General features: G+C 35.8%; 1 protein-coding gene and 1 pseudogene across 2 annotated transcripts; one reads left to right on the top strand and one right to left on the bottom strand.

Moving 5' to 3' along the window:
• The first annotated feature begins 13,025 nt into the window (after positions 1-13,025).
• Positions 13,026-64,871, top strand: TENT5D (terminal nucleotidyltransferase 5D). 2 transcript variants are annotated; one of them, XM_051827372.3, is made up of 4 exons: positions 13,026-13,534; positions 18,438-18,529; positions 52,840-52,961; positions 62,186-64,871. In XM_051827372.3, exon 4 carries the CDS (start codon positions 62,205-62,207, stop codon positions 63,378-63,380), a length of 1,176 nt encoding a protein of 391 aa, XP_051683332.1. In that variant the 5' UTR covers positions 13,026-13,534; positions 18,438-18,529; positions 52,840-52,961; positions 62,186-62,204; the 3' UTR covers positions 63,381-64,871. The 2 variants fall into 2 exon arrangements, with proteins under 2 accessions (XP_051683332.1, XP_089181003.1); XM_089324877.1 differs by lacking the exon at positions 18,438-18,529.
• LOC108178699 (large ribosomal subunit protein eL8 pseudogene) lies at positions 56,492-57,212 on the bottom strand (annotated as a pseudogene).
• Positions 64,872-72,089: the final 7,218 nt, after the last annotated feature.

Genomic DNA, 72,089 nt, shown 5'->3' with positions numbered 1-72,089 from the left:
CAAGGGGCAAAAATCTGGAACCAGAGGCTGAGACGTGGGCCAGGTTGGAATCTGTCAGATTAGCCTGGGGAGCAAAAGACGGGAAGCCAAACCGAAAGGCGCAGACGTGAGCTAGGTTGAATTCACCAGGTTAGCCCGGGGAACTTAGACTGAATACCGGTGGCGGAAATGTGAGCTAGGCTGTGTGATTCGCGGAAGCCGCCGCACGCAGAGAGAGCGCATGGGGCACAAATAGATAGGGAACGTGGGGCTAGTGCGAAGGCCGTGGTGCGGGCGCTAAGGGCGCAGAGACCGCAGAGTGTGCGCGAAGCCGGGAAGCCGCCGTGGGGCGAGGCGCCGAGAAGCAGCCTCGGGGCGGGCGCCGGGAAGCTGTGGGGATAAGAGAAACAGAAGATTAGAAGTAAAATGAGAGAAACAGGAATGCTGGCAGATAGAAGTAAAATAGGAGAAATAGGAATGCCCGGAGATAGAGAAATAGAGAAAAATAAGGCCTCCCCACAACATGGCAATGAGAGAGCTTGGATTCGGTCTGCCTGATTAGTAAGACGATAAGCACCTGTGGGCAGCTGCAGGTCACCGAAGACAGGCACGTTATCAACACCAATAAGTCTCCCCACAAGACGGCAATGAGAGGGCTTGGATTCGGTTTGTCTGATTGCTAGGGCTTGTAAGCACCTGCAGGCAGTTCTAGCAGAGCAGAGCATGCGCTGCAGGGCGCCGAACACAGGCACGCATCAGCGCCTAAAAACCTCCTCACAACATGGCGAAGAGAGGACCCAGATTCGGTTTGCCTGATTGGTAGGGCTTGTAAGCACCTGTGGGCAACTCTAGCAAGCAGAGCAGAGTGTGTGCTGCGGGGCACCGAAGACAGGCGCGTATCAATGCCAAAAATAAAAAGAAAGGGGGATCTGTGGGGAGCAACTCGGACTAGACTGTTACTGGAATTAAGACTTATTCTATGCATCTGCTCTCCCACAATATGGCGCTGAGAAGGGAGTAACAGCTTCTACGCAGCTGCCTCTCGCCAACTTGAGTGATGACCTGCAGGAGCTGATCCTGCTCCTGATTGGAGGAGAGCAGCGTACTCGGCATGTGGGTAGCAGAGTTGGGATTGGTGGAAGAGGACTATAAAGGAGGAGAGAGACAACATGCACCGGGAACATCTATCTGAAGGAACACCTGTGCAGCCCCCGAGAGAGCCGGCCGGCGGTGTGCCGCTCCCCCGCGGAAGTGGGGAAAGTGGCAGGGGGAACCGCCCTTCCACGGAGGTGGAAGGGACGGTAGCCAACCCGGGAAGAACCAGCAGCAAACCCGGGGAGGGCCGAGCAGACCAAAGAACAGCACAGGGTCCTGTGTCGTTCCTCCACGAAGACGGGGAGTGACATAATGGTGCCGTGACTCGGATATGAAGCCTACACAGGGTCTAGTGTCGCTCCTCCACGAAGAGGGGGAGCGACAATATAGATGCATATAGTCTGCTGAACCTGAGACTTCACTTTCTAAAAAAATCAGAAAGGCCTAGGAAAGCACATTTCCAAACTGAGCAGGCAAGAAAATAGATGTGAAGCATGAAATATGTCTTTGACATTTGTTAGAATTATGTAGAAAACTTTTACAATGAACAATGAAAGAATTTCATGTTGAGGTTAGAGCATATAAAACAAACTATATAATAACTATGTAGTTTGGTTATCACATGACCAAAGAAATCAGATCAAGACTGTTATTGGTATATCAGGCTAAAAAGTAAAATGAATCATGTCAATAAGCCTGTTTATTTTCAAGTGCCTAAATAATCAAATCAACTTTGAAGAGTCATTTTTATAGGAACAAGCTTGTATTTGGAACCTGGTGTATTTAGTTGAACTACTATCCTTCCAGATTATACACTGTGATACTGCATAAAGAATAAAAAGTGTGGGAAAGACACAAGGATGCCCAAACTTGAGGTGATCCCAATGATACCCTGAGATCATTGCTTAGTTTAGTAGCACTCCCATCTGTGTTATCAACAATCTTTTATAAGAGTGAAATAAAACTCTGTGATCTGAAGTTTTTCATCTGTATTCCTTTTAACATTGTTTAATCTCCTTGTCAGTCAAGTGGTTATGTCTTTTTGTAGAAAAAGGATCTATTTAAATATCTTTCCTCTCCTAATTTGTCAAAAGGCAGAGGGGAGGGAATGTAGAGAAGGTTAAAAAAATTCATATTAAATGCAGATTTTCCACGAAGTTCAGCTAGTTGAGGATCACAGTATTGTGTGTATGTCTAGAATATTTGCTGTACTGCCTTCTTTATAATTATTGAGAAATAATTCCTGTCAAATAGGAAAATGGCTTCAAATCATTTATTTATTAAACAAATTCTCATTTGCGTATTCTTCTCCATCATTCAGAGCACTGGTGAAGTCGACATCCACTTAACACGGTAAAAGCTTCTTAATGGAAGGAACCCGTATCAATTGTGTCTACCACTGTATGCTTGGTTGAGTATCATTCTAGGCAAATAAAACACACTGAAGAAATAGCTGTTGAATGAATAAATAATTTATTTGGCTTACTATAATCTGATTACTTAATCCACTCCATACAAACTGCTACTGCTATGGATCACTATTTATCTACCTACTGTATCTAATGAACTTTGAAAACATTTTTTCATCTTTAAAGATAACATAGCTCCATTTCATAATACTGGATGTGTTTTTCTCTTTAAGTCTTTCTACTTCATAGCCCCCTTAAATATTTTTAGGCTTCCCTTGTACATATTTAATGTTACTTTCTCTGTGCATTCCACAGATTCCCTTTCCTTTCTCCACCCTCTAAATGTAGGTATTCCAAGGATTCTCTCTTTTTAAAAAACTGATTTTACTCTCTCCTGGGATGAACAAATTTATACTTTGCTATCTATTACCTATGTGATGAAGGAAAAATTGGTATGTCCATCCAACATTTTTCTTCCTCGAGCTTCACATTCTAACTCTTGCCAGCTATCTCTGACAAGCATTTTAACATTTCTAAATTTAGCTCTTCATTCTTCCCTCAAAAGAACTTTTGCTTCCTATTTTCTATCTCATTTAGAATCACTGTTTTCTATTTAGTTACCCATATCATGATTTTTTTTTACTTCTTCTTCCTTATATTTCACATTTAATCAGTCACTATGTCCTGCTGATGTAATATAAATATATCTTGAATTTGTTTCTTTTTATTCCCACTATCATCATCCTAGTTCATATTTTTCCCATCTGTTATACGGACTATAAGATCTTCACTCATTAAGTCATCATTTCATTCAACAGGCATTTTCCTTACCTCTATAACTATTTATTCTGTATCCACCTACTATAAAATGACCAGAAAGCTCTATCTGAAACAAGTCCAACAATGCTATACCTAAGCTTAAAGCCTTTTAGTGATTCTTCATCATTTGTAGCAGAAGTGAAGGTCTTTAACAAAGCCACATAAGACCTTATGATTAAGCCTCTTACTATTTCTTTTCACCATATATATATATATAATACTCTTTAGCACCAATACAGAGTTTTGCCTCCCAAGTCCATCTGATGCCCTTTCCAGTCTCTATGGCTTTGTTTTTGACTTTCTCTTAGCCAAATCTTTCCTCAAACCTTATTAATTTTTGTTCTTTGTCTTGGTATTGATGTCTTAGGAACCTTTTCTTGGCCACTCTACTACCTTCTTGTCTAAAGATATCACTTTGTACTGATACATTGCATTTATTTTTATTACTGAACCCATTATACTTAGCTTTCTGAAGGCAGGGATCCAGTCTTTTATCATAGTGGCCATTAATAGTGCTTAGCTCTCAGTAAGTCTTCAAAAATATTTATTGTACTTACATGAATAACGGAAATCAACTGCACATTGCAAGAAACAAAATTATATCTGATTGAATGAAAGTTCTGGTGAGCAATGAGACTGGTAAACCCACGGGTAAATCCAGAGAAATGCCGACTATATAATATAAACATAATGTCTCATTTTGGAAATAAAAGAGGCATAACAAACAGATAATGAAAACATGTGAGAGAGAATGGAATGTCTGAAGTTAAATAGTTTGCAACTTTTGTATTATTCAGAAGGAAAGCATTTCTGATTAATTTTTGCATTAAATTAACTGTGGATGAAACAATGCCCAGTGTAATGCTGAAAACGTAGCATGTATCTTCCAAAACAGCAGATGAAAAACTGGGGTGAAGCACTGAAAAAATCCAAAAGAGGGCAGCAAAGAGAAATGAGTCACAGAGAAAATAGGCCACACAGAAATCATTCATTAGAAACAGCCCCAAAATGTCAGAAAGGTTAAAAAGAATGAAACAAATGGCAGCTATGTGTTTTAAACAGATCTTTAAAGCATAAAGACATATAAAGGTAAGATGTAAAGACAGGAAAAGGTATAATGGAGAGATACTATCCTAAAATATTCACTCATAGCTTAATTAGTATCAGTCAAGACAGAATATACAAAACCAGTATTAGAAATTTTAAAAAGTACTATAAAATGTTAAAAAAGTAAATTCATAGGTTGATGAAATAATTATACATTTCTAAGTACCTCTGGAATAAACTCAAAGTATCTTTGTATAATCATATATTAAACTGACAGAAAGCAGATAAATCTTGGGAGATTCAGTTAACTGACAGAGTAAGTAAGGATACAGGAGTAATGAAAGACCCTACTAAGAAACTTTATAATTATATAATAGCCACTTCTGTCCATAAAATCTGAGAATATACATCTTCTAGCATATGAGACATGGAAACTCATTATGCAGTGCAGCATAATGATATCTGAAATAAGATAGCAGTCAAACCTGTTAATCTAACTATAACTCAATACTTAGTTAATATATAAATACTTAGTTAATATATATATTTGGAAACAGAAAAGCAAATATATCCACATATGGGTTAAAGAAAAATTGTAATGAACATTTTTAAAAAGATGTAGAATTGAGTGAAAATGATTTGAGTAGAATGTGGCTTGTGGGAGGTAGCTAATGTCATACACTGAATAACTAATGCCTCATATTAGGAAAGGAACAAAAGCAAAAAACTAATATGGTAAACATTAATTTCACATATTCAGGAAGAGGATAGAACACACCCAAAAGAAGAAAAAAAACAGGAAAAATAGAAAACATACAATAAGTAGGATCAAAATGTCCAAAGTTTTCTTGATAAAGAAAATAAAACAAATATACCTGCACAGAAACTGATCAAAAAACATAAGGCATAAATAGGGTAAAAATAAAAAGAAAAAAATCAATGTAGGTATAATAGTTTTTTATTTATGTAAGAATAGATTTCATTGTATCTCATATATACAATGTTAACCACATAATGATACTTCCCAGCCTCCCTGCTTCTTCTGCCTTTCTTTACTGTTTTTTTTTCCATTTTTGCAATAACATACTTTGAATTTACTTGGGACAGGCATCTGGCACAGTGGTTAATTAAGATGCTGTGTTTGGGAGGCCTATAACTCATGTCAAAGTAGGTTTGAGAATGTGCTCCACTTCAAATCCCAGCTTCTTGTTAATGTGCTCCATCAGAGGTAGCAGGTGATAACTTGAGTAATTGGGTCCCTGTCACTCACATGAAGGTCCCAGGAGGTATTCTGAGTTCCTGGCTTCAGCCTAGCTCAGTACCAACTATTGCAGGTATTAAGTGAGTGAATCAGTGGATGCAAGATCCCTCCTATCTTTCAAATAATACATTGTTAATATTATTCCAATATGTTGGAAGTCTTAGACAAATGGACAATCCTGGAACAATCACTGAGGCAATCTAAAAATGAGTAATTCTAGATTCCTGATTCCAATGCCTTAAACATTTTAACATCTAAATAAGGTAATGAATGAATAAATAAAATAATAATAGAAACAGACCCTGATGGTTTTACTGGTGTGTTATACCAATCTTTTAAAAAAATCCAATTCCATATTACCCAAAACTTTATAGAAAAAAAATAATACCTCTCAACTTTGATATGCAAACCAGAAAAGGCCAGTGCATATGAATGGACATTTATAGTATAACCTCTCTTATAAACAGAGATGCAAACATATTAGCAACCACGCAGTGTATTAAAGATGCTTCATAATCATGATGAGTGTATCTTATATAATGGGAAATGATGTGAAATGATGATAGAGCATCAAACTACCCATGTATCTAGCCACACTATAAAATTAAAGAAAACATAAATGATAATTCAACATATAAAGAGGAAAACATTAACTAAAATTTGACATTCTATGGATTCATCAAATAAATATTCAGATGAGTGGTTCATGACCAAACTCTTAGCAGATTAGCAATGGAAGAAAACTTCCTTAACGTGAGAATTTTGTGTCTACAAAAACTCTACAGCATACATTTTTTTTTTGACAGGCAGAGTGGACAGTGAGAGAGAGAGACAGAGAGAAAGGTCTTCCTTTTTGCCGTTGGTTCACCCTCCAATGGCTGCCGTGGCCGGCGCACCACGCTGATCCGATGGCAAGAGCCAGGTACTTATCCTGGTCTCCCATGGGGTGCAGGGCCCAAGCACTTGGGCCATCCTCCACTGCACTCCCTGGCCACAGCAGAGAGCTGGCCTGGAAGAGGGGCAACCGGGACAGAATCCGGCGCCCCGACCGGGACTAGAACCCGGTGTGCCAGCACCGGAAGGCGGAGGATTAGCCTATTGAGCCGCGGCACTGGCCCAGAAGTACATTTAAGTTTATATGAATTTTTATTAGACTACTCCTATTTCAAATAGTTCTGTACATTCAGAAATTAATACGAGGTGAACTTCCTGACTTCAATTATACTGTAATACGGAGGAGACAAGGTAACTGATGCATTGGGTATAGTTTAAGCAAATCATGAACAGGGGTACTTCAAATAGTTCATGGAAAATGTATTTAAAAGACAATTTTATTTTGGTGCAAAAAAGACCATTTGATGTCCATGCACATTTTTTCATATTATGAATTTTCCATGAATTTTTGAGAATCTTAGGTATGCACGGATTTCAAAATTTTCTGCACCAAGATAAAATCTATTTTCCATGAATGTCTATTTTATGTATGTTACATGAATGTCTATTTTATGTATGTTAAAATGTTTATTTGCTTAAAAGGCAGAGACACACAGAGTGACAGTGAGCAATCTATTATCTGCTGGTTTACTTCCTAAATGACTGCAGTAGTGGGACAGGTCAAAGCCAGGAGTTGTGAACTTAATCCAGGTTTCTCACACAGGTGGCAGAGACTCAGGTACTTGAGGCATCACCTGCTGCCTCCTAGGGTGTGCATTAGCAGGAAGCTGGAATCAAAATGGGAACTGGGGGGGGGTGGCGAGCTTTGTGGCGTAACAGGTTAAGCCTCCACATGCAATGCTGGCATCCCATATGTGTACCAGTTCCATTCCTGTATGTTACACTTCTGATCTAGCTCCCTGCTAATGTGCCTGGGAAAGCAGAGAAGATGGCCCAGGTCCTTGGGCCCCTGTATCCACATGGGAGACCCAGAGGGATCTTCTGGCTTTGGCCTGTCCAGGCCCTGGCCCTGGCCATTTTGGGAGTGAATGAGCACATGATCTCTCTCTCTCTTTAACTCTGCCTTTCAAATAAATAAACCTTAATAAAAAAGTGAAGCTTGGACTTGAACCCAGGTACCCAAATATGAGTGCAGGCATCCCAAATGTTATTTTAACTGCAGTGTAAACCCTCCACAAAAATTTTGACACTTATATAAGCACACAAACTCACAAAACACTATCCATCTTTCTCTAAGGAATGACTGAAAGGTTTATCCTGAAACAGATAATATATAAGCTGAGTCTCAAAGTAGGGGAACAGAATAGGAAAAAGGTGGAAGAGAAAAGAGGAAAAAGGATACATTAGGCAGAACAGTGTAAACAATGACATACAGGGAATTGCAGTGGAGGCCAGCATATCTGAAATACAAGATACTGTAGCCTCGAAATACTTCACACTTTCTAGAAGGTTATACAAATCATAATCATTCTTTAGATGTTAACAAATTTCATTGTTCAGCTATTGTAATCTTTTAGTTCATCAAAAAGAAAATATTACAGTCACTCCTTTCAGGAGCCAAAGAAAAACCAAAGCTATCTTAACAGAAACCAGTCTGCCAGACTAAATTTGTGATTAGCTAATGAAGGAAACTGTTCTATCACTATTATTTTGTAAAAGATAAAAATACTGCAGGAATTAACAGCCAACTAAAATGTCTAGAAAATACTGCACAGCATTCCAACTCTTAATTCATAGCTCAATTTAGTAGCTGAACGGAAGCCACCCTTTTTTTGTTATTTTATTTATTTGAATGTCAGCGTTACAAAGACAGAGAGGAAAAAGGAGGAGAAGAGGGAAGGAGTGAGGGGAAAAGGGAGGAAAGATCTTAAATCCAAAAGTTCAGTCCCCAAATGGCCACAATAAGCCAGGGCTGGGCCAGACTGAAGCTGGATCCAGGAGCTATTTCTGGGTCTCCCAGGTGTGTTCGGGAGCCCAAGGACTTAGGTCATCTGCTGCTGCTTTACCAGTCCATTAGCAGGGAGCTGGATTGGAAGTGAAGCACTCTGGAGTCTAACTGGCACTCATGTGGGATGCCAGGGTCACATGCATTGGCTTTACCTGCTCTGCTACAATGCTGGCCCCCAGTGCCATTATTTTCTACATCAGCAATCTATTTTGACCACTTCAATGTAGATATATTCAACTCTAGTAGTATACATAGAAGATAATTATTTGAATAGCAGACATGTAAATTCAAAATTTAAGAATATCATACTCTGGTTATATAAACTACCTGAGTTAAGAAGCAAGGTTTTGGTCCTAAGAATGTTTGGATTATGAAAATAACAAGGGAGCTCTTCCTGAGCTCACAGCTTGTGAAAACAAGTTACCTATCCCACCCTTCTGGATGTTTTTTTGTTTTATCAGGAGCAAGCCAGACAGGATGAAGAATTGTAAATCAAGCCTTTTGAGGGGTTTTGTCCCCACCTGGTAACTGAATGCCAATCTGATTTTCAAGTTTTTTTTCCTTCTAAATTGTACATAAAAGCCCCACTATCACTAGCCCCTTTGGGTTTTTTCCTCTCTTATAAGCCCCCCACCATGCTGCTCTGGCTGGAGGACTTTGACTCTAATTAATCTATGTAAATCTCAAGAAAAAAAAAGAATGTTTGGATTTCCAGCTTACTGATAAAGCACAGAAATTCTCAGGGTATTATAAGTTGCTTGGGTGACATAGATAACATAGGGATATATTTGATAGTGGTACTCATCCTTTCAAAAAATTTGATTTTATTTCCTTGAATGCAGAAAAAGACACTGTGCTTGTGAGAAGTAGGTGGGGAGGGAGAAACCAAAGAGAAAGAGAAAAAGAGAGAAAGAGAGAGATCTGTTCTCCATCCACTGGTTCACTCCACAAATGTCAGCATGACATAGGGCTTGGCCAGGCAAAGGCAGGAGCCTAGAACTGAATCCAGGTCTCAGACATGGGCAGAGCAGAGCCCCACGTACTTGGGTCATCATCTGCTGCCTCACAGGGTGTATTAGCAGGGAACTGGATCATAAACAGAGTTGTCACTAAATAAACTGGCTCTTTGACGGGGGTCGGCCATCCCCAGTGGCAGCTTGACTCGCTGCAAGACAATGCCCACTCTGCTTCATCATTCTTTGCTGCAAAATTAAATCCTCTATCTCAAAAGTAACTTTCTCAAAGATACAGTAGATTACTCCTATTGCTGTCCTTGCTGCTGCTACTAGCTAATTTTAATACCATACTTAAATAACATTCTCAACTACTATAGCATTATAAATAATATTATTTTTTTAGCTACGGTTAGAGTTCACTTTTTAAAAGCATAAACCATTTCCAAACAATTTTGATACAACTTTCAAAATAACTTACATTCTTCCTTTGAGTAATTATGACAAAATGGTACATTTTCCTCATCACTCAGGATCTATATCATAGCTGTTAATAACTGTTTTTGATGTAATGGATAGGTTTTTTTCTGCTTTGATACCAGGCTGTCAGTTGGTACTACTGTCTATGTAACTGTGCCTTATAGTCAGCTCTCTCAATTGCTAATACTTGCAGGTCCAATAAATTACAGGAAGAAAAAATGTTAGAACACAGAATAACTGAGAGTAAGTTCTGACTTAAAACGAAAGATGGAACAGAGAGCTCACCATGGTCAGTTACAGATGGCACTAGGGCAATACCCAGTTCTCTCACTCACAATTCCTGTCTTTTTAATGCCTAATCTAGGTAATAGTAGGATTTTTATCCAGAGCAATTTACTTGCCTGGGCTGGATTTATCCAGCCTCTGTTAGGATTACAGACCACCATGAATGGTTTTTAGCATATAAAAACACTAACAGTGATTCTGAAGTGGGCTTAAAGATCTCCACTAATGACAGCAGGTTTTCCTTATATGGTAAAATCTATGAAAAAAAAAAAAAACAACCACCTCAACAAAAAAACTCAATCACTTAGACCTTTGGGATTGATATACAAGGAAGTGAAGGAATCATCTGAACATTATCATTATTTCAAATTTTCAGGAAGTAGTAATTCCCACCTTCCAATTTCTGAAAATCAAAATTTAAAACATTCTAACAGGGGTTGCTGTTGTCGTAGAGCAGGTTAAGCTGTTGCCTGATGCCAGCATCCTATATGGGCACTGGTTAGAGTCCTGGCTGCTACACTTCTGATCCAGCTCCCTGTTAATTCGCCTGGGTAAGCAGTCGAAGATGGACCCAGTCCCTAGGGTCCCTGCCCCCAAGTGCAGACCTGGACGGAGTTCTAGGCTCCAGGCTTCAGACTATCCCAGCCTCAGCGACTGTGGCCATTTCCGGAGTGAACCAGTAGATGGAAGACCTCTCTCTTTCACTCTCCCCAGCCCTCTCTTTCTGTAACTCTGTCAAGCAGATAAATTTTAAGCATTGCACTAAATAGATGTACCTTTTAATAGGGAATGTCTGTGAATAAGACACATCTTCAGGAGAATCTAGGCTAGGTCTTCCCAGAAGTGATTGTGTAAATGCATGTTTTTTCTAACACCTCTTAAAGCAAAATCTCAAGTGGAATATCAATACACAGAAAAAGTAGCTCTCCAAGACACTTAGAACTCTGTCAAACGTGTCTTGTGCTGTACCTTTTGGAAGCACTGTAAAAACAGAACAGATTTTGGAGTCAAGCCAAATCTTTTACTCTTTGTTTACAAACTGTGGCTTTCTGAGCTTTGATTTCCTCTTCCATAAAATGGAGATCATATGACTTGTCATAAAGCATTGCATTAAGGATTTGACATAATGTATACAAATCTCCAAAACAATGTTTACCCTACAGTAGGTGTTCAGTAAATGATAGCTTTAAAATTATCTCCTCAAGACTTTGCAAATTCACCTATCTTAACTGGGCAATACGGTTAGAAACGAAATCAAAAGTCAAAATGTCTCCTTAAAACATTCTATGTAGTTGCAGTTACTGTGATGACAGGCGCATGACAGTATTTTTACAGTGCTTCCAAAACATCCATATATGTATTAATTATTGCAGTAAAATTTCAATAAAAACAAATCTTTAGAGTTCAACATACACATTGGGTATATTAAAGCAGCCTTGTTTTAAGATCAAATTCAATTCAGTCTTCCTCCTGCAGAAAAATCATTGGTCATTTACTATAGAAATTTACAGAAGGAATCTCTGGGGCAGGCATTGTGTTACAGTCAGTGGGTTGGGCTGCCACCTGCAAGGCTGGCATCTCACACGGGCGCTGGTTTGATTTCTGGCTAGTTCACATCTAATCCAGCTCCCAGCTCATATGATGGGGAAAGCAGCAGAAGATGGCCCAGTGCTTGGGTCCCTGCCACCCACATGCGAGACCTGGATGGAGTTCAAGGCTCCTAGCTTCGGCCTGGCCGAGCCCTGGCCTTTGCAGCCATATTGGGAGCGAACCAGCAAATGGAAGCACGTTCTTTCTCACTGTCTCTCCTTCTCCCTGTTACTCTGCCATTCAAATAAATAAATTTTAAAAAAGGGAAATGTATGGTAGAAATCTCATGTTCCAATGTATCATTGAAATAAGTTATCCAAACATAGTAGGGCAGATCCTATTTCATTTCAAATGCCAAGATCAGGTTTATGCAATCTGCTGCATGCATAGAAGTAAAGGTTCAAAAAAGGAGGTAAGAGGAAGGATAAAGAATAATGTTCCACCAACACATGCCTGGAAAAAAACAAAAGTAATGGGATTATTTATCCATTCATCTCATGTGAAGAAGTGGCATTAGGCATCAGAGTTTTTCCCTTTTGTAGCTCCCAGCATGTTCTTTTATTTGACAGGCAGAGTTAGAGAGACAAAGAGAAAGGTCTTCCTTCCATTGGCTCACCCCCCAAATGGTCGCTATGGCCGGTAATCTGTGCTGATCCGAAGCCAGGAGCCAGGTACTTCTTCCTGGTCTCCAACGCGGGTGCAGGCGCCCAAGCAGCTGGGCCATCCTCCACTGCCTTCCCGGACCACAGCAGAGAGCTAGACTGGAAGAGGAGCAACCAGACAGAATCCGGCGCCCTAGGGGATGCCTGCACCGCAGGTGTTGGATTAATCAAGTTAGCCAGGGTGCCGGCCCCTCCCAGCATGTTTTTAAAAATATTACCTCTATATGACTGCTTTGTATTCCGTTGACATTTACTTTTCAAATCTTGCAGGCATACAGACAGACAAATTAAATTTTAGAGGCAGAGAGACCCCATCTGCTCATTCATTCCATCATGTCAGGATTGGGCCTGGCCAAAGCCAGGAACTGGGAAGTGAATCCAGGTCTCCTTTGTGGATGGCAGGAACCCAATCACTTGGGCCCTTACTCTGCCTCCCAGGGTCCACATTTCCCGGTGCCATCACTCTTCAACTGGACAGAAATGGTCACCACCAGGCGCCCCCCGCCGGAACCCCAGCCCTTCTGCCGTTCCCTAGGCCCCAGCCGCAGTTTTTCGGACGGCAAAGGATACTCTCCATATTCAACACAGTCCCGCAGCTTTCCGCAGCAGGAGACTGCCCAGAGCAATGGCTAAGAGCCCCGGCCTGGTCCAGACCGCCCAGTGCCCAAGCTCCTCGGGTTGCCGTCTCACTTCCTGTTTCTGCTCCTGGTCCGCAAGGGGCAGAGCCGTGTGCACGCGGCGAGGGGCGGGGCTTGGGCTACGCCACAATGGCGGCGTTGAGCAGCGTCGGTTAGGTTGGGCGCCCGTCGCCTGGGGGCGTTGCAGCGCTTGAGAGCAAGAGGTCCCACCCTCTGTCTCTCTCTGGAAGCTGTTTTCGCGCGCAAAGTTAATCTAAAGAGAGCATGAGGGTTTCCGTTGGCGCCCTAAGCTTCTAGTTCTTTCTTTAGGCCTCAGGACTCCTTTCCACCTTCCGCCTTTCCTCTTCCTGAGATTTCGCCTTATCCCTGACCCTCAGTTCTCAACGTTTAAGTCATAACGGCTGAAGGAAAAAGGTATAGGACTTTTAAAATACCTTTTGGAGATCATTATAATCGTGTAAGGGCGGAAGCGTGTAGCGCGGTGGGTAATTGGAGTAGCGGCGGGCGTTCAGCTGAGGTGTTAACATCATGCGCCTGAAAGTGTTAGGCTAGAGGGGGAAGACAAAAATGGGAAGGCTGGCCGTCCTGTGGATGCGAAATACGTATTTTGACTATGAGGTTTCTTACTGATTTTACAAAAGATGATGCAAGGCAAAAATTTCTGTGAAACATCTCTAATGGCGCGAGTGTTAATGGAAACACTAGATAGCGGTTAGCATGTTATATGTGAGGTATATTTTATATGTGACAAAGGATATGTACTAGATGCAATCTCAGGATATAGGGATACGAAAGGCACCTTCGGCCGCGGTGTCGTAGCTTTTCAGTTTAAAACTATCGAAAATTTTACGGGAGACCTGATCTTATCTTGGAAGAACACTCGCTGTAATTATTCGCTGCTGGAAGAATATAAGGTGTTCGGCTTTACAATTCATCTTAAAAAGTTCGGCGTGTGGGAGAAGTGCGTATACAATTGGATAAGCTGCTTTATTTATTTATTTATTTATTAATTTATTTTACTCTCTGGGATTGTTTCCTTTGCAACCAAACGTGGTTCTAAAAGCTAAGGTTTACTCTTTTGTGATAAAGATTGGTGATCGATTTCAGAGTGTCACCTAATTTAATAAACACTCAATGCTGGTGAAACCAAGCTTTTTGAATTCCCGGCTCTGGGGAAGTACAATCGGCATATCATGCCCAGAGGTAAAACTTTTTTTTTTTTTTTTTAAGATCGCTTTTATCTTCATCTCACTTTATAGCTGAGATATAAAACTTTATGAAACCAGACATAATTTAGCAGATTTCATCATTGGGAAATCAGTTTCCATACGGGGTACACAATTGTATTTTACTGTCCAAGAACTTTGCTTTGCATTTAAAGGTATCTTTAAGAAGAACTGTATCCTAGATGCTGTCTTTTTAAACATAGCTCTTTTTTTTTTTTTTTGGTAAATGCACATACAGACTACTGCTGCTAAAGTTAGCATTTCGGTGTTTCATATCAAGATTGAGTCCTTCGAGTTACATATAGTAGGTAACTTTAAACAATAATGCTTTTTAAAAAGTGTTTTAAAATGTTTTTTGCACACTGTGGACTTTATGGAGAGCTTCAGGATAGGATTTGTTTTCTTACTAAAATTAAGATCTGGAGGTACTTTTCTATTAGGGTGCTTGTTGTTGATGTTCATCTGAAGTTAAAGAACAGTAACCTATAATGCCCACTTAGAAGATTAAGAAATAATATATCCATTTTATCAGCCTTTGACTCCAAAAATCGCCCTCATGGTTTTTCTGGAATATTTGAGTTTTTGAAGCTGGATTTACGACTTTTCTCTTAGGGACGATAACAGATGTACTCAAAGTACATGTAGAGGTATATTCAGTTACAGCTGAAGAGAAATTGAAGTGTGCTAAAATCATAACACTTTTACAGACAAAATATAGAAGGAATATAAAATTTTAGTTGTTTTTAGTAAATATTGAATACCTATAAATAATATTTGGAAACCGTGGACAAAGTAAACCAAAGCAATACAGCCGTTACGTGCTTGTGACCTACCACCCGATATTAAGAAAAATAATTATCATTTCCTTTGCAGTCATATTCCTTCCCTCTTTATAGGCAGCTTCTTTGTTACATTTATGTATTACTGCCCTGGTTTTATCTTTACCATAGTGTTTGCATCCTTAAACAGTATATTATTTATTTATTGTTGCATTTTTTTAACTCTGTGTAAATGAAAGCATGCTGCTTTTCTTTTTTTGTGACTTGCTGTCGTAACTCCCAATTTTTCTCATCCGAGTTATTGGCTGTAGCTATGGTTCATTCGTTTTCATTGCTGTATAGTATTCCACTGCATAAATAGTACATTGTAATTGATCTGTTCTCCTCATGATACTTGCTTTGTTCCTAGCTCAGTACAGCCCATATAAGAGCATATTACTCTTAGTTTAACACATACTCTGATTACACACTTAACACCGAGAACTTCTTTTAGTCCCTAACCATTTAGGGTGACATCTGGATATGCATACTTTATCTAATTAATAATTAATGTTAGCTCTTAAAAAGCCTTCTTTTCTAAGAGAATTGTTTGAAATGCAACACAACACTGAGGTAGTGAGAGAGAAAGAGAGAGAGATTGAGAGAGAATATGAATATAATCTTTTATCTGCTGACTCATTCCCCAAGTGGCTGCAGCAGGCGGGTCTGGGCCAGTCTTTTCCAGGAGTCAGGAACTCCATCCTTTCTCCCACATGAGTGTTAGGGACCCAAACACTGTTCTTATGCCTTCTCAGGCACATAAGTGGAGAGCTGGTTCAGAAGTGGAGCTGCTGGGACTTGGTTTGGTGCTCTGATATGGGATAGATTAGCCCACTGAACCACAATGCCGGCCCCAGAAGTCTGCTTTCTTAAAAGTAATGATTTTACTATCTCTGCAGATATAGTTTATTCATTCATTGTTTATGTTTATTCATGTTCCTTATTGTTTTGGCTTATCATGGACCCTCTCTTTGTTCCTTCCTCCCTACAAGATTTACCAACACTTTCTACCCTGTGTCATCTAAACAGGCACCTACAGTTTTCTTCTTTCACTCTTGGAATAGGGCAACAATGATAGCGACCATAGCTGTAGAATTTTCCAAAAAGTTCTTTTGGGACCTTTTAACTGTTTATATAAAGATTTAACAAAAGGAGCCGATGCTGCGGCATAGCGGATAAAGCTGCCGCCAGCAGTGCCAGCATCCTCTACGGGCGCCGGTTCGAGTCCCGGCTGCTGCACTCCAATCCAGCTCTCTGCTATGACCTGGGAAAGCAGTGGAAGGTGATCCCAAGTCCTTGGGCCCCTCCACTCACATGGGAGACATGGAAGAAGCTCCTGGTTCCTGGTTTCAGATCAGGGCAGCTCCAGCCATTGTGTCCAGTTGGGAAATGAATTAGCGGGTGGAAGACCTTTCTCTCTCTGTCTCTCTCTCTCTCTCTCTCTGCCTCTCCTTCTCTCTGTGTAATTCTTTCAAATAAATAAATACATCTTTAAAAGAAAAAAAAAGATTTAACTAAAGAAGTACCAGTCATATATTGATAGACTCAGATGCAGTAAATTTCACCCATGGATACTTAGAAGGATTATGTTTTAAGATCTGTGAATTTTGGTTGAAATAATTGAGATGTAAAAAAACCAATGCAGTATCTTAACTGAGAACTATCGAATGTTAACCTTTGGCATGAACAAAGCTAATGTGATAAGTTTTAATAATTCTCCAGGAAGTTGCAGTATTTTGTTGATTAATTATTCTTATTTCTCTATGTATTTGTAATCCAGTGTGTTGCTGAACAATCTTTTCTTTAGTTGAAACAGTCCTCAAACAATTGCAGTTAAGAATCTAAAGATTTATTGTTTTGTGTCAACAACTTCTGTCTCTTTCAGCAAATGACTTTAGGGTGATTAGAAAATTTGATGATGCCTAGAAGTTAAACTCCTATTGACACGAAAAGAAAGGATGCAACTAGAAATGAGAATTGTGTGGTATTAATAGTATTTCTGAAACTATGGTGTCCTTATTAAAAATACAGAAGGCTGTTCCCCACCTCTGTAGATTGTATGAGAGTAAATTTGGAGTGCCTCTCGGGGGTCTATATTTTGCCTCTGTTTGCATAGGCTAATATAAAGTCATATGAGTACTTTATCTCATGAAATAGCTTAATTTGGATGGAATTTAATCATTCACAAAATCCTCACATACATAATTTCATTTTGCACTTAATGTAATCTGAGGTAACTGGAGCAGGCATATTATCATCTTTTCACCAGAACAATTAAAAAACCCACAGAAAATCTCAGGGAAATTATTTGGTTTGCTTAAGCAAGTTCTGAGTAAGTAGAGTCAGTGCTCCCTACAGTAATCTTGGTTTCCAACCCAGTAGTTTTGAATGTGTATAGCAGACTGGTAAGGAGGAATAACAGAACCACTACTGTTGCTTCCTTTTCATAAGTCACTTGCCTGCTTAGTATAAGAATAAAGTGAGGAAGTAATGCAGCAGGCCAGCGGTGTTCCTGTTTTCTATGTGAAGAAATCTGTTCAGTTTCTTAGAATTCCTAGAGAGTTATAAACTGAGGGTCTTTGTTTCTCATTAAAAAAAAGAAGAAGAAAACTTTGATTTTTTTTTTCTCCTCTACAGGGAAAGAATACCTTGCTGGCTTCATTGTTCTATTTTAGGTTTGAGTTGGAATAAGGGTAACCAAGAACTCAGATGAACTGTAGCAGCCTCTCAGATTCTTTCTCTTCAATCTTCTGTTCTGCACCCCATATTTTCTTTACCTCACCTCATTGAGATTTTGTGTTTTCTGTAGCTCCTATCTATACAAATTAATGAAAAAATGTATTTGACAATTAGTAAAAATGCATCCATGTATTTACCATATCTGAATGTGATAAGAGTTCACACTTATTTTAATAATAAATGCTGATATTTGGTGATTATAATATATTGTTATCAGAAAATTTTTTTAAGAAACCTATGATTTTAACAGAGCACTCTAGAGTTAAAAAATTTTTTTTAGGAAACTTTTTCAAAATTCAAATAATCAAAAGGAAATGCTATTTGTTATCATTAGCTGAGATGATTGATTCTTAAAGAATAATACAGTTAGAAAGAAGAAAACACTTGCTATTCTTAGAGAATCTTTCCTTCTTTGAGATGATTTCAAATTAGTTTTGTGAGTTGTGTGATTCATCACTTCTTTGATACAAGCGTAAGTGCTCAGATAATCTCCTTTTAATAAATGTTTTCTTTATCTATTATTTCTTCACCCAGGAGCTGTTTGAAGAAAATTTTTAAGAAAATAAGAAAAAGCAAGAATTCTTAAGAGTTTCTTAACTTTTATCAGTGGGCCAGGTGAATTCAAGGTAAAATCAAAAAAGATAGTTTTCTTTAAAAATACTATTCTGTACTCTTGTATGACATTGTACTTGCCACAGAACGTACACCTTTCATTCCAGAAACAGCCTTTATTTACTTCTATTTTATTACCACTCTTTTATCCTAGATTGATTCTGGAGTCTTAGATAAAAATTCTGACAGTCATTCCCATTGTTTTTACTGTTATATGGTGTTTGCTTAGAACAGAACCTAGTATGCTTTTTAAATTTGAGTTCTTTACATTTTATAACACACATTCCATGGTGTTTGAATACTATTTTATTGAATATCAGCTATAATGTGGTCCACAATTCCTTACCTCTAGATCAAAACTTTGCAGCCAGCACTATAGAAACTTTTTGGATGGATATTTCTTTGCTTTGGGTTGCTGTCCTGTGCAGTGTATGATGTTTAGCAGCCCTGTTCTCTATCCCCCAGATATTAGTGAGCCCCTCCAACCTAAAGTTGAGACAGCCAGATATTTCTTTGTATATTGCCACGTATCTTCTAGAGTGCAAAATCTTTTCCAGTTACAAGCCACTTACTTAACTCTAGAATCTTGTAACACTACCTTTATGGTAAACAAAAAACAAACAAACAAACAAACAAACAAAAACCTCCAGAAACATCTTTTAACCATTATGGAAGAACCATAGTAAAAGAAAAGCAATAATATCATCCCTCGGTTTTTAACCACTTTACTAAAACTGGGAAGGTTAGAATCCAGGGAAAGGATTTGGTGGCACTGTAAAATCTTTCACTTTGGAGTTAGTGAGAAGCATAGGGTGTTTAGATTTTTTCAGAGCTTGTTTGAATTTCTGGTTCTTATTTTTAATAGCTGATTATCTTGGGCAATTTATTAACATCTTCATATTTTGACTTCTTCATTTGTAACAACATGGTTAATATTTATTTCATAGTTTTATTATGAGGATTAAATGAGATCCTTATGTGACGTTAGAATGCTTAGAATAGAGGGTCTCAGAATTGATAACTATGAAAATTGCCTCTAGTAAAAACATCCTCAGTAATGGGGTAAGGATCATCAGGAATGATACTTCAAACAAGAAGTCATACTGTTGTAAAAACATGATACCTTAGAAAAAAATAGATATTTTTGTACCCCATTATTTGAGAAAGCATTAATATCTAGAGAGAGGCCAGAGAAAAATTCTTGAAGCAACTGCCAGAAGGGTTTTTATCAGAAGAGACTATTTAATATTCTTGTGTGAAAAGAATATATAAAAGTTGTAATCAACCTATGTGAATCAAAGAGTGTATGGCAATAAACATAACTTCATCTCTAAGATCTCAAGCAACTAGAGTAGGTGATACTATTGTACCTAATACTGTTCAGTGATGAAGGTATTAAATTTTGTTGTTTTTCATAGGTATTATAGCATATTACCTCATTAAATGATTTTATTTGTAGCTTTAGAAGAGCCAGTTTATGAGAAACTTTAAAAATATATAGAAATTATGAAGAATAATATCTTAGACATGTTTTAATTCCCTCCAGCAATTTACAGCAGTTAATACTTTGTCATGTTTGTTTCAAGTCCATTTTAAAATAAACAAAACATTGTAGATGAAGTTAAATTCCCTTTAACTGTAGTCTTACTCTTCACTCTTTTTCCTAGAAATTGCTATTTCTTGAAGCACCATGTATCATCTTCCATTCATAAAATGTTTGTTTATGGACAGTGTGCAGTATTTTTATGTGATTTTGAATGCATGCTAATATCCTACTTTAGTACATGCACAGATTCCGTACTTTTTACTCAAAATTGTTTTTTGATATCTACTTATGTTATGTCTTTACTTTTATATATATCCAGGAATGTGTCTTGGAAATATGGTACATTTGATTTATCCATTTTCCTCTTTATGAGAATGTAGGTTGCTTTCACATTTTTTTCAGCTGCAAGCAATATTCAGTGACTCAGTGTGTCATGTATCTCACTGTAGATATTTGAATGATTTCTCTAATGTATTACTGCAAGTGGAATTACTGAGACATAGGGTAGAAATACCTGTCTTAAGATAAAAAAGTACAATTTTGTATGTTGAATTTTTATGTTCTGATAATTAATATTCAGAAAGTAGTTAAATTGGTATGTGTTTTGTTTAAGAGCTGACTTTTATTGGGATTGGTGCCTTAGAATTCACATTTTCCTGCTTAATTAAAGAACATTTCAATGCAATGTTGATTGCCTACTCTGCACTTAGTGCTATACAACTGACATATCAGAATCAGAACACTGATCTGGATGGACAGTGAGTCTGATCTAGAATGATTTTTATTAATGGTTTATTCAGTCAGACAGAAACACTTATCTTCAAGGAAGATCAGCAGTATATCAGGAAAAAAAGTCTAAAAGTGTAAGTATATAAGCTTAATTGCCTATCTGATTTGCTTTGCCCTGGTCTAGATGGTTTGTCATAAGCTTTCTTCTCCTCTAAACCTCCCAATTTTAAAGACCAGTGTTGGTCAATTACAGTTGAGGTATGTTGAGGTTGATAATTCTGTGTATAAAATTATTTTCTAAAATGGATCTTAGGTAAGGCATGTGAAGATGTACATAACATTTAATCCACTATAAACCTGGAATCAGAGACATTAAATTGAAAAACAAATTCACAATAAGAATTGTACAAAAAATGGTACTGTGTGGACCTCATCTCATGAACAGTCTTGGCACTACATGTTAGCAAAGTGTTCAAAGTGTGTCAGACTTTTCACAGAAATTTTCATTGCCATAATCACTTCGACCACATGTCTCAAAATCAAAATTTTGCCAAAAGTTTAAAATTTTATTTCACAATTGTGTATCTTGGTTGCCTGGAAACAAAACAGTAAGTTTCTGTGGTAACTAATTTCACTTGGCCAATTTTTTTAAATTTTTTATTTAGTAAATATAAATTTTCAAAGTACAGTTAATGGATTACAATGGCTTCCCCCCCATAATTTCCCTCCCACTCACACCCCTCCCATCTCCCGCTCCCTCTCCCATTCCATCCACACCAAGATTCATCCTCGATTATCTTTATATACAGAAGATCAATTCAGTATATATTAAGTAAAGATTTCATCAGTCTGCACCCACATAGAAACACAAAGTGTAAAACACTGTCACAGCACTAGTTATAGCATTAGTTCACATTGGACAACACACTAAGGACAGATCCCACATGAGAAGTAAGTACACAGTGACTCCTGTTGTTGACTTAACAATTTAACACTCTTGTTTATGACGTCAGTAATCTCCCTAGGCTCTAGTTATGAGTTGCCAAGGCTATGGAAGCCTTTTGAGTTCCACTTGGCCAATTTTTAAATCATGTCATAAGCCAAAGCTTAATCAGAATTAGGCAATGATACATACTACTCAGAAATTAATAATCTTATATTTCTTTTTTGTAGATTTAAAACTTTATAAAAAGAAATTATCCAGTACTTACATCTACCTAACTGGAAGTTTTATTAACTGAAGGTAAAATACAATGTTTAGAGAGTCATGGATTTATAAATTGGAGGGGAAAAAAGGTAGAATTATTTAACTTGTTAAAAACTATACATGAGATTTGTGAAATAAGTCTTTTTTTAATTTTGGCCTTTAGATGGCCTGTCCTTTAGCATGTCTTAATGAACAGCTGAGAAAAGATCATCTTAAAATTTCCTTTGACCATTACATTAATAAATATAGTTTTAATAAACCATTGTTAATTTCAGAGAGAGAAAATATTATGTCAAATATTATAAACATGTATTTGGCAAGCATATTCTCCTTATATTATTTCTGTTTTCCTCTTTTAATTAATATTTGTAACAACAGTATTTCTCTGTTACTTTTCTTTCTCCTTTCTTATTAGTCGTTATTTAATTTTCTGTCTCTCTTTTTATTGTTTCCCATATTCAACCTCAGCACAACCCTTCAGTTATTTTCAAAGAGATTCAAGCTCAACCTACTACCTATACTTTAGACCCAGGATAGAATCTACTAGAATTCAAAGAAAACAGTGCAATTAAGGTAAAGATAATTAATAGTCATGTAATACAGAGAGTGCTAACACCAAGCATATAAGTGCATTACTACTCAGATGCCACATGTTCTTTATAATTACTAGACACTTATGAATATTTAACAAAGTACCATCTAGAAATTTGATATAAAACATTCAGAATCATATAAGCCTTGGGTATCCCATAGTCAACAACTTTGGTTGCCGCATAAATTGTTATTTTTTTTTATATCTGTGCCTTATTTTTTCAGTTTGTAGCCTTAATTTTATTACGTGGCTTTTGGGCCCTGGAAATAACTGAGATCCTTGAGAATAGTTTAAACTTTGCAGACTTTAAATGTTGATGATGTTTTATTATTGCTTTTAAAATTAGAGCCATTCCTTTCACACAGAAATTTGTCTTCATATTGAATTGTGTTATTGTAATTGGGAGAAATATGCAAATGTTTGAAGAATAAGAAATTTAAAAGAGGTAAATGGCTCGAAGAGAAGGAAATTTGTTTTTAATACCCAAAAAGTTTATTAAAATCATCTTTTTCCATAAGTGAATACATCTGAAATTGAGAATTGCCTGTTTAATACACATACTATTTTTATTTAAACATATTACTTTTGATACCAGTTAGTAACTGAGCATCTATCAGCTGTTGATACAGTTAACAGTGTAAAGTACTCTCTTGTGAGCCATTGGTATCTGTGGACTAATGATAAACAATTAATCAGTTTGGTGCTAGTGAAATTGTTCCTGATTTAGTGACTCTGATATCTTTATGATTGCATAATTACAGATTTTTTGAATAATGATTTTTGTTTTAATTACTAAGTAGATAGTAGTTATACTACCTTTCTTATTAGAATACTTTTTAAGAAAAAAAATCCTCCCTGTCAAAAAAAGAATTTTCATTGTGGATAACTGAAAATGACTTCACAATACCATGTAGTTAAGTATTACAGGAAGCCAATATTATTTTATTATTTTTAATCATATATGAACCATTATAGTAATAGAAATATAGAAAGCATTTTAGTCATAGAAATATATAGAATATAGAAAGATAGAAATACTTGTGTGTTTCAAAGGAATGAGTTCTTTAGTTTTTGACTTTTATTTTGTAGTGCCATTCCAAATTTATTATAAAAATATTAAAAGTTATTTTCAAAAAGGAAAAATTAATGTGCTAGAATGCACACTTTTTCTCCCAAAGGTGAAAAATACAACTAATTGCATAAGCAAAGTTTTGGAGAAATGAAAGAAGATGTATTGTGCAAAAGAGTTTCATAAAAATTACTATTGAATTTTAGTTAATTCTAGAAGAATGGGTCTCAGATATCCTGCTTTTATTTCATGTCCCTTTGAAAAAAAATAGAACATGTAGTTTCAGCAATCTATTTCCTGGCTTTAACTATGTGGTTCTTTGTATATAGTTTTTACAGACCCCAATATAATTGGCAAATAAATGTTATCTGTAATTAAATGGCATGAACTGTATGAAGTGCTCTTTCACTGAATGAAATAAACTGAATTAATGATTGAGAAAAAATACATATTCTAAAGAGGGAAATATGTATGTCCACAATGGTTTTATTCTGTTCCTTTCCCTTATATCTGATATAAATGCAGTGAGTTCATATAGCATGATATATATATATATATATATATAGAGAGAGAGAGAGAGAGAGAGAGAGAGAGAGACAAAGATTATTTCATTTTATAAAATCAGGTTATCTTCCTTTAATTATAGTTAGGACTTGTGAAATAATTGAACAGAATTTAGTGTTGCTTCATATCTTTTTGAGAAATTATTAAAAGTATTGGTAAGTAGCTATATTTCTAGTATGTGCTCTATGTAGTTGATATTTGGTATTTTCAGACAAGTATTTGGGCTAATTAAATAGATTTAAGTCCTTTGCAAAGACTTTTCTTTTTTTTAAAATGTATTTGAAAGGCAAAGCTACAGAGAGAGAGACAGAGAAACAGAGAGAGAGAGAGAGAGAGAGTAAGATCTTAGAGAGAGAGAGAGAGAGAATAAGATCTTCCATCTGCTGATTCACTCCCCAAGTGGCCATGAGGGCTGGAGCTGGGCAAATCTGAAGCCAGGAGCCAGGAGCTTCTTCTGAATCTCCTGTGTGGGTGCAGGGGCCCAAGCACTTGGGCCATCTTTGTCTGCTTTCCCAAGCCATCAGCAGAGAGCTGGATCAGAAATGGAGTAGCTGGGCCTCAAACTGGCTGCTGTATTGGATGCCAGCACCACAAGCAGTGGTTTTACCTGCTATGCCACGGTGCTGGCCCCTGCAAAGACTTTTCTACAAACCTGCTACTATCCTGAGATTCCAGGGTTAGTTATAGGATATCATCCAAATATTCTTGGTTCAGAATAGCAATAACTTCCAGATAAATAGATCTTCATTATTCACAGATTCCAAATTTGCAAATGTGCCTGTTCACTAGAATTTGTAACCTCAGAATCTGTGATCCTTTGGCAATATGAATAAAGTGGTAAAAAATTTGAGTCACCCAGTGTGCAGGTTCCCAGCTGAGGTTGAACAAGATGTTATTCTACTTTCTGTTTCAGCTCTTGTACTATAAGCAAATTTTTTTCCTCACAACCTATTTAGTGCCACACTTTTCATAGTTTTATGTTTTTATTATTTTTGTTGTTTGGTCATTTAAAATGTCCCCCAGGAATGGTGTTGAAGTACTATCTTGTATTTCTAAGCACAATAAGACTGTACTGTATCTATGAAGAAAATATGTGTGCTAGATAAACTTCATTCAGGCATGGGTTATAATGTTGTTAGCTTAAGGTTAATGTTAAGGAATCACACACACACACACACACACACACACACATACACATGAATTGGTTGGTGAAAACGTTATAACCAAAGTTTCAAAGGGTGCTCACATTGTATTTCTCCTTGAAATTTCCCCTTGCTAATAATTCAGTGCTCATGGTGACTTTATAATTATTACAAATTATGAGATTCTATTCTATATATTCTTATTGTGTTCATAGTGCTTCCTTAGTCTGATGGGAAATGAGTCTTCTTCATGTTTCTTTCCATTTCTTTCTGGATAACTAATGTTGCAGAGCTTCTATGAATCTATACATCTGTGAGATTATCTCCCTTCATTCCATATTTTATATTCTGAAGTTCACATTTTTTAAAAGATTTACCTATTTATTTATTTGAAAGGGAGGATGACAGAAAAAGGAAGAGAAATATCTTCCATCCCCTGGTTCACTCCCTAAATATCTGCAACAGCCAGAGTCATACCAGGATGAAGCCAGGAGCTTGGAACACCACCATCCAGGTCTCACAAATGAGTAGTAGGAAACTCAACAACTTGTTGCATTCTTTGCTGCCTTCCCAGATACATTAGCAGAAGCTAGATGGGAATTAGAGCAGCCAGGACTTGAACCAGCATCAGATGCAGCCTGTTGCAGCCATTTGGGGAATGTTAACAGTGGATGGAATCTCTCTGTCTCTCTCTCCCTCTCTCTCTCCCTCTCTCTCTCCCTCTCACTCTGTCTCCCTCTCTATCTCGGTTTCTCCATTTTTACTCCCCTTTGCTTCCTCCACCACCCCCTTAAATCTGCCTTTCAAATAAATAAATTAAATAAATAAATCTTTAAAAGACCAGTGTAACTGGAGTGATGTAAAAAGAGAGTAATAGATAAGGTCGGAGAAGTATTTTTTTTTAACTTTTATTTAATGAATATAAATTTCCAAAGTACGATTTATGGATTACAATGGCTTCCCCCACATACCGTCCCTCCCACCCACTACCCTCCCTTTTCCCACTCCCTCTCCCCTTCCATTCACATCAAGATTCATTTTCGATTATCTTAATATACAGAAGATCAGCTTAGTATACCTTAAGTAAGGATTTCAACAGTTTGCTCCCACACAGAAACATAAAGTGAAAAATAATAGATGATTTTTTTTAAATGATGATGAAATCAGATCAGACCTATTGTCATGTTTAATCCCAGTGAGAGTCAAGTTGGGAGTTGATAATTTCTTTTTTTTTTTTTTTACAGAGGATCAGTTTAGTATACATTAAGTAAAGATTTCAACAGTTTGCACCCCCATAGAAACACAAAGTGAAATATATTGTTTGAGTACTCGTTATAGCATTAAATCTCAATACACAGCACATTAAGGACAGAGATCCTACATGAGGAGTAAGTGCACAGTGACTCCTGTTGTTGACTTTACAAATTGACACTCCTGTCTATGGCATCAGTAGTCTCCCTATGCTCCGGTCATGAGTTTCCAAGGCTATGGAAGCCCTCTGAGTTCTCCGATTCTTATCTTGTTTAGACAAGGTCATAGTCAAAGTGGAGGTTCTCTCCTCCCTTCAGAGAAAGGTACCTCCTTCTTTGAAGACCTGTTCTTTCCACTGGGATCTCACTCGCAGAGATCTTTTGCCAGAATGTCTTGGCTTTCCATGCCTGAAATACTCTCATGGGCTTTTCAGCCAGATCCGAATGCCTTTAGGGCTGATTCTGAGGCCAGAGTGCTATTTAGGACATCTGCCATTCTATGAGTCTGCTGAGTATCTCACTTCCCATGTTGGATCACTCTCCCCTTTATTTATTCCATCGGTTAGTGTTAGCAGGTACTAGACTTGTTTATGTGCTCCCTTTGACTCTTAGGTCGGAGAAGTATTACAGAGCCAAATAATGCAATCACTTGTAGGTACCCATCAAGACTTTATTTTCTTACTAACTGAAGTAGGAAAACACTACAGGGTTTTGAAAAGAAGAATGGTATGGTCAGCATTGATTTTTGAGTTTTTAAGGGATTATTCTGGGTTCTGCATTGAAAAAAGCTGCAAAGAGGTAAGGCAGATGCAAGGAGACCAGTTAGGAATCTATTGCAGCAATCTGTGAGAGATGATGATAACTTGGATCAGGATGTAGGGAATGGAGTGCTAGAAAGTGGTTCAACATCTGGTTATATTTTAAAGTTGGATCTCATAGCATTTGTTTATGAGAAGGATCTGGTTCATCACAGCACAATTGAACTGATATGTGAGAAAACCTACATGAGGATATGTTTTGTGGTCATGAATGCTATCATGAATTCAATTTTTCAAACTTTGAGAAGCATATTCAACATCAAAGTGGACATGTCAAGTAGGCAGTGATACACACTAGTCTGGAAATCAGAGAAGCATTTTAGCCTGGAGATTTAAATTGAGTAATTGTTACTACATATATGATATTTTAAAACCATGAAATTTAACAAACAATAAGTGCAGCTTAAAATAAAATCCTATAACCAAGCTCACTCCAAATTAAAAAAAAAAAAATAGAAGAGTAATAAAAGATTTAGGAGTGGCCTGAAAGGTAATGGAGAACTAGATGAGTGTGAGTTGTGGAAACCAGTAGAAGAAAATGTTTTTTTTTTTTTTTTTTTGACAGGCAGAGTTAGACAGTGAGAGAGAGAGAGAAAGGTCTTCCTTCCGTTGGTTCACCCCCCCAAATGGCTGCTAAGGCAAGTGCGCTGTGCCGATCCGAAGCCAAGAGCCAGGTGCATCCTCCCGGTCTCCCATGCAGGTGCAGGGACCCAAGCACTTGGGCCATCCTCCACTGCCTTCCCGGGCCATAGCAGAGAGCTGGACTGGAAGAGGAGCAACAGGGACTAGAACCCCACACCCATATGGGATGCCGGCGCCACAGGTGGAGGATTAATCAAGTGAGCCATGGCGCCGGCCCCAAAAAGAAGAAAGTGTTTTACAGAATAGAGAGTAACCATGCATGCTAAATACTGCTGATAGGTCTAGTAAGATGAGAACTAAGAAATGACTATTAATTAGATTCAGTAAGGCAGTGGTCATCAGAGAATGTGAAGTGATGTGAGGAAATGCAATGGAGATAAGATACAGTTTACTTTACAAAGAGGATTTCTATAAATGGAAGAAGAGAATTATCATGGCACTAGAGAGGGAGATGAAATAAGAATAGTTTTTAATTAATCTGGAAGAAAAGATTTTATGTTAGTGATGATAATCTAGTAGAGTAGGGAAGAATGACACTTCAAGGAGAAAAGAAGAAACTGCTTGGGCAATAAATACCCATGAGTATTTGAGAGAATGGTATATGATACACAGGTGGAGAGCTTTTCTTTTGCTAGTAATGTGGGACATTCTCCTTAGTTAACAGGAGATAAGGTAAGGTAGTAGCATACGTAGGTGGTGATGAAAATTGAGTATATTCAAAGTTGTAGGAGTTTGTAGCAATTCTTTTCTGTTTTCATTTTCCCATTGAAGTGGAAAACAAGGTGCTTAGATAAGAGTGAAGTCTTGGAAGAAAGTGTTGAAGATTTAAGGAGAGGGAAGACAGTAGATATATGTTTGTCTAGGAAAGTAGAATAAATTAGGTAAGTTTAGTGTGATTTCCTGCCAACATTAAAATTTCACTCAGAGTTAGTGGTTAGGGCTAGAGCTGTGATGTAGTGGGTAAAGTTACTGCCTGCAGTGCCAGCATCCCATATGGGCGCCAGTTCGAGTCCCAGCTGCTCTACTTCTTAGTTAGCTCTCTGGTATGGACTGGGAAAGCAGTAGAAGATGGCACAAATCCTTGGGCCCCTGCACCTGCGTGGGAGACCCAGAATAAGCTCCTGGCTCCTGGCTTCAGATAGGCCCAGCTCTGGCCATTGTAGCCATGGCCATATGTGGAGTGAACCAGTGGATGGAACCTCTCTCTCTGCCTCTTCCTATCTGTAATTCTGTGTTTCAAATAAATAAATAAATAAATCTTTTTAAAAAATGTTAGTGATTGTATTGTGAGAGTCATTCATATGCTTTTTGGGAAATGTCTATTCAGATCCCTTGCTCATTTCTTTTTCAGATTATTTATTTTCTCTATTAAGTGTTATTTGAGTTCCCTATGTATTTTAGATTTTAGCACCTCATCAGATGTATGAAACCAAATCTATGGGTTATCTCTTCACTCTGTTGATTGTTTCCTTCACTGTATAGAAGCTTTAATTTTGATATAATTCCTTTTGCTCTTTGTTGCCTGTGCTTCTGAGTTCAGATCTGAAAAAATCATTGCCCATAGCATTTATAGTCCCCTCATTTTTTTCTAGTGGCTTTATAGTTTAAAATCTTATGTTTATGTCTTTAATCCATTTTAAGTTGATCTTTGTATTTAGTGTGCAGTAAGAGTCTACTTTCATTCCTTAACATACAAATAACCAATTTTCCTGTCACTATTTATTGAAGAAACTGTCATTTCCCTCTTATATATTCTTGGCACCATTCTTAAAAAATCAATTGACCATACTGTTTTAATTACTTTTACTTTGTAGTATATTTTAAAGTCAGGTTAGTGTTATGACTCAGATTTTGTTCCTTTTGCTCAGGAATGTCGTGGCTATTTGTTTTCTATCTGTGTGTATGTGTATGTTTGTGATTCCATATGAATTTTAACATTGTTTTTTCTGTATGAAAAATGGCATTGGAATTTTTATAGAAAATTGCATTTAGTCTGAAGGTCTCTTTGGGTAGTACGTATATTTTTATAATAAGAAATAATAATTCTAATCAGTGAACATACAGTACCTTTCCTTTTGTTTCTAAGTATTTTGTGTTTTGCTTTTGTTGTAGGTATTGTAAATGAGATTATTCTCTTGATTTTCAAATGTTCACTTAATTGCATGGAAATACTAATGGTGTTTTTTAATATTCTTTGGCTTATTTGAAATGGAGAATGACAGAAAGGCAGAGACAGATAGAGAGACCTTCTGTTTGCTGTTTCACACCCCAAATGGCTACTATTGGGCCAGGCCAATGACAAGAGCCAGGGACTACATCTTGTTTTCCCACATGGGTGGCAAGGGCCCAAGCACTTGGATCATATTCCATTGCCTGCTCAGGCACATTACTAGGAAACTGAAACCGAAGTGGAACAGCCAGAATTTGAACCAGGGCTTTAATATGGGATGCCATCATTGTATGTGGCAACTTAGCTTGCTGTGCCACTATGCTGGCCTCACTAATAAATTTTTATGTTGATTTTGTATCCTGAGATTTCACTGAATTTGTAAATTCTAACAGATTTTTAATGGATTCTTTTAGATTTTTTTTATATGTAAGATCATGTCATTCATGAATAGTAACAGTTTTAGTTCTTCCTTTTCTGTCTGAGTGTTGTTTATTTCTTTCTCTTTCTTTATTCTGGCAAGGACTTATGAAACCATGTTGAATGGAAGTTGTAAGAGTAGGCATCTTTGTCTTGTGTTGGATTGTAGACAAAAGGGTTCCAGTTTTTCACTGTTTAGTATAGTGTTCACGTTGAGCTTATTATATTCATCCTTGATTGTATTGAAATGCATTCCTTTTATACTTAATTTATTGAATGTGTTTTATCAAAAACACATTTGAATTTTATCACATACTTTTTCTGTATCTAATGAAATAATCTTAGGGATTATGCTCTTCATTTTCTTAATGTAGCATATCACATTGATTGATTTGCAAAAGCTGAAATTGAAATATCGTTGTAAGTCTTCCTTGATTACAATGAATGAGTATTGTAATGCATTATTGAATTCAATTTGCGAGTATTTTGTTGAAGATTTTTTCATCTATGTTTATGAAGGAAAGTGACCTGGGGTTTTGTTTTCTTGTGATGCCCTTGTCTGGCTTTGATATCAGGGTAATACTGGCCTCCTTTTTTTAAAAAAATAAAGATTTATGTATTTAATTATTTATTTATTTATTATTTATTCAATTGAAAGGCAGAGTTACAGAGAGGAGAGAGAGAGAGAGAGAGAGAGACAGACAGACAGACAGACAGATCTTCCATCCACTGATTCACTTCACAGATGGCTGCAATGGCTGGAGCTGTGCCTATCTGAAGCCAGGAGCCAGGAGCTTCTTCTGAGTCTACCATGTGGGTACAGGCATCCAAGGACTTGGGCTATCTTCCACTGCTTTCCCAACCCTTAGCAGAGGGCTGGATCAGAAGTAGAGTAGCTGTGACTCGAGCTGGTACCCATATTGGATGCTGACACTGCATGCATCAGCTTCACCTACTATGCTACTGTGCTGGTAATACTGGCCTATTAAAAAGAGTTTAGAAGTATTTCTGTCCTCTGATACTTTAGAAAATTTGTGGAGGGTTAGTATTAGGTCTCTGAGAAAGTTTGGTGGAATCAGCAGTGAAGCCATTAGATCCTTGGCTTTTGTTTTCTGTGAGTTTTTAAACTGATTCAACCTTCTCACACATTGGTCTATTCAAATTTGTGATTTCTTTATGATTCAGTCATTAGATTCTGTATCTATGAATTTATCCATTTCTCCTAAGTTATACAAATTGGTAGAATGTAATAAGAGTTATCGTTTCTATTTCTATGATATTAGTTACAATGTGTCCTGTTTCATTTCCGATTTTATTTATTTCAGTCTTTTTTCTTGGTTAGTGTAGCTAAATGTTTTTGATATTGTTTATCTTTTCAATAAAACCAACTCTTAGTTTTGCTTATCTTTTGTATTTTTCCTGGGATGTATTTCATTTATTTCCACTCTTTCTTTTTGCTTTCCTTCTGCTAACATTGTCAGTAATTTTCCTTTATGTCTCTTTGAGGTTTAACTTTTTATGTGATCTTTCTTCTTTTTGTTTATATTTATGTTTATGACTGTAAACTTGTTTATATTTATGTTTATGACTGTAAACTTTCCTCCACGAACTGCTTTTACTATATCTTGTAAGTTTTCTTATGTTATATTTTCATTTTCATTTGTCTCAAAATATTTATAAATTTCTATTTTAATTTCTTCATTGACCTTTCAGTTGCTCAAAAGCATGATTTTAATTTCCATGTGTTTATGAATTTACCAATATTATACTGGTTATTGATTTCTAGTGTCATACCATTATGTCACAAAAATGGTAGTGGATATTTCAGTTTTGTTACATTTGCTAAGATTTGTCATGTCATATGATGATGTATCCTGGAGGATGATCTGTATGTGCCTGAGAAGAATATGCATTCTATTGCTGTTGGGTAGATTGTTTTGTATATGTCTTAAGGTTCACCTGGTCTAAAGTGCTGTTTAAGACTTTCTGGATGATTTTCCCATTGTAGATAGAATTGTATTGAAGTCTCCTATTATTTTTTCTTTATTGTGTTACTATCCCTTCCTTTAGCTCCCTTGTTTGTTTAATATATTTAGGTACTGTACTATTGGCTGGTTATATAATTACAATATTTTATTGATGACTTGACCTAATTTTTCATTATATAATGTCCTTCTTTGTGCCTGTTTCAGATTTTCACTTAAATTCTATTTTGTGTGATATAAATATCACATCCTCTGTTCTCCTTTGATTCCATTTGCATAGAATATCTTTTTTCATCCCTTCATTTTCAGTCTAAATGTTTCGTTAAAAGTGAAATAATTTAGGCCACATATACTTTTGTCTTTTAAATCAATTCATTGACTCTGCATCTTTCTATTGGAGAGTATAGTCGATTTATATACAAGGTAATTAAAGATAAGTGGGGACTTACTAAGGCCTTTTTTTTTCATCATTTTCTAGATGCTTTATTTCTAACTCTCTTGCTGTCTTCCTTTGTGGTTTGATGTATTTTTTTGTAGTTCTATAATTTCAATCTTTTCTATTTTGGTATGTATATCTACTATAGTTTTTTTTTTCTTTTTGGTTACTATGAGGTTTCTATAGAACATCTTACACTTATAAGCCTCTATTTCAAGCTGATAACAACTTAACTTTGATCACATATGACAATGCTGTTACTCCTCCCCGATATTTTTGTGGTTTTGATGTCTGAATGTGTATCATTTTGGAACATGTATCCATTAGCAATTTACTTTTTCTGTAGTTGGTATTAGTAATTTTGTCCTTTAACTCTCATGTTAGGGATAAAAATTACTTTTGTAACTTGCAGTCAATGAATTCTGTTGAAGTTAAAATATATAGTTAAAATATGAAAATTATTTAACTCTGGGCTCAATAATTTTACTTAATGTTAGAGGAATCTTTTAAAAATTAGTCTATCCTGCTAGGAAGGAATATTTATGTTATATCCAGCAATTTCTTCAGTATATCATGTTTATTAAATTAATTAAAATAAATTTAAAAATTTATTTAAAATAATTTATGATATTGTTTGAATAAAATTGTATGACTTACCGTGTGATACATGTACAATGCCTTAGAATATGGTTCTTCAGATATTAACACTAGTAGGGTCAAGGTAATTTGTTTCTGCCCTATTTGTTTTTTTTTTTAAAGATTTATTTATTTATTTGAAAGTCAGAGTTACACACAAAGAGGAGAAGCAGAGAGAGAGAGAGGTCTTCCATCTGCTGGTTCACTCTCCAATTGGCCGCAATGGCTGGAGCTGCGCCAATCTGATGCCAGGAGCCTCTTCCGGTCTCCCACATGGGTACAGGGGCCCAAGGACTTGAGCCATCTTCTACTGCTTTCCCAGGCCATAGCAGAGAGCTGGATGGGAAGTTGAGCAGCCGGGACTCCAACTGGTGCCCATATGGGATGCTGACACTGTAGGCATCAGCTTTAGGCGGCTTTACCCGCTATGCCACAGCACTGACCCCCTATTTGTATTTTTACTCTTACTCAAATATTTTAAGAGAAAATGTATCATTTTTACTAAAATAAATTTACTTCTTTAAGCAATCAAATGAATTTTAAATAAAAATTAAACATACTCTGATTGCTTCTTTGAATTAGAAATTTAATCTATCACAAAAAAATCATCAAAATGATAAGGTAAAATAATTTTAGTGCCCTCTTAGTTACCTGATATCATGCTATTTTTTTTCTTTCGTAAATCAGAAATTTCCCTTATCTTTATAAATTGGTATCTAGCAGTTTTACAAACTTTAGTAATCCTTATTAGAAATACTTCTTATTGAATTTAAATAATTATCTGTGCTTCCTAAGAACACAGAGTTTCTTAGTCTCAATGTTATTGCATTTAGATTGGATAGTATTTTGTGGTGTGAAACTGTCAATGTGATTTGTAGCATGTTTAAGAGCATCATTGACCTCTACACACTAGATGATAGTAGCAATCCCCTGGTGCACGTTGTGACAACCAAAAATGTCCCTAGACATTACCTGATATTTCCATGCAAAAGTATCATTATGCTCTTAAAACTGTATATATGAAATGCAAAAAAAATTATTTCAAAAATTTAAGGAAAAATAGGAAAGATGGAGGAGGGTTTTAGGGAGAGAGGAAGGGAGATAAATATGGGTTTTTTTTAGAATTGTATCTACAAAATACATAAAATCTGTTCTCATTATATTAATAAAAATTTTAAAAAGAACCAAGGTTAAAAACTACTTTGGAGGGACTTTTAATTATTCCAAAATGTTAATATTTAATAAAAAATTAAGATTCTCTTAGTCTTGAACTAAGGGATAATTTATATAGGTTCTTTCCCAAATTGTCCTCCATCTTATTATCTGAATTACTACCCTTGAAATTATCATAATATCTTGCTTGTTTTATCCTTTGTTTTTCCCAATGCATTTTAGGAGCTTAGAAGTCAAGAATGGCTCATGCATTTATTTTATTTTTTTAATTGATTTGACAGGTAGAGTTATAGATAGTGAGAGAGAGACAGAGAGAAAGGTCTTCCTTCCATTGATTCACTACCCAAATGGCCACCATGGCTGGTCTACGCTGATCTGAAGCCAGGAGCCAGGTGCCTCTTCCCGGTCTCCCATGCAGGTGTAGGGCCCAAGCACTTGGGCCATCCTCCACTGCCCTCCCGGGCCACAGGAGAGAGCTGGACTGGAAGAGGAGCAGCCGGGACTAGAACCCGGCACCTATATGGGATGCCAGCACCACAGGTGGAGGATTAACCAAGTGAGCCATGGCGCCGGCCCTGGCTCATGCATTTATACATCACCTAGCCAGACCGTTAGCATATTATGAGTTCAATGAATGTTTATAGATTTCATTCAGCCTATTGTTAGTGATAAAAATCATTCTGCTAGACCTTGAAGAGTATACAAACATTGCAGAGTAATGTGCTCCATCAAGAAATACATCTGGGGGCCAGCATTTTGGTGTAGTGTATAAAACTACTGCCTGTGGTGCTGATATCTGACATAGGCACTGGTGTGTGTTCTGGCTGTTTCAATTCTGATCTAGTTTCCTGCTAATGGCCTGGGAAAAGCAGCAGAAGATAGCCTAAGTTTTTGGACACCTGCCACCCTTTCGGGACACCTGGATGAATCTTCTGGCTCCTGGTTTTGGCCTGGCCCATTGCTGGCTCTTGCAGCCATTTGGGGAGTAAATCAGCAATGGAAGATCTCTTTCTCTCTCTGTCTCTCTGTCTCTGCTTCTATTTCTGTAATTCTTTCCTATAAATAAATAAATCTTAAGAAAAAGAAATACATATAGTAAGAGGGCTAAAACAAATATATGAAAGCTTTAACAGGAAGCAGAATCTGTTAAAAGCTATTAAAAAATTACCAATATCTGCCAAACAGAGACATTAGGAAATGTTTCAGGGATTAAATCGGTTTTGAAATGGGCTATAGGGTATGACAGGTTTTGACAGGCTTCATTTCAGGGTAGCAATGAGGTATGAGGGGTAAATTATTAAAGATAGTAAGGTATTCTAGAAGTAGCAAAGCATTTTGTTACTATAAAGTACCAATTAAATCTTGCTTGATTAAGTCATGTTTTTTTTTTTTTATTCTGGCATTCATAAAACATCCTTATTAAAGACAATATGATATTTTTTCATAAAACATCCTTATTAAAGACAATATGATATTATTTAACTTTTATTTAATGAATATAAATTTCCAAAGTACAGCTTATGGATTACAATGGCTTCCCCCCCATAACTTCCCTCCCACCTGCAACCCTCCCCTTTCCCGCTCTCCCCTTCCATTCACATCAAGATTCATTTTCAATTCTCTTTATATACAGAAGATCAGTTTAGCATATATTAAGTAAAGATTTCAACAGTTTGCACCCACATAGAAACACAAAGTGAAAAATACTGTTTGAGTACTAGTTATAGCATTAAATCACATCGTACAACACATTAAGGACAGAGATCCTACATGGGGAGTAAGTGCACAGTGACTCCTGTTGTTGACTTAACAAATTGACACTCTTGTTTATGGCATCAGTAATCACCCGAGGCACTTGTCATGAGTTGCCAAGGCTATGGAAGCCTTTTGAGTTCACCGACTCTGATCAATATGATATTATTTTTAAGGGATATGTATTAATTTGTTAGAAAGTCTGCTTGTATAGCAAATGTTTGTGATGTGATACTAAAACAAAAAGGGCCCTTATGAAGCTTTATTTTTAGGTTATAAAAATAAATGTTACTTCAAATTTTCCATTATAAGTTAGAAAATTTGTATTGCTATCTATTTCATTTTAAATTATCACCATATGTAGTACACTGATTTTATATTTACTAAAATATTTTTCTTTTTGTAAAAAAGATTTATTTATTTGAAAGTCAGAATTACACATAGAGAGGAGAGACAGAGAGAAAGAGGTCTTCCATCCACTGGTTCATTCCCTATTTGGCTGCAACAGCTGGAGCTGCGCTGATCCGAAGCCAGGAGCCAGGCGCTTCTTCTGTGTCTCCCATCAGGTGCAGGGATCCAAGGACTTGGGCCATCTTTTACTGCTATCCCAGGCCATAGCAGAGAGATTGATAGGAAGTGGAGCAGCTGATACACGAACCAGTGCCCATATTGAATGCCGGTACTTCAGTGCCACAGTGCTGGCCCCTAAAATATTTTTCTTTAATTCTTTCTTAGAATGTAAGTTTTCTGCATCCAGCTGACAAGGGAGTTATGTGGTCCTCAAGTGCAGATGAAGTTGAAAATAGAAATTAGCCGTGGATTGTAATTCCCGCCCCCCCCCCCAAGAAAGAACAGAAAAAACTTTCCATTCTGTTAAATGTATTTAAAGGTTTATTAAGTAAAGCATATTGTAGGGGTCCTGGTATTGTGGCAGAGCAGATTAAGCTGCTGTTTGTGACACAAGCATCCCATGTAAGAGTGCTGGTTCTGCTAATGCACCTGAGAAGGCAGCAGAGAATGGCTCAAGTATTTGGCCCCTGCTATGCATGTGGGAGACCTTGTTGGGGTTCCCAGCTCCTGGCTTTGTCCTAGACTTGTCCTGGCCATTGCAGCCATTTTGGGAGTAAACCATCCTGTGGAAGACAGATGTGTGTGTATGTGTGTATGTGTCTGTCTGTCTGTCTCTGTCTCTGTCTCTGTGTCTCCCTCTTTCTGTAGCTCTTTCAAATAAATAAATCTTTTGTTTTTCAAATATTTATTTATTTGAAAGTTACACAGAAAGAGAAACAGAATCAGAGAGAGAAGTCTTCTATTTGCTAGTTCACTTCCTAATTGGCCACAAAGCTGGAGCTGCACCAATCCAAACTCAGGAGCCAGGAGTTTCTTCCAGGTTCCCCACGCAGGCACAGGGGCCCAAGGACTTGGCAATCTTCAACTGCTTTCCCACCCCGTAGCAGAGAGCTGGATCAGAAGTGGAACATCCGGGACTCAAACCGGCGCCCATATGGGATGCTAGCACTGAAGGTAGTGGCCTCACGCATCATGCCACAGTGCTGGCCCCAATAAATCTTTTTAAAAAGCATATCATAGGGGACAGTGCTGTGGCATAGTAGGTTAAGACTCCACCTGTGGTGTCATCATCCTATATAGATGCAGGCTAATGTTCCAGCTGCTGCTCTTCTGATCCAGCTCTCTGCTTGTGGCCTAGAAAATCATTGGAGGATGGCCCAAGTGCTTGGGCTCTTGCACCAGTGTGGGAGACTGGGATGAGGCTTCTCCTGGCTCCTGGCTCTGGATCGGCTCTGCTCCTGCCACTGTAGCCATTTGGGAAGTGAAGCAGCTGCTGGAAGACCTCTCTCTCTTTCTGACCCTCTCTCTGTATCTCTGCCTTTCAAAATAAATAAAATCTCTGTGTAAATCAGAGTTACACAGAGAGAATGAGAAGCAGAGAGCATCTTCCATCCACTGGTTCACTCTCCAGTTGGCTGCAATGGCCAGAGCTGCGCCAATCCGAAGCCAGGAACCGGGAGGAGCTTCTTCAGGGTCTCTCACACGGGTGCAAGGACCCAAGGACTTGGGCCATCTTCCACTGCTTTCCCAGGCCACAGCAGAGAGCTGGATCAGAAGTAGAGCAGCTAGGACTTGAACCAGCACCATATGGATGCCAGCACTGCAGGCAGTGGCTTTACCAGCTATGCCACAGTGCCCGGCCCCAACCTTATTTTTTTTAAAAAGAAAAGCATATCATAACCTAAATAAATTTGATATGCAAATAAAAAGCAGTGGAAAACTCACGCTTTAAATACAGTTCATTGAAGTTTTTCTCAAAATGTGTTTGTGCAAAGACCCCCAACAAATCCCATAGACACTTGTGAGGCTCCATGAGGTAAATACTATTTCTATAATATTAAAACATTATTTTTTATTCACTATGTGCAAAAACAATAAATAAAACTACTAGTGCCTTCGCATGATTCAAGGTGCTGGTATCCAACTGTATTAGCTGTCTTTGTATTCTCCACACCATGAATTCCTAGGGAGGCTCACTGAAAAATGTCATTGATGAACAGTAAAAATAACTTGATTAGTTCTTTATCTTTGACTACATGTATTTTTAATAGGCTATTAACAGAATGGAAATTAGCAAAAATCACTTCTGCCTTGTCCCAACTGTGATGATTTTCTCCAGAATAAACACTGGCTACACTGAGTTGTAAGACACTCCACATTCAGTTGAAGATATTACTGACCCACACAAACTATGGTTATTTTGATGAGGCTCTGCAGTCTTTTTTTCAAGAATGAATTCTCACTTTAAAGAAGACAACTGATCATATTCTTGACCAATGTTGAAATGTAAACTTTCTGGTAAACATTAGAATTTTAGAAATTTTTAGAAAAATTTTCCACTTTTATTTATGATAGAGTAAATCTGGATAAAATATAACCCACACAAACAAAAACTCTTAAGTTCATCAATTCTTAGTAATATAAAGAGGTCCTGAGATTATAATGTTTGAAGATTGCTAGTCTACTGCATTAACTACCTTGTAGGCTACCTTGTTAAGAAGCCATCTGGTAATTGCTTTCATAATTGTTAGTCATTTCTGTTCTACCTACCAACTTTTCTTTTATACAGATCCTGAGCTGTCATTAAGTACAGCTCAATGAGCTTAGCTGGAATTGCAGATTAACAAGTCCTAGTTACTGTATGTTCTTTCTTTTTTTTCTGTTTTGAAATACACCTCTGATGCCAATGCCAGCTTCAGGGTTTCTTATTTTCCCCTCTTTGCAGAGTAAACATTTTAATTCCTTCACACTCCTGTTTAGCCATTTAGTTTGCTTACATGAATTATTTTAATATCTATTGATTAGTAACATTGGCTAGGTACTTCACAAGCAGTTGTAGAGTTCAACTTTTTAGCAATTAGCAGTTTCAGGTTATACTAATCAAAGTCTAACTTGTTTTTACCTTACAAATTAGCAATTAAAATATGTTATCCTATTTTTTTGACATTTTCTGCCTGCAAATTTTTCTGAAATTTTTTAATAAAATGAACATTTCCTGTCTTAGTAATAGAAAGTAGGTGATTACCATTTAGGACATTATGTATAGTAAAATACATAATTTTGAATACAAATTCAAATGATGTAAGCCATGCTTTTAAATGGGTTCCAGGCAAATGAGAGATACTTGATAAAATCGTTTGTATACATGAGCATATTAGAGAATTGGAGCATGTTCAGAATAACATAACATAATCAGGATATTAAGTATATTAAAAACCAGATAATATGAAGAATTATTGAAGGAAGTGGGGCATTTCTTTGCTTGGGAAAAGACAACTTCTGAGATACATAATGATATTTTTAAATCTTTGTGTACTTGAAGAATATTCATATTAATGAAGTATAGCTGCTTTTGTAAAGTAGTAGAACTGGAGGATAACTTCTTTTATAAAATAATAGAACTGGAGCCAGAGGGTAAAATTGCAGAACAATTGCCATTCATTTTAAGGAAGAAGTTTCTAACAGAGATATGTAAAGCAAGAATGGATTATCTTGGGAAACAGTGAGTTATTTGTCAATGTATATATTTAGGGGCTGGCTATGTGATTGCATGTCAGGCTTGTTGCATAGAGAATTCAGGAATCTGTTGGATTATTTGACTGTATGGCCTTTTTAGGTCCCTTATAAGTTGTAGATCCTGTGATTAATAACCTTACATTTTTATTTTTGAGATTAAATTCAGCAATCAGACATGACTTGTGGCAAAATTAATGCATGATGAAGTGCATCGTATTCTTTAATAATGAGAACTTGTACTAAGTAATGTTGCCTTGTATATGTCTATACTGGAAAGACTAATTAAATTATTGGTTCAGGATCTGGTTATATTTTTCCTTTGAGTGTAAAATAATGTGTCTTTGAATGGAGGAAAGCATCCATGAGATGCCATACATTGGCCTTAAGACAATGAGCATATGGATCAACATTCTCTAAACGTTCCTGTATAGCTCTCTAATTCTTTGACTACTTAAAATGTTTTGTTTATTCCACACATTATGCCTTCAGCACTAATTGATGATATTTGCCCCTCACTACAAAAGACCCTGAACAAACAGCATTGGACAGTAGATATATAGCAGCTATTTATCTTTATGTTTTCTCATTCAAAAGATGAAGCTGTAATGACTTCTTTACCCATGCTTCACACTTGTTATGAGACAACATATATAAAATAATTTATAACTACTAACAAGTTTTAGAAATATGAGGATTTATAATTTGAAGTGCTTGATTATAGTCTCAAGTAAAAGTCAAACACCAAAGTGTTATCTTCAGGTGTGGGCATTTGGCTTAGTGTATAAGACACTTTTATTTCTTATATTTATTATTGGAATACCTGAGTCCTGACTTCTGGGCTTCTGGCTTCTAGCTGGCCCAGCCCCAGTTGTTTTTGGTACCTGGGGAGTTAACCAATGTGTGGAAGATCCATCTGTCTTTCTCTCTTTCTCCTTCTGCCTTTGAAACAAACAGAGCAACTAAGGGAAAAATTCTTTAAAAAATAGTATTGATTTTGCAAGATTCACATCAGTGAAGTTCAAATGTAATTCTAATTTTTTAAAAGATTTATTTTATTTATTTGAAAGGCAGAGTTACAGAGAGGCAGAGGCAGAGAACAGAGAGAGGTCTTCCATCTGCTGGTTCACTCCCCAAATGGATGCAACAGCCAGAGCTGAGATGATCTGAAGCCAGGAGCCAGGAGACTCCTTTGGGTATCCCATGTGGGTGCAAGGGCCCAAAGACTTGGGCCATCTTCTTCTGCTTTCCCAGGCCATAGCAGAAAGCTGGATCAGAAGTGGAGCAGCGGGGACTCGAACTGGTGTCCACATGGGATGCCGGCACTACAGGTGGTGGCTCTACCTGCTGGCCGCAATTCTAATTTTTGCAACAAATGTTAACTATGGACATTTATATTACTAATTTCATGACTATATTAATATTCAACCGTGTACATTGGATATATACATAGTACTGCATTGTTGACTTCTTAACTGCACTTCTTTGGCTAGAGTTGTTCTCAGTAGAAAACAGTCTTTATATGCCAATATGCACTTCTTTATCCACAGTTGATAAATCTCCCCCCCCCAAAAAAAAACACTCTGATATTTGAATGTGTTTTTTAGTAATTAATTTTGATGACAACACCTGACCTAACTTGAGTTGATTTGATATAAAAATCTAGGCATGTCAGGTTTTAATTACATTAATTATTTTTCCTAGTGTGAATAATAATATGTTTAACTGCAGAAATATTAATGTATTTGATTCCAAGTTGATACATGAGATCCTGATGTTAATATATATCACGTGTACCCACATTATCTTTCTAAAATATGAAAAACTTAAATTCGAAAGTTATCTGTTCCCATGCCACAAATGTTTCACATAAGGAACCTATGTAGTATTATTTACACAGGCTTTCATCTTACTCTGCACTCCAAGTACATACTTAGCAGTTTTAAATTGAGTAAACACTAGTTAGTATACACAGAAATATTAGAATATAAGGACAAAGTTTTGTCCTATACTCACATCATAATCACTTTTCCTTGTTTGGAAGGATTTAATTTCTTACTCAAGATCTTTGATTTTTAGTTTATTCCTGCTCATTTCTTTCCCAAAATAATATTAGATAGATATTAACATCTAAATTTTAATGAAATCTGTTGACCAAATGTAGTCTTTCAGTTTATCCCTGTAGGTATCTTTTATTAGGGATCAGTCTGAATCAAAAGAAAAAAAAATATATATATACATATATATGAAAATCATACTGAGAACTTGCCACTTCAAAATACAGTGTAACTTTTAAAATATATCCATATTTTATTGGTAAAGTAAGGTGAAGTGAATAATCCTAGGCAAACTATTACTCATTCTGATAAGCCTACCTGGAAGGAGACATTAGTATTCTTTATCCATCTAGGTCATTACTGATACAAATAGTTTTCATTCAAGATAGATGTTATTAGTCAAGGATGTGTTCCTCTATGTACATCAAATATTGAGTCTTTTCCAGCACTATCAGCTTACTTTCAGAAACACATTCAAGGATGTTTTGTCTATGTACACTAAATTTAAAGTCCATTATCCTGATTTCTACCCTTATGACTCTTCAGAGAACAGTTCCTTTATTACTTTTCTCATTGACACTCAGGGAAAAAAACAATCAAGTACATTGCCCTAAAATGGGATAGTTCACTCAATAATTTTTTTTTGACAGGCAGAGTGGACAGTGAGAGAGAGAGACAGAGAGAAAGGTCTTCCTTTGCCGTTGGTTCACCCTCCAATGGCCGCCGCAGCTGGCGCGCTGTGGCCAGCGCACCACACTGATCCCATGGCAGGAGCCAGGTACTTATCCTGGTCTCCCATGGGGTGCAGGGCCCAAGCACTTGGGCCATCCTCCACTGCACTCCCTGGCCACAGCAGAGAGCTGGCCTGGAAGCGGGGCAACTGGGACAGAATCCGGCGCCCCGACCGGGACTAGAACCTGGTGTGCCGGCGCCACAAGGTGGAGGATTAGCCTAGTGAGCCACGGCGCCGGCCTCACTCAATAATGTTTAAAATCAGTTTTGTTTGAAAACAGATATTTAATTATTTAAACAGCATGTATCAGTCAAAAGAGATATGTCACTGTTAATCAAATTGGGAATTTTCACTTTTGGAAAGAATGGGACTGTAACCAGATATTTGGATTGCTAAGCAGCTATTTAATGATAGTTATCTTTCGACTTCTGCTTTGTGTTTTCTTTTCCTATGACTCTTCCTTCCCATATTCTTCCTCGCTGATATTTAAATTAGCTTTATTTTGATAGTATATTATTCTTACTTAACAGTTGTAAAAAATTTTAAAAACTATTTTAAGATAGTTGAGAATATGAGCCATATTTAAAATGTTATATTCTAGATATATAGTACATTGCTTAATTGATTATTGATGACTAATGAAATTATCTTATGATGTTTTAGGCCTTCTTTACAATAGCCATTGCCTTTATATTAAACTGTACACTTGAGAATACCTAATCTTTTACGCTACTTAAAACACCTCCTCTACTCTGCCTACATGGCATGACTCTTAGTGCATCCTAGATCATTTTATTTATTATTCTATTCATTAATTTCTTTGTATAATTTATTATTTTAATCTGGATCATGAACCATTCTGCTATTCTTTACACTCTTTTGAGTGAGGGTTAAATGAGTTAATTAAATAACAGTGCTTGTCCCTTTATAAGCATTATATAATTTTTAGTTATTTTTAACATATATTCTTAAAAATTTTACACTCAAAACATTTTAAAGTGAAACTGTATTCTATTACCTATCTTGTAATATTATATAATTTCCATGTTTTCCTTTAGAAAGTGTATAGATATACTTTTATTTCAAATTAAGCTATAATTTAACACTTTTATATAATCCAAAAATATTATTGTTTTCTTTTTTTGACATATAGTGCCAAGGAAGCGTTGACTAGGTATCTTGATTAAGTTAACAGTTCTCAAATTAACATAGTCTTTTGTCTCCAAACTATATCCTTTTAATCTTGGCTTTGCCAAATAATTTTCTTCCTCTATCAGTTTACTTGCCTTTATAGTTTAGGTATTATTACTAAAACATTTATGGGATAATTTCTATAAACTGTAATACTACAGCAACACATTATACTGGGAAAAACTGTCTTCTAAATGTATTTAATTGTTGACACTCAAAACAATTATAAAATGTTAATTTACCACAATATATTTTGGCTTTTTAGTAATTTTTAAACATTGTTCAGTTAGGGTTAAAACTTAGACAATATCTACCTGGAATCTGTATTTCCAAAATTAGATTTTAATTTTGAATTCACAAATAGCCAGTTGCAATCACTATAAAATGAAAAATATTCTATGTATATCTATACGAGTTGCCAGTTTATTTTTATTATTTTTTAACTTAATCCCAAATGTATTGAGGAAAATGCTTTTAATTTTTAATATGTCCAGCGTAGTATTGTCTTTCTTGAGATTTCTGACTCAGAATTGTCTTATTTAAGCTTTTCATTTGAAAATGCTCCGTACTATGAGAGCATTAATGATGCAATAATAATATTCTTTGTCTCTTGGCAACAGTATCCATGGTGTTGTGGCAAGTGAGGTGCAGAGAATGTGCGAAAATCAGTTTATGGGGAACTCTGGAGATGGAAGTTAGTCTTCAGAGTAAAAGTGTTACTAAATTCAAGAGTGTGTGCTATCAAAAGTCATGGTGAGAAATCCTATAGAAAGGGAGTTTCTATACATTTACATTTAGTTTCAGTTGTGAGTAGGCATTGAAACTAACATTTAATTTGTATTTTATACAGAACTTTTTTTATTAAACTAAAGTGAATATACTTAATACCTTAGAAAATTATCTCTTTGGTTAATAACTGTGTCTATAATCATGGCTGTGTTAAAATTTTGAATAGATAAATTTATTTTAAAAACTAAGCTCATATGATGTGCTGAAAAAATCAGCAATTTTAATATTTAATTTTCTGAGCTAACTTTAGAGTAACAGATGAGAAACAGAAGAATTTATATTTTGAAGTAGCATCAATAATTGTTTAATGTAGAAATCTAGTGTAAAGTAATTATAGAACTCTGGATTAATCAAGTATCACATTAGCATCTTAATAGTTAATAGTTTGGTAATGAATGATTTTTAAACTTTAACAGTAAATCTATGCCATTTTTAAAGAAATCAGGCATCTTTAATTACTGTGTATCATAATAAAAGTTTATAGTAAGGTAGCAAAGCATGCTTACATATATATGTATTTTTCCTAAAATATTGAACTTCTTGTCTAGATTTTTTTGCTCATATACAGTACTTTTCATTTACAGCATTCTTTTTCATAATCTTTAGGTACCTTAAAAGTGAACTTACTTTATTTTCCAGTAATAGGATAGTTGAACACAAGTAAAAATTAGAGATAATAATCAAATTAATCATAATATTAGTGGATATTATTAAGACAAATTGTATTTTAAACTGTCAAATACTGCATCTTATAATTGTGTCTTTAAAGAATGCCATCCTTCAGCTGTTTTCTCTTATGTGAAGTACCTGTAGATATAGGAGAAAATGCAAGGACCTGAATATTTCTTGCCAAACCAAGAGCAGAAGCTGGTTAAGTGAGGGAGGGGATTCCCTATCACAAGCCCAGTTAAGGAAACAGCAGCGGGGGGAAAAAAAAAAGTGCCACTTGTTTCAGTAAAACTGCCTCTGGGCATGAACTTCAGTTTATGTTTATGTTGGAAATGATTAAAGAAGCATAAGGAGGAGGGTGTGTGTGCGTATGTATGCACGCGTGCGTGTGCACAGTAGCAGGAAGGTTCAATGGGTGACAAGTAGGAAAGACCTAAGCCAGGCAGAATTTATAAGGAAAAGGAGCAATTGATTTTCCGTGTGAGAAGGGAGAAAAGGTAGTATTATCCCACTGGAGAAAGTTCGGCACTAAAGGAGAATGCAAAGTAGAGAGATCGCCCCGCCTGGTGTAGGTGGAACTCATACTACAGACCACCTTAAATTGTGTGACGACAGGTTGCCATGGAAATGGTTTTACGCTACTAGGGGGATGAGCCAGGGAGGAGGGGAAGTCTGTGGAGTGGGTGAATGGGACTAAAGGGGTGTGTTAGGGGAAGTCATTTCAGCACCCAGTTTCCCTTGGACAGCAGCGGCTTAGGTGCTCTGGCAGCTTTTGCAGCGGCTTGCTTTCTGTGCTGTCATTCCTTTCTTCTTTGATTTCTTTTTTTTTTTCTTTTTTCTTTCTCTCTTCCTTCTTATTTCTCCTCCACCTTTTAAAATATATTTGCATTTTTCCTTATCTCTCTCAGTAACCCCTCCTCCCTTCTCCCGCTTGCTTACCAGCAGGCTCCCTCCAGAATCTAACTCTTACCACCACTCCCCTCCAGTTGCTCCTTGATGGGACGCATTTGAAGAGAGCAGCAGTTGGTGAAGTGAGTTCTGATGGCTGAGAGGGTGCGATGAGAGGGTGGGGGAGACCTGTGAACAGACATGTTAAAAAAATCAAAAAATGAGGCTTTCTCCTGGAGCATTCTGGTGAGTTCCTACTTTCCTGCTTCTTTGGATAATGTTTGTGAGTCATGTGGAAGGTATATATTCTGGCTATAATTTTGGAGTCCCCTTCAGTCTCCAGAGAGTCCTTATTTCCCTAAGTATGGATGGGGTTAATTTCAAGAGGGGTTACAGATCTGGGATGAATTGTGAAACACGAGGTTACTGGGTTTACTGTTAGTCACGGTGACCTGCACAGCATTAAGTGCAGAGGGATGGCAGTTTGGTCCCACTTAGTAGCTTTAGCTTTCAGCTTGTCAGGAAGTCTATTGCTCTTTAGACTCTTTTTAGTAATGTCCTCATTCATTCATTCGCTTCAAAGGGAACTGGAGTTCTCTGGCAATCATGACTCTGGTTGGTGGCAGTTAGGAGAGACAGTAACCCTGTATCAGGTAGATGAGAAGCAAAAGAAGCCGGAATTAGTGGCTGTTGTTTTCATAGCTATCAACCTCTACCAGCCACTGTAAGAAGTAGAGAAAAAGTAGGAAGTAGGCGGCATTGCCACAAACTCTTTTCCACTGTAAAGGATTGGTGCCAAATGTGAAAGGAGTTGGAAGATGATATATTTACAACAGTACAAACTTTTAACACTTCAAAAAGACAACTGTCAAAGCAGCACAATCATAAAAATAAACACAAGTGTAAGTAAGTGGCTTGGGGTAAAGAAGAAAATGGTAAGATTTCTCTAGGATTAGGGGCACAGGTTTAACTTGGAGCAAAGCATTCCCTTTATGTTTCTGAGCACAAGCTTTTAAATCCACAACTGTTCCGTTTTGGGATCTTGTGTGCTCTTTTCTCTAAGTGTTTATAGGCCTTGCATATTTATCTTAATTGTTTCATTGTGCATTTCACATAAGACTTCCTGATCAAAGACTTTATTTTAGTGTGATTTTACCTGCATGTTAAAATTTTGAAAAATTATTTTCCTATATATCAATTACAAGAAACTAGAAATTTGAATAAATTCTCAGTCAGTTAAAACACAATGACTCTTAGAACAGGAAATTGAGCTAAGCATGTTATTTGAAGAGATGGTCATAAAGTGAGGAGGATGATACACCAGGATATAAATAACACGAAAATAGAACATATATGCCTGTCTTGTTTCGGGTTGACTAGAAACTAAAACCTTTAATACTCCTGTTATCTTTCTTTGCAAGATAAACTAATACTCTCCTCCCCACTCCAAACAAGGGCCAACTCTGAATATAATAAGCCTAATTACATATTTGAACATTTTGCTAAAAATGTAATAACATCATTTGCAGTATAATTAAAGGTGTTATTTTTAAAATTTCAAAAAATCTTAAATAAGTGCCTTTCTCAAGCTTCACAATTATCTAATGTAAATTTGTGAATGGCTATAAATTTTTTAAATGAATCCATTCATCTTTTTAATGGAGTCCTGGACAAGTGAATCTTTACAAGTGTTGTTTTGGGATATGAACCTTTTTACAACTAAAATAAATTTGTGAATTGATCTAAATTAGAACCATTTTAACATTTGTAGTAATGTGACTCATTTCTTAGAACAAAATTCTTAAACTCATAACATAAACCACACATTATGGTATGTCTTTCATATAAGTATTGTTCTATTACTCAAACACCTTGGTCAATCAAATAAAATTATGTGCGACAATAATAAAAGCTTCATGCACTCATTTAAGTAGATTCATCTTACTATGATTTCCTCATGGTTATTTAAATCTGTTGTGCTTGGCTGTTAAAATATTATACATCTGAATTATAATTCCAAATTCAATAATTCAGATACAAATTAAATATTGGGATTTTTGTCTAGGTAAATAATCTGGAAACATGTAAGGAATTTTCCTTTGTATGTTTATATTTTTTCATTTAAACATTCATCTGTTGCCAGGTTTTAACCTGAAATATGTTTTAAGATTGCTTTGTAATTAAATCTTTTGAATGCAGTGGGCTAACACAGAAGTCCCCAAGGAGGAACATACATAATTCTTTATTATAAACAACAACTTTTACTCAGGGTATCTATTTTGAAAAGATTATAATAATAGCTGCCAATTTAGAACAACTGATAAATAAATTATGATTTTGATGTTTATAGAAATCTTTATAGATTGTCTACAGAGTTTAATGTTAATACTAGTTCATATAGAGAAAAACTCTGAAGTATTTTGATCTACATTTGGGCTATAAATACAGACTTATCTCTGTGTTTCTTTTGTAAGAAAAACCTGCTCTGATTTTAGTGGAATAAAGAACTAATGCACTAAAAGTAAAAAGTAGGTCTTTAGAATTTTTAAATTTCCATTTTATTTTATGCACATTTAAACTTAAGCTGTCACAGGCATAGGCTAGTGTAAGAGCCATAGAAAAAGAGTTTGTCTTAAAATGTTGTAACTGAGAAGCTTCATATAAAGATAAGTTAGGGTACTTGTCAACTTCAAGTACATGTACCTATATTTTTTATATACTGCTAATAATTTCATTTGGCATGTAATCTGAATTATTCTTTAGAATTATCTCTATCTCTTTGAAGTAGCAGATATTCTGATTTGGTGGCTTTTCTAAGCATTACTACCTATCTACATAGGTAGATATAGTAGACATTCAGAAAGGATCTATGCATAATACTGTGGATTCAAGATAACAGGAAAATATTTGATATTTAAAGATAACTGCAAAATACGCATGATTTTTTTCAATGCAAAATAAGTTAAAAGTGCATTCACTTTCATTCCCATTCTTACTGATATAATAAGGACTACCTGAAGGTGATGTCTACTTTTAATTTGCTCTCTATATATAATCAGGCAGCTACAGCACTAGACCTCTCTATTGGTTCAGAGATAACTTTTGTCCTATTTAAAAAGCACTTGACTTATTTCTTTTTCACTGCTTTTACTATCTTTGGTTTCCTTGTGTTTTCAGTTAACACAACAAAGAAGTAATAATTTCTGTTCAATGTGAGAATTTATAAAAAAAACTAAAACTAATGTTTATGATAATTTGGTTAAAAGATTTATCTTGCCTATATTTCTGTAAAAGGAATAAAGTATATTTACAGTGCCACTTTTATTCCCCAGAAATTATTAAATTAAAAAATATAATTTGAGGAATTAAATACTTGATTGACATCAAAACTTATTTTTGAAGCACAAAAGGACAAAACATTGAACGTCTTGAATTTTTTGTCAAAGTCAGATACAAAGTAGTGACCATGAAAGGGTGTTTCTTCTTTGTTCTCTCTTTTCCTTTCCTTTCTTTTTCTTTTTGCTCTTTTTGTGAGGGTTCTAACTGTTGCCAGGCTTATTGGTTATTGGTTCACAGATATCACAATCAATACTTTTTTTTGACAAGCAGAGTTAGAGAGAGAGAGAGAGAGAGAGAGAGAGAGAGAGAGGTCTTCCTTTCGTTGGTTCACCCCCCAAATGGTGGTTATGGCCGGCGTGAAGCCAGGAGCCAGGTGCTTCCTCCTGGTTTCCCATGCGGGTGCAGGGCCCAAGCACTTGGGCCATCCTCCACTGCTTTCCCTGGCCACAGCAGAGAGCTGGACTGGAAGAGGAGCAACCAGGATAGAATCCGGCGCCCCAATCAGGACTAGAACCCGGGGTGTCAGTTCCACAGGCGGAGGATTAGCCAAGTGAGCCACGGCGCCATCCAATCAATACTTTTCTTTTTTTTTTTTTTAACATTTGAATGAGTCAAGTGTAGCTCACAGTTTTCCCTTGGGTTAAAATAGTACTACAGTTTACTTTTGACAAAGTGAAAACAACTCAAGAAACTTCTATGAGAGGTTTAACACTTTGTCTCATAAAGAATTTCAGTGTATTGTATCATTAATGTTAGCCAGGGAATTCTTTCTTATTGAGTACAGCATAGAAATGTCAAAGTGATAACATTTGACAGTCATAATGCTTTCTTCTTGGTATAAGAAAATATTTTTTTTTCTGAAATTGTTATCTATATCTTTAAAGGGATAATGTTTGGTTGTGAGTAGGCCATAGTTATTTCTTAGTGGTATTGACTTTGTCTTGGAAACAATTGCAGTGTATCAAATAAAATATCTAATACCACTTTCTAAGTAGTCAAATAATATTTCTTTTTTAATTTATTTATTTGAAAGTCAGAGTTACACAGAAAGAGAAGGAGAGGCAGAGAGAGAGAGAGAGGTCCTCCATCCACTGGCTCACTCCCCAGTTGGCCTCAATGGCCAGAGCTGCACTGATCTGAAGCCAGGAGCCAGGAACCTCCTCCAGATCCCCCACGTGGGCCCAAGTACTTGGGCCATCCTCCACTGCTTTCCCAGGCCACAGCAGAGAGCTGGATCGGACATAGAGCGGCCGGTACTCGAACTGGCGCCCATATGGGATGATTATACTGCAGGCAGTGGCTTTACCCGCTACACCACAGTGCTGTCCCCTAAAATAAAATTTCATACTTTTTTGGACAATTAAAATATAATAAGTGGCCAAAATCTGTTTATTTCCTATAGGTAGGTACATGTGGTTATACTAAAATATGATAGTTTCTAAAGTAAAAGAATCATCTTCCATATGCAGTCATTTATTATAGTTAAATTAGACTTTGGATTTAGAATCACAGTATGAGCTTTCAAAAGACTTCCTATTAGTCTTAATGTTTGGTTGAGTAAATGTTATTGGACCATTTAAATGATTTTACAAGCCTATAGTTTAAGAGAACCTTAATTTTGAGTAAAATTCTATCAATGTAAAGTTTTTAAATAGAAATACCCAAATTATGGGAGACTACATACTGTTGCTGAGACTACCATTCCTTTACAATTCCATCTGAAGCTTTCTTTCATGTAGTGGATTTTATTTTTTTAAAGATTTATTTATTTATTTGAAAGTCAGAGTTAGAGAGAGAGAGAGAGAGGGAGAGTCTTTGATGCACTGGTTCACTCCCCAATTGGCCTCAACAGCCAGAGCTACGCAGATCCGAAGCCAGGAGCTGGGGGATTCTTCCTGGTCTCCCGCACCAGTGCAGGGGCCTAAGGACTTGGGCCATCTTCTTCTGCTTTCCCAGGCCATAGCAGAGAGCTGGATCAGAAGTGGAGCAGCCAGGACTCGAACTGGTGCCCATTATGGGATGCCAGCACTGCATGTGGCGGCTTTACCCACTAAGCCACAGTGCTGGCCCCCATGTAAGAGATTTTAAAGTGTGGTTCCCTGTCCAGCAAAACCCAACATCATCTAAAATGTTATTAGAAATACAAATTATTCAGGCTCCATCTCTAACCTGTGGAATCAGAAACTCTGGAGAAGAGACCCAAAAATCTGTGTTTACAAGGATTCATGTAATTCTGATGCATGCTCAAATTTCATACCACTGTTTTAGAACAACAATTTTATCATTTCTTTTTCCTCTCTCTTCCTCTTTCCCCCTCTTCCCCTCCCTCTCTCTTTTTCTCTCTGTATCTGTGTTTTAGTGTGTATGTATATAATTTGTTAGACTACTTCTGTGAAGCATCACATTACTATATCAAAGAATTCTTATTGCTTTTCTTCTCCCTGCAGATATCCTGAGTGGTTCATGAGTTTATTCTGTGGTAAGATGAAAATTCCTATCATTGCTGAAGGATCCACTGAGTCGTCATATTAACTCAACTGTATTACATTCTTGAGAATAATCTTGCAATGTAAGTCTTAAGTATGTTCTTATTCTCTTTAAAAATATAGTTCTAATATTAATATTGACAGGAAAGTTGTGGCTTCGTTCCCCTTTTGTTGACATAGTCCAAGGGAACCTAAGGTTGTATTAGAGAAAACAATTTTGTTTTGTTAATTACAGCAATATATTCCCTTGGAAAATCTTGAAAACTCATTGCTTTACTTTGCATTTCCAGATGAGTTTAACTCGCTAAATAGTGGATTCCATTTTTTTTCATTTTAATTTTTATCTTTTAATAGAAATATAGTACACACATGAAAGAACTTCAAAAAGTTCATGGAGAATGCATATTAGGAAAAGCTAGATATGTATTTCCAAAATTATCGCACCAAAATAAATGTCTTTTAATTATATTTCCCACAGCCTTTTTGAAGTGTCCTCATATTGATAAGGTACAATGTGATACTTCAGTGTATGTATACAGTGTCTAATGATCAGATCAGTGTAATTGATATATCCATGGCCTCAAAACTGTATCATTTCTTTGTGTTGACAACATTCAAAAACCTCTCTTCTAGCTGTTGTGAAACATTTCAATTAATTATTGTAACCATAGTTTAATACTGTGTCATATAACATTAAAAATAATTTTTCCTAACCAAATGTACCCTTATATCCATTAACCAGCCTTGTTCCATCCTTCCTTCTCTGACACCATTTTCAGGGTAATCTAACAGCTGTTCCATTCTCTACATCTTGGATACCCACTTTTTAGCTTCCACACACATTTGAGTGAGAATATGCAGGATATGTCTCTCTGTATCTGACTTATTTCATCTAATATAATATCCTCCAGTTCCATCCACATTGCTGCAGATGACAATTTCATTCTTTTTATGGTTGATAATATTCTGTTGTGTATATATACCACATTTTCTTTCTCTGTTCATCTCTCAATAGAAACCTATGTTGATTCATTTGACTGTTTTGAATAGTGCCAAAATAAACACGTGGGGTATACATGTTCTTTGACTTATTGATTTCATTTCCATTGGATATTTACCCAGAAGTGTGATTGCTGATCATATGGTAGTTTAGATTTGTTTTTTAAATTAAACAACAGCAGCAACATCAAAGAATCCAGTTAAGAAATGGCTAAGGAACTGAATAAGCAGTTCTCAAACTAAGAAATACAAATGGCCAACAAATGCATGAAAAAATGCTCAAAACCACTAGCCATCAGGGAAATGCAATATCACGGCACCCCTGTCAGGTGGCTATTATCAAAAAGACAGAAAGTAACAAATGCTGGCAAGGATGTGGAAAAACAGAAGTCATACATTGTTGATAGGAATGCAGATTAGTGCAGCCAGTGTGTAAAACACTATGGAAATTTCTTTAAAAGCTAGAAATAGAAATTGTCCTATGATCCAACCATCCCACTGCTTGTATATATATCTAAAAGGCATAAACTCATTGTATCAAAGAATACCTGTGCCACTATGTTTATAACAGCATTGGTAATAATAGGTAAAATGTGTAAACAACCAAGCTGTTTATCATCACATGAATGGAAAAGAAAAGGTGGTATATACACCTTGGAATACCATTCAGTCGTGAAAAAAATGAAATTCTGTCATTTGCAGCAAAATGTGATCCAACTGGTGGACATAATACTGAGTGAAATAAGTCAGACACCGAAAGACAAATACATAGCATGTTTGCCCTCATATGTGGGTGCAAAAAAAAATCAAGAGACTCAATATGAACACAGAATGTTGATTATTAGAGGCTGGGAAATGTAGGAGTAACAAAGGAGTTTGGATAAAAAAAATAGGGTATTCTTTATATGTTTCATTAGTACTGACAAAAATATACTAGTGTGAGATGTTTATAATAGGGCAAGTGTGGGGTATGGAGTATATAGGAACTCTTTGTATTACTACATCACAATTTTTTTATATTTGAAGCTATTCTGAAATAAAATATTAGACAAACATAAATTACTTATTTTATTTATATGAGAGACAAAGAAAAAGTCCTGAACTGCTGATTCATTCTCTGAATGCTTGGGAGTTGGGAACTCAATCCAGGTCCCCCATGTCAATGATAAGGACTCACTTAGTTGAGCCATCACTTGGTGCCTCCCAGAGTGAACATTAGCAGGAAGCTAGAATTTGGAGTAGAGCCAGGACTTGAACCCAGGCACTTCCAATAAGTGATGCAAGTGTTCCAACCAGTATCTTAACCACTCTGCCAAAAGCCTGCCTCTATTTTCAGTGTTTTGAGGAACTTGCAATCTGTTCTCCATCATTGTTGTTATAATATACATGTTCACAATGTATGAGGGTTTCCCTTTCTCTGTATCTGTATCTTCACTAGCATTTGCTGTTTTTTATCTGTTTGATAATAGCCATTCATCATTTTATTTTGATTTACATTTTCTTGATGGTTATTGATATTGAGCATTTTTATATACTTGTTAGCTGTTTATACTTTTGAGAAATAACCGTTTAGATTATTTCCTCAATATTAAATCAGATTATTATTATTTTCTTTGCTGCTCAGTTGAATTCCTTATATATTGTGGAAACTAATCCTTTATGTGATGAATAGTTTCCATATATTTCTCCCATTTTGTAGTTGATCTGTTCACTCTATTGATTATTTCCTTTGCTTACACAAGCTATTTAGCTAGACGTAATTCCATTTGCCAATTTTTGCTTGTGTTGCCTATGCTTTAGGTGTCATAAACGAAAAATTCTTTACCCAGACCAATGTCCTGAAGCATTTACTCTGTATTTTCTTCTAGTTATTTCATAGTTTTGGATTTTACAGTTTAAGTCTTTGATATACTTTGTATTTATTTTTATTTATGGTGAAGGAGAGCTAGGGGTCTGATTACTTTCTCCTGCACTAGTTTTCCTGGCACTATAGGAAAGAATGTCCTTTCTCCAATATATATATATTTGCTGAATATATAGATTTAGAATTTACACATAAGTATTTGCATATATACTATTTACTAGTGTTTAAAAATGTGTAAGAAAATATATCATATTTCCTCACCCACAATTAGGTAACTAAATACATTTGTTATTTATACAATATCATTCCATAGTTTCTGATTGCAAATATAAATATATGATGATATTTTATTTCCAAGAGATTTTTTTGTTTGCTTTTTGTTTTTTTGGGTTTTTGTTTGTTTTTTTCAAGAGGGGAAGTCCTGTGTATGAGGTCTGTGGCAAGGTCCTCTTTTGTTGAGGACCTTATATATATCAAGAAGATAAGAACAGATAAGCCCTTGGTGCTTTTCTTAAGCCTAGTCTCGTCTACTGTATATTAAAAATAAATCCTAAAAAAAAAAGGGGGTTCTAGTGTATAGATACCACTTCTAATTCTCCAGTGCTGAGACAGGATTTTTTTTTCCTCTTTACATATTTCATTGACCATTTTCATGGGAATTTAGGAGTTGTGAAATTTAAATTTCTATTTAAATTTAAATTTTGGGGGGCAAGAATCTTTATTATGTACATGTAACTCAGCAGTGCACATTTATTCCAGTTTTATGGCAAGTTCTTTAGCTTTGGCCTTTTCCAGCTTGGCAATGCGAACCGTGGATTTGGGACCCAGAACATTGCCTCCCCAGTGGCTTCCACCAGTTTAGCCAGAACCCCTTTGTCTTCCGAGGTCACCTGCATGAAGATGACAGTAGTGCAGGTCTTCCTGTGGACCAGATGCCTCAACCTGGCCTTTCCCTTGATGGTGCAGTAAGGGACCTCCATTTTATGACAGTGTAGACAAGATGACAACCAACTTGATGGGATCTAGGTCTGATGCAGTCACCACCAACTGAGCCTTCTTATTCTCCACCAATATAGTGACAGCATTGATTCCTGTTCAGAGGACAGGTTATCTCTTGGACAGGTTAGCCTCTGCTTCTTCTCTTATTTCATCTCTGGCTTATACTTGAGGGCCTGTTTCAGCAGCTAAGTATCTGTCTGGCAGTCCAGGGCCTGGGTGAACTAGTTAATGGTAGGAGGCACCTTCTGCTACTTACACAGGATGGCTATCTGCTGCTGCAACAAGATATAGTGGGGCCATTTGACAAAACATGTGAGTTTCCTATTGGACTGGATATTCTGTCCAGTTGCAGAGTTCTTAGGCCTTTTATTAAACAGGAGATTTTCCACTATCTTGGCCTCCTGCTTCTTCATGATTCAAAGGCCAACGCCACTTTCTTCCCCTTGACCTTCTTTCCTTTCAGCATCTTAGGCTGCTGGAGTAGAGAGGAGGAGTTGTGAAATTTAGATGCTAGTACTCAAATGTTGGTCTTACCCCAAGACATTATATTCTTTTTTTTTTTTAGATTTATTTTATTTATTTGAAAGGCAGAGTTACAGAGAGAGAGAGAAGTCTTCCATCTGCCAGTTCACTCCCCAAAAGGCTGCAATGGCTGGAGCTGGGCCAATCCAAAGCCAGGAGTCAGGAGCCTCCTCCAGGTCTCCAACATGGATGCAGGGTCCCAAGGACTTAGGCCATCTTCCACTGCTTTCCCAGGCCATAGCAGAGAGCTGGGTCAGAAGTGGAGCAGCCAGGACGTGAACCAATGTTCACATGGGATGCTGGCATTGCAGGCAGTGGATTTACCTGCTATGCCACAGCACTGGCCATAGACCTAATTTTTATATCCTGACTGCCACCTGTAACATTTGGTAAGTCAGCTGTCTCAACTATAAAATGAGGGCAGTAATACCTTCTTCATAGACTTCTCCTAAGGATTAAATCTGAAAATATACTTATTTAGCAGACTATAAGAAATACAACTAACATTCAATGAAAGGTGGGATTGATTATTGTTAAGAACAGCAGAAAGATCATAACTATTATTGTTACCATACTTTGTTATGTTGTAGCATGTGAACTCTCTTATAGTAGTCTTTAAGGCAAGGAAAGTAGCAGAGGCTTAGAAAAACTATTCAATGAATAACATCTGAAAACTTCCCCATCATGAAGAAAGATAAGGGCATCCAAATACAGGAGGCCACAGGACCCCAAATAGACACTGCCATAAGCACACAGTCACCAAACTCTGAAATGTACAGCAAAAACAATTAATTATAAAATTTGTGAGAAAACACCAGATCACTTTCAAGTATCATCAGTGTCTGATAATTTTCATTGTAGAGATCTTTTACTTCTTTGGATAAATTTGTTCCTAAATATTTGATTTTTTGTGATGGTTGTGAATGGGATTTCTTTTTGATTTCTCTTTCAGTGAGTTCATCATTAGCATATAAAAAGGCTGTTCTGTAAATGTCATAAATATCTGTTATGTCCAGTTGGTCTCCAGTATAGTGCTTCTTTGTTTACTTTTTTGGTCTGGATATTCTGTCCATTTTTGAAAATAGTGTTGAGTTCCTCCACCATTATTGTATTAGAATCTATCTCTTTATAAAGTATTCGATTTCTGGAGTATTTATTAGTTAAATTGCTGGCTTTTTTAAAACTTTTACACAAAGCTATCCAGTATCATTAACTATTCAGTTTCCAGTTTAAGAATTTGAGAATAATAAGCTGTTATCTACAAATAATTCAGTGATAATTCTAGGAAACATATTAGAAAATAGGATTATTGCCAGTTTTTGTTACATGTTCCATCACTTCACAAAGCATCTTGTTGTTTCCAGTGTCCTAAGGATACTATGTAGATAACTTCACTTAATGAATGAATTACCAGAATCCAAAAATCTTACGTTTAATAAGTTGAGCCCATCTATCTTTAAAGATCGATTTGGATATTGACGTAACAGAAGAAATTGTATAAAAATTTGAAACAAACATGGCTTTGAACAAAACAAGTAACCATTTAATTAGGGCATGTTATATAATAAAAATAAATATTCTTTTAATTCATATTTTTGACTATTACACATAGAGAAACAGAATAAGTTTAGTTTTGTCTTCTCACTGACATAGATCTAATATTGCTTAATTGGTATTTTGTAAAATTCTTGAACTATATTAGAAATGTGCCAGGGGATTCCAATTCAATCCCATCAAGGTGGCATGTACCAATGCCATCTCACTAGTCAAAGTGATCAGTTTCAGTTCACAATTGATCATAATGATAGGTCTAAGAGTCAAAGGAATCACATAAACAAGAATAGTGTCTGCTAATACTAACTGAAAGAATAAAAAAGGGAGAGAACGATCTAACATGGGAAACGGAATACACAGCAGACTCATAGAATGGCAGATGTCCTAAGCACCACTCTGGCCTCAGAATCAGCCCTTAAGACACTCGGATCTGGCTGAAGAGCCCATGAGAGTATTTTAGGCATGGAAAGCCAAGACACTCTGGCAAAAAAAAGAGGACCTAAATGAAAGATCTCTGCGAGTGAGATCCCAGTGGAAAGAACGGGGCCATCAAAGAAGGAGGTACCTTTCTCTGAAGAAGGAGAGAACTTCTACTTTGACTATGACCTTGTCTAAATAAGATAGGAGTCAGCAAACTCAAAAGGCTTCCATAGCCTTGGCAACTCATGACAAGAACCTAGAATGATTACCAACGCCATAAACAAGAGTGTCAATTTGTTAAGTCAACAATAGGAGTCACTGTGCACTTACTCCTCATGTAGGATCTCTGTCCTTTTTTTTTAAATTTTTTTAATTCTTTTTTTATTTTTATTTTATTTTATTTAATGAATATAAATTTCCAAAGTACAGCTTATGGATTACAATAGCTCCCCCCCATAACTTCCCTCCCACCCACAACATTCCCCTCTCCCACTCCCTCTCCCCTTCCATTCACATCAAGTTTCATTTTCAATAATCTTTATATACAGAAGATCAATTTAGCATATATTAAGTAAAAATTTCAACAATTTCCACCCACACAGAAACACAAAGTATAAAATACTATTTGAGTACTAGTTATAGCATTAATTAAACACCTAAGAGTAATTGTGTATTAATTACAGAGTTCAACCAATAGTTTTAAGTAGAACATAAAAATACTAAAAGGGTAAAGTATTAAGTTCTTTTCTTTTTTTTTGTTTGTTATATAGTTTTTATTTATTTAATAAATGTGAATTTACAAAGTGCAACTTTTGTATTGTTGTGGCTTCCCCCCAACCTCCCTCCCTCCCTTGGCCCTCCCCCTCCCACTCCCTCTCCCATCCCGCCCTTCATCGAGTTTCATTTTCAATTACCTTCATATACTGAAGATCAACTTAGTATATACTAAGCAAGTATTTCAACAGGCTGTACTCACACAACCGCACAAGGTGTAGGGTATTGTTCGACTAGTAGTGTTTTTAAGTTTCATAGTAAAACACATTAAGGACAGAGATCCTACGTGGGGAGCATGTACCCAGTGACTCCCGTTGTTGATTTAACAATTGGCACTCTTATTTATGACGTCAGCAGTAACCTGAGACTCTTGCTATGAGCTGTCTAAGCTATGGAAGCCCCTTGAGGATCTCTGTCCTTAATGTGTTGTTCAATGTGAATCAATGCTATAACTAGTACTCAAACAGTATTTTACACTTTATATTCTATGTGGGTGCAAACTGTTGAAATCTTTACTTAGTATATGCTAAATTGATCTTCTGTATATAAAGATAATTGAAAATGAATCTTGATGTGAGTGGAATGGGAGAGGGAGCGGGAGTTGGGAGGGTTGCAGGTGGGAGGGAAGTTATGGGGGGGAAAAGCCATTGTAATCCATAAAAAAAATTCTTGAACTATCAAAATCTGTTCTAGGGATATCAAATAGGATGATTCTATTTGTTCTGGTTCTAGTAGGGAAATACATAGCACTAAATTCTAAATATTTGTACCTTTTCCTTGTAGTTCCTTAAGCAAATGATGAATATTGTTTACACCAATACGTTTTTAAACTTTATGTAGTTTTTATTTCTGGAATGTGGGAAAACATGCCTAACTCCAAAACTATGTACATGATGAACTTTGTTTACTCTGCTGTATTTATTTTCTCAGATAGCTTGATAGAATATTTGTAGTCACTCTAATTGTACATAATTACATCTAACTGCATTCATTGTGTTTATGCACATTATAAAATTTTAATTTGCAAACACTATCCAACTGTTAAGCTATCTGAATATATTATATTGCACATCTTCTGGTACAAATTTAGTAGTTTTTTTTTTTCATTTCCAATTGATATTATTTCCTTCAAATAACATGTCTTAAAGGTCTACTGGACTTATAGAACCAGTAATCAAGCTGGTACTTTTTCTCATCCTGATTTCCTTATTCAAGGAACTTATACTCTAATAGAGGATGTCAGTAATTATTTAAAATGATAGTAGTAATAGATATGAACCTGAATAATGTACAAAAGATACTTCAAGAAGTGCAGGGAAATGCATATTATAAATTAGTATGCATTGGTTTCAAGTGTTTTGGAATAAAATTGTTTATCTTTTTTAAAAAAATTATTTGAATGTCAGAGTCACACAGAAAGAGGGGGAGAGAGAGAGAGAGAGAGAGAGAGAGAGAGAATCTTCCATCTCCTGGTTCATTCCTCAGATGTCCACAATAGGTCTCCCATGTGAGTGGAAGGAGCCCAAGCACTTGGGCCATCTTCTGCTGCTTTTCCAAGGTCACTATCAGGAAGCTGGATTAGAAGTGGAGCCAGCAGGGACATGAACCAGTGCCCATATGGAATGTTGACGTCGCAGGTGGTGGCTTCACCTGCTATGCAACAAGTGCAGCTCATCTGTATGTTTTAATTCCATTTTTCCATAACTTTTTGATGTATGCTCATATATGAAAATAGTGTGATGCTTGTGAATTAAAGATGCTGTATACTGTTTTTAAACACTGCCTTTCAATCTAATGGTTCTAATACACTCAGATATAGTGTCTTGACTCACTTTAAACATGATTAAGGTTATCCCATGAACAAAATTTGTACCATCAAGTGCCATTATTACAGTATTTTCATTAATAAATATAAAAAGTCATTGTTTTATATCAACAGTAACTATAGGTACAGCATCTGTTTGCATTAACCAACTCTAAGTATTTTGATAAGATACTTCTGGCTTTTATTTTACTTTTAGATTAAAACACAATTTGATACATTTGTAATTTCCTTCCTAATATTAGCATGGCTTATATTTAAGGTAAATCTGTTTTTAACCTTTTCATATGCTTTAGGTATGATGTTGGTTTTCACATACTAACATTTCTTCTCAATATTTTTTTGCTGTCCAGTTGGACTACTGACTTCACGATGTCTGAAATCAGATTCAGCAGTCTCACTTGGGATCAGATTAAAACACTGGACCAAGTATTAGATGGAGTAACTCCAATTCATGGAAGAGGGAATTTCCCCACACTGGAGGTAAAACCAAAAGATGTCATTCATGTTGTGAAAAACCAACTCATAGAACAAGGAATTATTGTTAAAGATGCTCGGTTAAATGGTTCCACCGCAAGTTATGTACTTGCAAGCCGTAATGGAATCAGTTATAAGGATCTGGACATTATTTTTGGTGTTGAACTTCCAAGTGATCAAGAATTTCAGCTTGTTAAGGATACAGTACTAGGCTGTCTACTTGATTTTTTACCAAAAGGTGTCAAAAAGGAAAAGATCACCCCAAATACCATGAAAGATGCTTATGTGCAGAAAATGGTCAAAGTTTGCAATCAGCATGATCGTTGGAGTCTCATCTCTCTCTCTAATAACACTGGTAAGAATGTAGAGCTAAAATTTGTGAATTCACTCAGACGACAATTTGAATTTAGTGTTGATTCCTTTCAAATAGTTTTGGATCCCATGTTAGATTTCTATTATGACAAAAATGCTAAGCTCACCAAAGAATCCTTTCCAACTGTGGTGGCTGAAAGCATGTATGGAAACTTCCAAGAAGCAATGACACATTTGCAATACAAGCTTATATCTACCAGAAAGCCTGAAGAGATTAGAGGTGGTGGCCTTCTGAAGTATAGTAACTTACTAGTTCGTGATTTCAAGCCAGCATGTCAAGCAGAAATCAAGACCCTGGAACGTTATATGTGTTCCAGATTCTTCATTGATTTTCCTGATGTAGTCGAACAACAAAAGAAAATTGAATCGTACCTCCGCAACCACTTCATAGGTGAAGAAAAAAGCAAGTATGACTACCTTATGACCTTGCGTGGAGTTGTGAATGAAAGCACTGTTTGCCTCATGGGACATGAAAGAAGACAGACACTCAATATGATCACCCTTATGGCTTTAAGAGTACTTGGAGAACAAAATATTTTACCCAGTACAGACAATGTAACTTGTTTTTATCAGCCTGCTCCATACTTTAATGTTGAAGGAGGAGGATACCATACTAATTATGTAACATCTGGTCCACCACCCATTTTCTTTCAGCCATACTATCCACTGCAATTCCATATGCCCAATAGTATGGTTTAAGAAATACAAATACAATAGAAACTTTGCTTTAATTAAACACCTCTTAAAAGCAAGTTTCCTAATTCTATAAAATTGAAGATCTATTTTTATGTACAATTACCAACTATTTTCCATCAATTAGAGCTTAAGCCATCATAGTAAATATAATCTGTGAACTGACCAGTTTAATTGATTTAAAAATGTTACTGACTAGCTATAATAACTTTCAGATGTGGACCAGTTGAAATGATTTTCAAATATTGCTGACTACTTGTGACTTTTGGATTTGCTGTGACAAATGTATTAGAGATCTCTACATATTTGACTAAAATACGGAACAACAGACTGATATTATAAAGTCTAGTGATACAGTGAAAACAAGTGCCAAAATTTTTATAGTAAGCCAACTCCTTTGTTATGTTCACTTCATTTTTTTATAGTGAATATGCCATCAATTATTTTTTTAGTACTTACCAGAAATGCCTAATTTTAAACAAAACAGATTCAGAAGGCATTAAAACCTTGGGCATGGAAGCACTTACTTTTTCCCAAATAAGTTGCTTTGGATACAAACTTGTGATGTAGTTTAAAGAAACTATAGAAAAAATGGTTTTGGAAAACACTGGATATTAGTATTTTATAATCTTTAAATAATTTATTTAGTTAATTTGTAGATCTGAAAAATACCACTCAGCCACTCAGCTGTACAACCAATACTGTGACCAGTTATGCACTTTTTTTTTCTCATCCCCCACAATAAGTTGGAAAGAGTGAAAATGACCATCTCTGAATACTAAAGCTTTGTATCGTAATCTGTTTAAAATAGACTAACAGGAAAACACAGGCATAAGTTTTTAGCCATGGCATTTACCATTTTTATGACATATTAGACCAACACCTTAATGTTTGGAAACATTCAGTTTTAACAATTGAAATATGCTCATTAACAGTAAATCAAGTGTTGTTTTTCCATTTTTGCCTTTACCAAAGATCAGTTCATAACATGCCACTCAAGTGCCTCCTCACACAAGCTTTTGTTTAATTTACTCATCAATTGAATACATTCACCATGTATCCGAATATCTACTCATTCCAACAAATATGCTGCTAGTAAATCTACAAGTGGGATTACACATGTGTTTTTTTCACATAATTTAAGTCCACGGCCAATAATATCTAGGATGACTGGTTTTTAAATTCATATTTTTGATGGAAATTCATTTTTGTTGACCATCAAATATTTTTTGTGTTACAAGGTGGACTGAGAGTCATGAGAATTTGTCACTTATAGACTGTGTTTAACCTGTCTTCTCTATATTATAATATTGGATTCAAAATGTGTACCAAATATGACATTTTCAAATAACCAATATTTTTGAAATGTTTTCTACCATACCACCACTATATTTTTAAAGAATTGTGTGTATATCACAGAACCCCAAGTCTTTAAAATATATGAATCCATCCCCTTCTTTGGGACCAATAAAGAATTTATAAACACTATGTTGATAGAAAATGATTAATCTGTCTATATATTATATTGGCTAAAGATGCGTGATCATTCTGTCTGCCTTAATTACTTCTCATTTAGTAGAAATCCTCATGACATAAAACTAAAAGTATTCCTAAGAACCAAAAAAGTTCCAAAATATATTAGAAAAATATTTAGGAATAAAAGGACCATTTCAGTGTCATGGACAGTGATTCAGTGTTTTCCAGAATGGCTTTTTACACTGGAAGGCAGAATTCTGAAGCTATTTGGAGACATCTTACTCCCATGTGCTCCCAAGTTTCCTTTGGTTTATTGGGAATCCAAATTCCTTCCCTAACAAAAGCAAATTAGCTATAGTATTTTCCCAAATGTTTAAGTCATGATGGAATGATGCCTGAAGCTACATGCTTTCTCTAAACATTTCAAGCATGTGTTCCCCTTGTTGCAAAAAAGTTCAGAATTGACATCAAAGATTTTCTCAAAAGAAAATCCAAACCCTTGAAAGGGGATAATATCACTGACGGGAAAGCTATAACTTGATTTATCATGACCTTCTTTCTATAGATACCATCATCAAACTAGACCTCCTTTACTCCCAACCAACTATAAAAATATTTGTCTTCATGAGTGCATAAATATCTCTCTAAAATTACAGTAGCTACCTTGAGAAGCAATATTGTCTCATTCTGTTTATTAGGATAACCAATGGGAACATTTTTCTATAAATTAATGTTAAACTCTTAACCTAAAGGAGTTAATATAAATTTTTAAAGAAACTACTCCAGAGAATATGTCATCACATTTCCAGAGAAAAACAGTGTTAAACTTGAATATTTTAATCTATGACAATTTAATTTTGTATAAATCCAAGACCAAGTTTTGGTTTAGGAATTATTTCCCTCAGAAACCTAAAAAATTGCAAAAGAAAAAAATTGATACAGTTCTGACTTTCCTATCAATATGAAAAACTTGGTATCAGCTCATATTATTTTAAATCAGAACATTCTTGTATTTCACAAAATCCATGTACTATTAACAAAGTTATAGTAAGCTATATTTTAAATTCAAAGCTATTTTAATTATGGCTGATGTCTAATTAGTCAAGGAAGATTGAAAAATGGTGAGTACTTGCTTTAATTCAGAGATAACCTACAAAACAGAAGAGAAAATAATGAGAGCTACCACAGCTGTGAAATACCTCCCAGATTTTTTTTTGTGGAAGTGCCCTGTGCCCAAATTCCATGTTCTTGAATCAGCAAGATTCTATTAAAATGTATCCAAATTAAAGAGTTTTAAAAATTGATTTATAAAACTACATTTTAGTGTTAGGCATTGATAAAGACAGTATGAAAGATACTTCAGTTACACTTAAAAACTTCTCTTTCAGTGGCTCTATTATGTAGAGTAATCATTCACTAAAATATGTGAAATTTGACTGTAATTGAGAAAAGTACTGACATTTTAAAATTTGTAATATTTTTTTAAATAAGAAAATAGGTTCGTTCATATAGAATTTCTTAATAAAATAAGGAACTTTAAAAATTAATATTAAAAATGATTGGGAGATACGTAGGACAGTGATTTGATAACCATTTTCAGGAAATCCATTTGACAAGACATAAAACTGCACATTTAGCCTAATTAAGGATTCCTTTGGTTTACCATTATAAAAGAAGGCATATTTAATGTTGTTTTGTTTCCAGTTGTGCTGTGTTTTGTTTGGTTATGTTCTGTATGCATTCCTATAATTTATGTATAAGTATTGAAAATTGTATTACTCATCCACTGCTCTCTTTTATGAACTTTTCATCAGCATGTGTAACTGGAGGTAACTAATATGTTACAGTGTTGATATATTGCTCTTAAGTGAGTATTTTTAAAGGAAAGTTATCCTTGAATTTTTTAAAAAGATTTTGTATTTATTTATTTGAGAGGTAGAGTTACAGACAGTGAGAGGGAAAGACAGAAAGAAAGGTCTTCCTTCCACTGGTTCACCCCTGAGATGACTGCAATGGCCAGAGCTGCTTTCCCAGGCGATTAGTAGAGCGCTTGATTGGAGAAGGGCAGCTGGGACTAGAACCAGCGCCTATATGGGATGCCGACGCCACAGGTGGAGGATTAACCTATTGTGCCACACTGCCATCCCTATCCTTAAAATTTTGAATATGGGCAAAAACACAATTTGAATTATATGCTATTTGGAAACCAGTTTAAAGTGAAACTGGTGACCTTTGAGTTTAACATGTTACTCTTTTTGTTTTGCTTTGCTTTGTTATGGAAGAACATGAAATTATTCTTCACAAAATTCTTGTGTTTCAAGTAACACTTTGTGAATTGTGCCAGTGTTTGAAAGAACAACAGTCTTTTCTGTTAGATGTAGCCCTTGAAGAGTAACAAGTGCTTAATAGATGGGTTAATTGTGTATTTTATGACCTTTGAAAAAACAAACCTTCCTATCCTAGAAAAGAGTGCCATATATATAGTTATAACTTTTAGCATCTCAGAGCCAAAGAATTAATTCACGACATGATCTTTCTAAAAAATAAATGTCTTAAGAAGCCCCTCTTTGCAAAATTTCTCTTGTAGGGTTCCAATTCAAAGATGATGGATTAAATAACCCAATCCAAATAATTTCATGGTGATATGTGACAGTTTACTTGTTTGTACATTCTAATCTTGTAACAGATTTTGAACCATTCTCTAAAATGCTAACAAGTAGTCAACTTTATCTTATAAAAAGGTATGCTGCATTTATCCTTGGTCCTTTGGCTCAACCAGAGAATCCAGAATCCCGAGATTGAATTCTGGTTTTAGCGTTGATATAGCCCCAGAGATACCAATGGGGGATATTAGTCTCCATGGAAATGACAGTTGAGAGTGATGTGAGTGTTCATACTAATATTCTGTTCAGCAATGTCCTTTTCATTACTGAAGGACAACATGAACAAAACTTTTCTCTATATAATGTGGCTTTAAATTTTCTGAGAAAAAATATTTTGTAGTATTTTTTACCTTTAAATTAGAGTTAAAAACAGAATTCCTTTATATTTGTAGTAGCTGCATTCAAAAAATTTCTTTAAAGAGGTACTAGATAGCCATTGATATCTACATTTTATACTTTAAAAGTTTTTTTGCAAATGTTCACCTCCCTCCAGCAAAATTGAAAGGTAGTGCAAGCATATTAGAAGATACTTGAACAAAGAGGATGGTGAATAATTTTCTTTAATCCTTACATGCAACTTCCTTGAACAAAAGCATTTCCATATAGATTGTTTTCTTTATAGTGTTGAGACTTGTGTAGGGTAACTTTGGGACCCTAAGGATAAAATGCCTTCAAAAACCTATGGTTGCTCAGGAAGTGAACTTCAAGTAACTATTTTCAAATAACTCTTACACCTCCAGATTTACTATCAGGTAAAATGCTTTCAAATAATATTTGTAGGTAAAAAACATGAATTATGATAGTTTTAAGATTAAGATTTGACTTTTAAAAGAATCTAAATGTATCTTCAAGTTCTGGGTAAGTAATATATGTACCAAAATAAGAACCATGCCAGGGAAGTTACATGATTTAAAATTATAGAGGAATATATTTAATACATTGTAAATAAACTTAAATCAAAGTCAGTGCCTGTTTACTTAGTACCTATTTCTTGGTCATCCTAGCAGTTTTCAAAAAAGGAGCATGAAATACATTTTCCTGAAGAGCAAGCTTTTAATTCTTCATAATTTCCTTCCACCTTTTCCTTGCTTAATAAAAGGATACCACTGAGTGCTCAAAGTGACAATATGCAGAAAATGAAGTCTTGGGAGCAATTTACTACAGTCTATATTACCAACAAGCAAGACTCTATGTGTACATTGTACAGAATCCAGTTTCAGTAGCTCTGATGATTCAAGATTTCTCTTAAGAGGGAACACTACCAATAGTTTAATTTAGGGGCCATGATTCTAGAGATGAGCATTCACTTTTCTGTTCTTGAAGAACCCTAGAATTCTCTGTAGCTAAATGTGAAGGAATTACTTAATTGGATTAACATATCATTTATAATTTAGCTTTATGAAAATGAAAATCCTATATAGCTCTGAAAACTGCATTCACTTTATATCCATACATTGCCTCTACATTTAATTGAAAAGTATATTTCTCTGGCAGCTTATGGCCAATTGCTTAATCTCATATCATTTCAGTTTGAATGAAATAAGTACAATTTAGTAAATTTTCCTTTTAGTTTGAAAAGTGTCAGCACTTAGAGAATTGTTTAAAGTTGTTCTCTGTGTTAAGTGGATGTCTGAACCAGTAAAACCAAAGTATTATCCAGATAACTTAGACCAGAAACACGTTGAGAAGTAAACAATAAAAAGTGGACCTAAATTATTTATGGTCCAAATAAATGAATAACTTTTCCAATATAAACTAGGCCTACTATTTGATATGAAAAAATCCTGCAGTATTGTTTCACTAATGCAGAATAATTAATTTTACAAAGAATAAATTAAAAATTAGATCTGACTTCAAAGCTAAGGAAGCAAGTTGGATTCATAAATATTTATCTTAAAAATGTGTTGCAATTTTCGATTAAATCTTGTTTAGCATTAAAACATTGGTGAAAGGAATTATAGTCACTGATGGGAAATAAAATAGAAAATCTAAATGCAGTTGTTCAGAGCCCAGTAAAATGGCTGACACAATTTCCTATACCATTCCATCAAGAAGACTTAAATTTTAACACTAAAGTAACTCAGCAAAAATAAATTTATTTTTTATAAAGCTTTTATGTGCCTTTTAGTATTTTAGTGCAAAAAATTTAAAGTGTTCTTAAATTTTCAAGAGTGGGATGTCTAAGATGTTTGAAATGTTCATAGTTGAATAATGCATGTACTTTTCTTTAGAGTGTATGTTAAAACATTTTTTACTATTGTTCATTATAAAATTATAGTTGTATGTAGTATTTAAAATTTATTTTACTGTTAAAAGGTAATGTTAATATGAACAGTGTCAGGGCTTTTTTGTGGAAACTTTTAAAAACTTACTGTACTATGATTATTACTTGTCTAGTAACTATTTTGTTTCATTTGCTTTATTTTGTGCCTTTGTGCACTCTTTGGAAAAAGTACAGACTCTGTTACTAAATTAAAATCAGTTTTGAAATAAAGTCACTGTGAAACATGCAGCAATGTATCAACTGCAAAATAAGTAAATGGTTGTTTTTTTTAACACCATCAAATTGTTTATATTGTGTTCAAAATTATACTAGAGATTTTTACCTTGAAATTTGTAGAAAATATCCAGTGATTTCACTAGATATTGTACATAGGGAGCATATGGCTCTGTGTAATCTATCATTTATGACAGATTAAACAACAGATAAAACTATCCAACATAGCCTGATTATATATAACTGGTTTGTATTCACTTTTTACTCAAACTTCATTTGATTAAACATTGGTTATGTTTTATTCTCTGTCTCAAGAAAGTGGTACCTACAACACGCTGAATAAGTATGTAATTAATGAAGAAATAAAATGGTAGTGTCATTCAGAATAATGGGTCAAAATGATATAACAGGTATTGAATCTAATCATAAACACAACACATATCAGTATCACATATTTAACAGCCTGTATACTCAAGTGTCATGCTGACATCATATTTAAGAAATGATTATAACTCTATAGAATGAAGAAATAGGCTTGAATACAGGTTTTATTAGAAGAATGAAGAACTATGGTAAAAGAGAGATACACAACACTCAATATAATTGATGTTTAAACAGTATTGGAGACAGCATAGCAATGCTATAGATAAGGGTCAAGTATTTTATGTTAACCATGGAGCAGTAGTTACACTTATGATAAAGATCGTGTGTTTCTATCACATAGTGTACATTACCAGATGGTAAGGGCTTGAAGTAAAATAGATGATTACAATAAAACCCAGATTGTCCCACTGATAAGAGATTTTCATTCTTTAATAAGCATGAATATTTGATATTTCAAACTTTACCAGAAAGCATAGATAACATCTACACTTACATAAAAATGGCCAACTGTATTTTTATTTTTAATTTTTTTATTACTACAAATAAAATCAATTCCATGTGTTTCATAGATGTAATTATAAGAACTTAAGGATACTTCCCTCCTTCCCTGCCTTCCTCCTTCCTTCTTCTTCCTTTCCTTTTTTCATTTAATTTTTATGATAACATCTTTTCAATGTGTTTTTATAATCACAGGGTTAAGGATTAGCTACATGTAATGTTCAACAAGTAAAAAGTAGAAAGAGCATTGTTTCACAGGATATAGACAAGGGCTATAAACAAAAATTATAGGATGTCAATTCCACTCATTCATATTTTTTGTTTTTTTGTACTCTGCTAGCTATCACAAATTAGAGAAAATATGCAGTATTTGTCTGTTTGGGTCTGGCTTATATCACTAAGCGCAATGGTCTCCAGTTGCATCCATTTTGTTGCAAAAGACATGGTTCCAGTCTTTTTATGGCTGAGTAGTATTCCACTGTGTATATAAAGTACATTTTCTTTATCCAGTAATCAGGTGATGAATGTCTTGGTTGAAACCATACCCAGGCTATTATGAATTTAGCTGCTATAAACATGTAGATACAGATACCTCTTTCATATGGTGATACAATCTCCTTTGGTTAAATTCACAAGAATGTCATGACTGGGTCATATGGTAGATATATTTACAGAATTCTGAGGACTCTCCATCCTGTGTTCCATAATGGTTATACTAGTTGACATTCCTGACAGTGTATTAGGGTGCCATTTTCTCCATATCCTTACCAGCATTTGTTATTTTTTTTTAATTTTTGGATTATAGCCATTCTAACTGCAGTGAGGTGAAACCTCGTTGGGGTTTTTATTTGTATTTACCTGATGGCTAGCAATCCTGAACATTCTCTCATGTGTCTGTTGCCAATATGTTATTCATTCTTTGAAAAGTGCCTTGTCATGTCCTTTGCCCATTTCTAAAGATTTACTTATTTATTTGAAAGAGTTAGAAAGAATATGAATCTTTCTTTCATGTATCACTCTCCAAATGGCTGCAGTGGCCATGGTGAAGGCAGTAGCCAGGAACTTCTTCCAGATCTCCTACGTGGGAGCAGAGCCCAAGGACTTAGGGCTACCGTCCACTGCTTTCCCAGATATATTATCAGGATTGGAAGTGGAGCAGCTGGGACTGGAACCAGCACCTGGAGGGATGCTGGCATC

Source organism: Oryctolagus cuniculus, chromosome X (genome assembly GCF_051225735.1).
Source record: "Oryctolagus cuniculus isolate XC-2025 breed Fujian yellow rabbit chromosome X, ASM5122573v1, whole genome shotgun sequence".
Taxonomy (NCBI): domain Eukaryota; kingdom Metazoa; phylum Chordata; class Mammalia; order Lagomorpha; family Leporidae; genus Oryctolagus; species Oryctolagus cuniculus.
This window is presented reverse-complemented; position numbering and strand designations above follow the sequence as displayed.

Bases quoted from the DNA above. Each gene is read 5' to 3' on its own strand.
- TENT5D (XM_089324877.1), top strand. From the start codon at position 62,205: ATGTCTGAAATCAGATTCAGCAGTCTCACTTGGGATCAGATTAAAACA.